Source organism: Papaver somniferum, chromosome 7 (assembly GCF_003573695.1).
Source record: "Papaver somniferum cultivar HN1 chromosome 7, ASM357369v1, whole genome shotgun sequence".
Taxonomy (NCBI): Eukaryota; Viridiplantae; Streptophyta; class Magnoliopsida; order Ranunculales; family Papaveraceae; genus Papaver; species Papaver somniferum.
Window position 1 is genome coordinate 131,056,672 of NC_039364.1, and position 72,089 is coordinate 131,128,760.

The 72,089-nt window shown below is 38.6% G+C and overlaps 3 protein-coding genes across 4 annotated transcripts; 2 read left to right on the plus strand and 1 right to left on the minus strand.

Moving 5' to 3' along the window:
- The first annotated feature begins 32,595 nt into the window (after window positions 1–32,595).
- On the plus strand, window positions 32,596–34,873 carry LOC113298434 (60S ribosomal protein L17). The gene is made up of 7 exons (XM_026547181.1): window positions 32,596–32,727; window positions 32,847–32,883; window positions 32,989–33,029; window positions 33,787–34,017; window positions 34,101–34,203; window positions 34,294–34,361; window positions 34,467–34,873. Exons 1-7 carry the CDS (start codon window positions 32,725–32,727, stop codon window positions 34,533–34,535), a joined length of 552 nt encoding a protein of 183 aa, XP_026402966.1. The 5' UTR covers window positions 32,596–32,724; the 3' UTR covers window positions 34,536–34,873.
- Window positions 34,874–35,729: 856 nt separating this feature from the next.
- On the plus strand, window positions 35,730–42,762 carry LOC113298435. 2 transcript variants are annotated; one of them, XM_026547182.1, is made up of 3 exons: window positions 35,730–36,244; window positions 36,327–36,418; window positions 42,261–42,762. In XM_026547182.1, exons 1-3 carry the CDS (start codon window positions 35,887–35,889, stop codon window positions 42,543–42,545), a joined length of 735 nt encoding a protein of 244 aa, XP_026402967.1. In that variant the 5' UTR covers window positions 35,730–35,886; the 3' UTR covers window positions 42,546–42,762. The 2 variants fall into 2 exon arrangements, with proteins under 2 accessions (XP_026402967.1, XP_026402968.1); XM_026547183.1 differs by having other exon boundaries at window positions 35,732–36,244; window positions 36,333–36,418.
- A 110-nt stretch (window positions 42,763–42,872) lies between these two features.
- On the minus strand, window positions 42,873–43,789 carry LOC113292977. The gene is made up of 2 exons (XM_026541774.1): window positions 43,633–43,789; window positions 42,873–43,497 (listed from the first exon to the last, which is right to left on the minus strand). The coding sequence occupies exons 1-2, from the start codon at window positions 43,730–43,732 to the stop codon at window positions 43,076–43,078; spliced, it is 522 nt and encodes a 173-aa protein (XP_026397559.1). The 5' UTR covers window positions 43,733–43,789; the 3' UTR covers window positions 42,873–43,075.
- Window positions 43,790–72,089: the final 28,300 nt, after the last annotated feature.

Genomic DNA, 72,089 nt, shown 5'->3' on the forward strand with positions numbered 1-72,089 from the left:
GAGGTGTACCCACAAAAACCAATACTCCAGACCCTAGCTATCTACGAAAAATCTTGGAAAGCACTAAAGAACCTCCTTGGTTGGCATACTTATTAATTACAGGAGGAAGTACCCTGACGCGAAATTCCAATTGATGTATACGAGTTTGCACTCAAGCATACTAAAATTCATATAAGTGACAGAGCTCTACTAAGATAGTTTCACGATGGACATCATACTCGGAGTCAGACTAATCACATGAAAAGATTAAGAAGATGGAAAGAAAAATGTAGATGGTTGAAAAGCGAACGGTGTTTCCCATATCTGTCTGAAGGCCTCTTCCAAGATGAACCTAACCTAAATGACTGAGATACCGGTCTGACTAATATTAACACACTGGCATATACAAGGGAACCAGTGGTCAATAACTTAAATCTAGATCAACAAACTGGCAAATACAAGGGAACCAGCAGTTGACTACACATAACAATAACCATTTTTTTTTATTTATTTTTTTTTATTATTTTTTTTAACGGCATGAATAGATCTTTTGGATCCAAGCGCATGCTTCTTGTCAGCAGATTACACGATAGTTCCCACGGGTCCTGCATTCCACGCTTGCTTAGGCGACGGAAACAGGGAGAACACACGCATATTGCTATCCAAGTGTTAATACTTATTCCGATTGGTCTAACTGGTCCGGTCTAATTTTTTTTTTTTTTTTGAAAAGGTAACTCAGTCACTCTATTTCACCTAGCAAAGGTAACAACTTGAATCGTGTGCCCCACCAAATCACTTGAAATAAAAGAAAACTAAAAATAGAAAGTGAAAAGGACTCGACGAGATATGGCGAAACTATCATGTTATTTCTAACACCTGAGCTCTGTGCTTTTATGAATAGACTCTATAGATGTTTCCATCTAGTCAGATTGGTCCCTCAACTCCTAAAACAAAAATGTTTCCATCCACTTAGATTGGTTAGTGCTATCCTTAATAGGCGTAAATTTCTAGGCTCTGGAGTTTATTTATTACGCAACTAAAAAGTTTCTCCCCATACCCCCAAACTTAAATCTAACATTGTCCTCAATGTTCTAAAGATAAAATTAAAAACATGAACAAGGAGAAACGGTTACTATTTGAAGTAAAAGATTTATTGAAGGATATTACCGTGTTGCGTGAGATTGGGTTACCTCCCAAGAAGTGCTAAGTTTAAAGTCTTCAGCCAGACTAAGAAAGGTTTAATCTCCTCGAATCATATAGCAATAGCCGAAATAATTGTGGGTTATCGAAACCAAATAGAGCTATCACAAGTAAAAGGAATCTGCAACAAGCCAAGAAAATGAACATGTACTGCATACCCTTATCTAGTTTCCTGATTAAGATACCTATGTCCCATTGTGGTTCAGGTTCAGGTTCTATGAAAGGATCTTGATAGAAAATTTTCATTGGATGCACTTCCTCATAGCTAAGATCCAACAGTTCAGGTTTAAAAGTCTGGAAAAACTCAATTAAAAATAATAACAACCTGAATAAATGGGGATCCTTAAAGTCAATCAGATTTGACTTACACAGTTGACCACAAAGAGAGTGGTGGTCTTCCTTAAACAGATGTGTCGACCCTAATCTCCTAAAGTAATTAGGTTTAGTCTCAAAACTTAATAATTGACACATCTGAAATTTATATGTTCCCACAATTGGTAGAAAAGTATTTGGTGGGAAAACAAAGTCAATCTGGGTATCATATCCTGGGCAAACCACATCAACCAGAGGATGGGTTTCTAACGACTGAAATTCTTCCTGGACATCATGAGGTTCGGGAAAACGAGTATGAAGATAATCTTGTAAGATGGTTGAGGCATTGATGTCAAGTCCCAAGTAAGGGATCTTTCTAAGAGTTAAAGTACACGGAGAATGATGATTACCCCCAAACTTAGAGTCTTCAGTGTCTCTAGATAGACTGGTCACAACTTCCCTAATTTCTATGTCATCAGATTCTTGAAAATGGGCAATTGATTTTTCTAAGTTGTAATCTTGTGGGTGATTCTCAGGATAAACCGGTTCCTCTAAACCACCATCATATAAAGGATTATGAGAAAAAGTTTCTAGTAAAGGCTCATTAACTAAGGTGTTAATCATAGTTACTTCCTCCGATCCACTAATAAGTTCATCAAATAATGGATTGTCCAATACTATGTAGGCTAAAGGATAATGAACTACATCGTCTAAAAAGGTGGTATCCCTAATCAAATCCTCGTCCTTTTGAATAGGTGAATAATCATAAAAATTATTTGGATTTGAACTAGAAATAATATAATCACTATAAAGCTCAATTGGATTAATAGATTCCTGATCACTATGCCTACATATTTCAGATTCTTCATTACTACTATTCTCATCATCATCATCATTATAATAGCATGAAAATGATCGAACCTTATCAAAACAAGTAGTGTTACCAATTCTAACCTCGTCCTCTAAATTAGGCAAATATTCACTATTGATATCAAGGGTAGAATTAGAAACCCTATTTTGGAAATTTAGATTATTTCGAGCAGCATTAGCTAACTGTTCATTTTCTGCCTCTAAACGTGCTTGAATTTCACTGAGCATAACACTTATATGTTCACAAGTCTCATTGAATATCTTAGACCGTTGTGTACTCTCTTCTCTTGAACTATCTGCACGTTCATACTCCCTTCGAATTTGTTGGTAGGTTTCTTCTAGAGATTGAACAGGTTTATAAATGTCATAATCAGGACTAGTTTTTAAGTAATTTTCCAAAAACGCATGACTAGTACTATAATATTCCTGATTTTCTTGATCGTAAGACCAATTCGTGTGTGGATAGTAATTGGGCTCACTAAGGTATGAACCATAACCTTGAAAAGGTTGGCGTTCCCAACTACTATTCCCACCATGGTCATAAAACTGATGATGTCCATATTCAAATTCAGGTCGATACTCATTGTATTGGCTTCTATCATACCAGTTCGACATTCTTAATTGCAAGGGAATTCTACACAACCACAAACAAAGCCGACTCGACTCCACCAAAACAAACCTAAAGATTTCTAGCAAACAAAAAGCATGATGGCTCCACTTAGATTGTTTCTAGACCAGCTTCTATCTTTCGAAAGGGAATTCGTTGCAATTTGAGCAAACCCCTCTGGAATCAATCCGAGTCAAAGTAAGTTGAATTGAGGCGAGGGAAGCTCAGTGGAGCTTTGATACCCAAGGCCTCACCGCTATCACAAGGCGGCGCATTCACGCATTCAACTCACAGAAACCATCATGAACTTTGGAGTTTGCTTAAAGAGCAACCAATATTTTTCGAACGAGTTTTCTATTAAGCTCGTTACCCTATCGGTCTCGTTCTATTCCAAATTTTAAAGCTTAGGTTCGCGTTCGGTTTCGTTTTCCTAAGGCGGGCAAGAAGAGAACGGTGATGAAATCCGAACCCTTATCTTGTTTAGGCCAGGCCTTGCCCTTTACTAGGAAAATAAAGACAGTCCGGTTCGTCCTCAAACAATTATCACCTTAAGGCAGACAGTAACCCGCTTGCAGGAGATTCGCGGGTGTTTCGATTGGACTTACCTCCCGTACCAGACGGGCGATGAACCGTTGTCGTCGACTCGGGCCACGACTCCTATGCCGTGTGCGAACCCGAGGGGCCGAGACGATATAGTAATCGTCGTCCTTCCCTGCACACAGTTTATATAATAATTTTTTTTTTTTTTATAATAATACCCTTCCGTAGGGTTAAAAAAAAAAAAAAGTCCAATTTTTCAAAGTCCAAAGTCCAAAATAAATAATAAAAAAAATTACAGTTTTCCTCACACACTCTAAAAAAAATTAAAAATTAAATCCTAAAATTGTCCTTTTTTTTCTTCTCTTTTCGCTTTTCGCTTTAAGCTTTTTCCTCTCCAAGTCCTTAGTTTTCACTTTGAACCTGCAAAATAAAGACAAAAAGAAACGTAAAAAGGAACAAACAATTCTAAAAAAATAATAATAATAATAATAAACCTAAAGAAAATTCTACCTAAGCACAAATCCGCGTCGGCGGCGCCATTTGATTAAAGATTTTTCGTGTGGTTGTAGTAATAAAGGTTCGAACTCTAAGATTTGTGAAGGTGAAGGATTTTTAGATTTATAAAAATTATATACAAATATAGACAAATTGGTAGAGAGGTACTGGGACTAATGATTCGGCCAATTTTCATAACATAGGGCTCAATGATTTATTCTCAACAATAATCGCTCAAAACATAAATTATATGGACTCTTATTTTGCCAAAGTAGATTTTCAAAATATTGATTGTAAGTCCTAAGCATGATGTATCAAAACACCTAAGCCAAGCATACATCATCAAATTAAATAACAACCAATTAATTCAAATCATATTTCAATTTTAAATTAATGCAAAAGTCTTAAAAAGAATTAATAAAATTACCCATTTATGAAGCTCGGCCTCCTCCGTCGCCCCAGTGTTGGGGTTTAACTCATCATAGTAAAATTTCTCTCAAAATATTTCATTGATGCTCAAAAGTGTTTTACAATGAAGAGAAATACAAGAAATTGATGTAAAACAGAACTCTGCGACCCACAGAAGGCGTCCAGAATCAACGACAGAGATGAGGTGTTGTTGTCGTTGAATAACTACGACCCACAGACGACAGTCGATTTCACTGTTGAGGAACGACTGCTGCTGCGAGTCCGTTCTTCGTGTTCTTCAGGCGTGTTAATGGCAGCAGCAGCAGCAGGTAACTTCTCTGCAACTCCTCCTGCGCCTCTCTGCTCGCCTCCAAACCTCCCCAAACTCTCGACAGCCTCTCTAGTACTCCCAGGGAACATATTTATACACCTACAGCTCGTTGAATCTCCCTCAATTACTCCATATAATTCTCTTTAACTCGGCAGTAAAGAAAAATATTCTTGGGAATATTTTCTTTCCATTCTTGCTCCGGTACGCATAGATTTCCATCCTGGTCACTCTAGAAGTGTTTAAACACGACCCACAACGTTGCTAGAGCCCTCATGCATGAGAAGAACACGCTCAAATCTTCTCCAATCCCGTGTCCAACCCGTGTTTCCCTGTTTTGCTTCCGTGAATTGTCCAGCTAATTATGGCCAAATTTGATCGAACCAAAAGCCCAAAAAGTGTTCCTTAACCTATATCACATCTTCCTACCAAGTTTGAGCCATTGAATCGCACCACAACACCATCATTTTGTCGATTGAAATTCTGCCAGTTGATGAACCAATTTTCCCTCCAAAAAGTTTATTTGAATTTGAGAAGAAGGTGCCCCTTATCCAGAGTGCTGGGGTGCGAATAGTAATTTGGGTGGAAATAGTAATTTTGGGGTGGAAATGATAATTTTTCTGGGATCCTCCGGTACATTTCTGGGACGTTTCCGGTGCATTTCTGGGGTGCATTTCTCCGGGGTATAAAACATTACTTATTGAGCAACTCTTTCTACACAAGGGGTATTTCTCCAAAAACACCTAAACAAACATAAAAACACCACAATAAGCAAAAATGGATACTAACAAAATACACAAAAGAGATGAAAATAGACACATAAATGTGTCTATCAGAGTATACTCATACCAGAGGATTAAGACATGGGGATCCATTATCCTCATATCTCTTCATTATAGCCATGGATTACTTATCTAAATTTCTAGCCATTGCTGAAGATAACTATCTCATTCAAGGAATTCGAGTCGTAAAAGAGGCTCCCTCAGTTAATCATCTGCTTTTTGCATATGATTGTTTGCTATTTTTTCAAGCTGGCCAGAATAGTATCCCCAATGTTCTTAATATTCTCAAGAATTTTGGTAATCTCTCAGGTCAGAGATCAAATTTTCTAAATCGACAGCTTTCATCACGGGGGATATGTCATATGAAGAAAAAATAATCATAGTTGAAAGACCGGGGGTAAAACAACTCTGTTCATCTGATAAATACTTGGGATTACCCATCCTACTTGGCAAATCCAAAAAAAAAAATCTTTTAACTCTATCAATGAAGCCTTTGAAAACAAACTTAATGGTTGGAATTCTAAAATTCTTAACCAATCTGCTAGAACTATAATGATCAAATCAGTTTTATATCCTATCCAAGCACATTACATGAGCAATTTCAAGCTACCAAAAAACATTCTTAAACATCTAGATACAATTTAAATGAGATTTTGGTGGAGTCATAAGAATAATAAAGGTCTTAACTTCACAGCTTGGGAGTCTTTTTACAATTCTAAAAGTAAGGGAGGTCTGGCTTTCAGAAGAATACAACATGGCACTAATCACTAAATTAGCTTAGAGGATTTATATAAAATCTGATCAACTATGGGTCAAAATCCTGAAGCCAATTTTTTTTACCCTGCTGTGATTTTATTCATCTTTAGAATGATCACTCCAACTCCTCATGGATATAGAAGGGCATAGAACAGGGGCTGATACAAGTTAGGAAGTTTCATAAATGGTACGTGGTACAAAAACATTAGTTTGATATGATAAATGGGTTAAAGGTCTTGACCATCCACCAATACCAAGAAGTGACTATACTGAACCAGCTAGAATAATTTATGTATGTAATATCATGCTTCAAAATCCTAGAAGATGGAATGTCCCTCTTATCCAATATTTTTTTCCTGATCATATTGCTGATATTATTCTTAAAATGCATTTGGTTCAATATGGTCAAGACACAATGATTTGGGATCCAAATAGGATGGGCAAGTTCACTGTCAAATATACTTATAATGCGTTCATTTCGAACTCTCAATACATCAATCGACAGAGATATATTATCCCAAGAGATATATGGAAAAAACTTTGGAAAACCAAAACCCCACTGTTGATGGTGATTTTTAGCTTAGGGTTAAAATCGTAAAACCATACATCTGACATGACGTCACTACGACCACTAGCACATTTATTGAATCAATCAGCATGCCTATGTAAGAATTACCAGGGTATCTTTTTTTTATACATGTGTCATGTTCCACGACAGAACCCTTAGTATTGACCGACATCATCTTCGTACATACCAAATCCTAATTCTCACGCCACCATGCCAATGGCAAACCATGCCAGCCACGTCTCCGCGCCAAGGCATGCCAACCATGCTAGCCGCACCACCGTGCCAATGGCAAACCATGCCAGCAACGTGTCCGCGCCAAGGCATTCCAACCATGCCAGCCGCACCACTGTGCCAATGGCATGCCATGCCAGCCACATCACCGCGCCAAGGCATGCCAACCATGCCAGCCGCACCACTATGCCAATGGAAAACCATGCCAGCCACGTTTACCACACCAAGGCATGCCAGCCATGGTGGCCGCACCATGCGCCAATGGCATGCCAAACCATTGTCCCTAGCCATGCTGGCCGCACCATGCGCCAATGGCATTCCAAACCCTTGGCCCTACCATGCCAAGCCGTCCAAACCCTTGTCCCCACCATGCCAAGCCAACCGCACCTTGCCTTGGCCCTAGCCATGCTGGCCGCACCATGCGCCAATGGCATGCCAAACCCTTGGCCCTAGCCATACTGGCCGCACCATGCGCCAATGGCATGCCAAACCCTTGTCCCTACCATGCCTAGCCGTCCAAACCCTTGGCCCCACTATGCCAAGCCACCCGCACCATTCTACCATGGCCCCACTATGCCAAGCCATCCACACCATTATGCCTTGGCCCCACTATGCCAAGCCGTCCGCACCATTCTGCCTTGGCCCCACTATGACAAGCTGTTCGCACCATTCTGCCTTGGCCCTACCATGCCAAGCTGTCGAAACCCTTGGACCCACTATGCCAAGCTGTCCACGCCATTTTCCTTGGCCCTACCATGCCGGCCTTCCCTATGCGGCTACCAAAATGAAGGCGTGCGACGATCAACGACCACGCTTCAATCCTAGATGCAAATCCTAGCCGTCCAAGGTTGCCAAACAACGCACGATAACCTTTGGCCCCAAACCCTAGTTTTGGCCACGCCAAACCGTGCCAAGGCATGCCATGCCACATGTGCCAATGGCATGCCAACCACCTTGCCGCGCCACGCCATACCGGCCTTCCCTATGCGGATGCCAAAACGAAGGCCTGCAACGATCAACGACCACCTTTTCATCTAAGATGCAGATCTTAGCCGTCCAAGGTTACCAGCTAACACATGACAACTTTTGGCCCTAGTTTGGTCGCGCCTAAACAAATCCAAAACCCTAACTTTTGGCCGCGCCTAAACCAGGCCATATTAAAGCCATACTGAGCATGCTTTCATGCCACTGGCTACCAAACTAAGGGTTGCAATAATCAACGACTACCTTTCCTCTTAAGATGCAAAATCTCGACCGTCAAAGGTCACCGAGCCGGCAAGTCTCCCAAGCTCGACTTGCCAGACGACAACAACATGCTACATGTTTTCCACGAAAACACTCGAGACATTAACACATATCACAAACTGGGGGATGCTCATTGGGTATTAGTTTGGCGGTTTACAGCGTGCGGCGTACACTACGCCCGTTATAAGAAAGTGTCATAAGGATGAGGCGGTTAGTAAATACAGGGAGTAATGGTGAAATGCTTTCTTTTATGGAACATCAATTCCTGGCGTTACCGGTTACCACCTCCTCCCATTTACTCACCCGTTTTCCATTTCTTAATTAGACTAGACTACGTTTCACTTCGACTTGTATAAATAGGTATTACCTATTTCCACCGAACAACAAGTTCAGGTCAGGAGCATACAATACTCAGAAAATATTTGCTAGCTTTCCATTTGTTAGCTCCCCACTTTCTGATACAAGTCGTGAAACAACTACTCTTCCAGAATCAACTATTTTGGTATCAACACTCTCTTCGCTTCCCTCCCCAAAACCAACCCTTCTCCTTCACTTTGTGACCGAAGCAAGTCTGGAACGACCATTTCTTGGTTTAGGCTGAATTTGTACAGATTGATCTCTCGAATCTAAAGTACTCCCTTGCAGTACATTGTTTAGGGTTTAAACTCGTTTCTCACCCACACACCCGAAATTACCAAAATCAACAAAAATCGTTTTCACCCTCAAATAATTGGCGACCACAGTGAGAGACTGATATTTCGGTTACAATGTCAATTTTCAATCCTCGATCTCATACTTCGACCCAGACGTCAGGACGGTAGAGGCAAACGATCCGCTCAGGGATCGACAACTCAGCTAGCAGACGGCCCGATACGATCCGCTCAGGGATCGACGACTCAGCTACCAAACGACCCGATACGATCCGCTCAGGGATATACAACTCAGTTACCAGACGACCCGATTACCAGTCATGACACCGCAAGGGGCGACTGGGGACTTCCCAGAGGTTAAAAGCAAACGATCCGCCCAGGGATCGACGAATCGATTATCAAGTGACTCAGGGACGACTGAGGACTTTCCACAATCGCGGTGCTTCCCACAAAACTCGGACTTGCACCTGACTCATTTTCCGTTAGGACATCCAAAAAACCGAGTAAGTCTTGCCTAGACAAAATACATGGTTTACTATTTCAAGTTTTCAAGGGAATGATAAAACCGATAGCCATGTTATGTTTCATCCCATGTCATCTACCGACACGCAACGTTCACGGTTCCATATCTTCCCTGGGATGTTTGTGTCAGTTACAATCATAACCAAAGACGACATCATCCTAAAACAGTTCATCCCGAATAATAATCCAAAACCCTCATAGGTAACACTTGTCTATCAACCCAAAAATCCAGAAAATCAAACCATAAACCAGGCGCTTTGTTTGACTTAAAAAAAAAAGAAGAGGAAAACCCTAATGCTCGGTTCTTCGTGGAATCAGTCACCTACCCGTACGTACCCACTTTGCATAATAATGATTACCCGTCACTATTCATGAGGTAGCCGACGCTACTACGGTGATATTCGAAGAGGAATTGTTTACGATGAATTATTTCTACAAGTTTATGAAAGGCATCCCTACGGCTAGGGTTTACACCAGTTCAGAAGAACAATATTTCTACAGATTTATGAAAGGCATACCTATGGCTAAGGTTTGCACCAACACAAGAAAAACAAGAAAACAAATTGAAAGAGAAACGCTGGAGTACATACCTGGAATATGCTTTACCACTTTATTGCTACCGCGCCACGCCAAGCCAGCGCCATGTCAAGTTAGCGCCTTGCCAAGCCAGCGTCCTCGCCAATCCAGCGCCCATTCCAAGCCGATCTAGCGCTAACAACTTGCATCCATCCAGCGCTAACAACTTGCATCCATCCAGCGCTAACAACTTTCATCTTTCCAGCGCCAGCAACTTGCATCTCTTCCAGCGCTGACAGCTTGCATCCTTCCAGCGCTAACATCTTGCATCTTCCCAGCACCAGCAGCTTGCATCCTTCCAGCGTTGCTCTTGAACGCTCAGTAGAAGGGAATCATCAATCCAATTTCATCACACGTAGAGATCAGGAACGACTTCTCCAAAATCGAGGCAAGGAGATCAGCAACGCTCCTGAGTTCACAAAGACTCTCTTCCCGTCGGGAGATGCATGATTTCGAAGGACTTCGCCCACAAAATTGTGCATTCTATGGTGGAACATTTATGAGAGATTTTATATTTTACCAAGGCGCAACGTCAAGACATATTTGCAGCCCTCAACCGCGCTGTGTCAGGAAAACATCTATTTCCAGCCAAGAAGCCGTTCCCAAAAACATCTATTTCCATCCAAGAAGCCGTTCCCAAACACCTACCTCTCTTGGAAAGCACGATAGATGAAACTGGGGACTCCTAACCACTATTCGCTTGAAGGGTGTCCAGTTTGACAACGCACTGATTGACGCAGCCTCTCCTCTTCAACGTCCTCCAGCAGCGGCTCCGCTTCAACGTTCACCTCAACATCCGCTCCGCTTCAGCATTCTCTCCATAAGATGCTCAAGGATCGAAGCCGAAGCTTCAGCCTTTGTCTTCTTAAGTTTCAACATCCTCTCCAAGATCCGAAGCCGCCTCAACGTCGCTTCCTCCTGCCAAGGATCGTACCGGGGTCGCCACTCCTTCTTGCAAAGGGACGTACATCCACGCTCCCCATGTCAAGGATCATGATCGCAGCTAGCCAATCTTCGTAGTCATGACCGCATTTTGATCCATCCCCCCAAAACTCATGATCATGGACAGTTTGCTCGCTTACGCATCCAGCCAATCCTTTTACTTTCACGGATTCCCATACAATTCCAGCCAACCTACTTTATTACTACGACAATGTAGTCTCTTCTGATTATATCTACTACCAAGAACTGTTAACACTCATTTGTTGATACCAGCCAGAGCTTCATCACAGCAACAATCGCTACAAAGATGAAAACATGTAAACCATACTTGGGGACTGAGGATATACACGGAATCCCTTCACTGTCAAAGCTCAGAAGACACAGTCAACCAAAAGGCCATAGCCACAACAAGGTCATATACTCTTCAAGGGTGCAGCGCAAGAATATCATCACCTCTCTGTCTAGAAGACGCCTTCAACACTTTGCGAGGTGCGGAGGATCCCAAGCCTGCTTAGAGAAAACAACTTCAGAAACTAAAGAAAAATGCGGCTGGGGACTGCTCATCGCACTCGACGACCATCAAAAACTCATGAGATAACTCCAGAGACGTGGCTGAAATATTTTCTTGAAGAAATAGAGGAAGCCACGATAAACAACATAACTCTCTCATTTCTACCTCTTCGCTATCCAGAATATTTCGTCCATGTGATATTCTGAGCATCCCAGCGTCGCATCCAAAAGAATACAATAAGCTTGTATCAAATCCCGTGGACGTGGAGTCAAGACTATGCTATGAAAGTAGGCTATACATGGGGACTACCAGCATGGGACGCTTTCACTCCCCTCAACCAGGTTATTTCTGATTTCAACATCATCACTGTTGAAGTTTTACGAGCCACGGGAATTTCTCAACACAAATCCGTACATATGCATCGAAGACTCCAAAAGCACGCCACAGAGATACATTCACATGTTCGGCCGTGCCATCGGATGTAACAGAAATATAACTAGGGACTGCTCACAGCATCTCATTCCATACGATAGTCCAAGATTCAGAAGATGGTTCGAAGGATGTCTCTTGGAACAAAGTACTTGAAGACTTGATAGCAGCACGTCGGTAACAAAACGTCTCCCAACTCATCTATTTCATCCAGTGGCTCCAGAATATTTCGACCATACAAGCATCCACAACATACTGTTATTGCGATCAGAAGGTCCAAGACTGAACAACCTAAAATCAAGTATGGACCGACAACGCAACCACATCCATCCGTCCCAAGAATGCAATGGAGTTTGGTAAATTTTGGAATCCACTAGAGAGACACTGCAGACGAAAGCACGGATCCGGACGAGCGACAGAAAAAAGAAGAAGGTCAATACCTCTTTTCATACGGACAGAGTTTCTAAAGTTTGCACAGAATAAAGTTTCCTTCTTTCTCCATGAACGGGAATAGATGACTCGGCGCGACTATGTTACCCCGGACCCGCATCATCCCTCCTGAATTCTTCCTGAGTTTCACTGTCGGGACGTTTTCACCTCCTAAACGAGCTTAAAACCTAAATATTCCCGCGAAAGGAGATAGGAAATTATTTTCCGGTCAGATGGAGGCGCGGACCGTCAAAATACGAGTTCGTACGAGAATTCTACAACGATTTTTGTAAGGAGCGCTAATTAGGGTTTCGACATCCCAAACCCTGATTTCGACAAAGTTGCCAGGCGTCATCACCACCATTTGGTGGCCGAAGTTCCAGCGCCATCACCACCGTTTGGTATCCGAAGTTCCAAAACCGTTTCCCATCCTTCCGCAGAACCGAAGCCAATCGTCATCCTTCCACGGAACTGAAGTCATTCGACATCATTCCACGGGCCCGCAACATCCCTCCTGAATTCTTCCTGAGTTTCACTGTCGGGACGTTTTCACCTCCTAAACGAGCTCAAAACCTAAATATTCCCTCGAAGGGAGATAGGAAATTCTTTTCCGGTCATATGGAGGGGAGGACCGTCAAAATCCGAGTTCGTACGAGAATTCTACAACGATTCTAGTAAGGGGCGCTATTTAGGGTTTCGGCATGCCAAACCCTAATTTAAACAAAGTTGCCAGGCGCCATCACTACCATTTGATAACCGAATTTCCAGCATCACCACCATCGTTTGGTAGCCGAAGTTCCGAAACCAGTTTACACCATTCTGCGGACTGAAGACAGTTTCAACCATTCGGCGGACCGAAGCCAGTTTCCTCCCATTCCAAGCCGACTGACGCCTGCGGCTCCCATTCCAAGCCAACCAACGCGTGCGGCTCCCATTCCAAGCCGACCGACGCCAGTGGCTCCCATTCCAAGCTGACCGATGCATGCGACTCCCATTCCAAGCCAACCGACGCATGCGACTCCCATTCCAAGCCGACCGATGCCTGCGGCTCCCATTCCAAGCCGACCAACGCCTGCGGCTCCCATTCCAAGCCGACCAACGCATGTGGCTCCTATTCCAAGCTGACAATCTACACCTCACCACTTCACGGTCTAGCCAGCAACACCACAAGTAGAATCTATGCAAGGCCTCCAACACGAGAATCACAAACTCTCCTTACCTCTCGAAAAAGGTTAGCCGGGTCTTCTTGACCATCTTTTCACGACTTGTCATTTCGATTTTGTCCTCGCTGTCACCATCTTATGCTTACCTCGCAACAATGCTCTTGTTCCGAGCTAAGCAGGGGACTTTTTGTTGATGGTGGTTTTTAGCTTAAGGTTACAATCGTAAAACCATAATCTGACATGACGTCACTATGAACACTAGCGCATTTATTGAATCAATCAACATGCCTACGTAAGAATTACCAGGGTACCTTTTTTTTATACATGTGCCATGTTCCACGGCAGAACCCTTAGTATTGACCGACATCATCTTCGACGTCATCTTCGTACATACCACGACGCTAATCACTAGATTAGCTTAGAGGATTTATACAAAATCTGATCAACTATGGGTCAAAATCCTAAAGCCAAAAAATTTACTATGCTGTGATTTTATTCATCTTCAGAATGATCACTCCAACTCCTCATGGATATGGAAGGGCATAGAACAGGGGATGACACAAGTTAGGAAGTTTTAGAAATGGTACGTGGTACAAAAACATTAGTTTGATATGATAAATGGGTTAAAGGTCTTGACCATCCACCAATCCCAAGAAGTGACTATACTGAACCAGCTAGAATAGTTTATGTATGTAATATCATGCTTCAAAATCCTAGAAGATGGAATGTCCCTCTTATCCAATATTTTTTTCCTGATCATATTGCTGATCTTATTGTTAAAATGCATTTGGTTCAATATGGTCAAGACACAATGATTTGGGATTAGTAATGAGGTTCAAACTCTCGGACTTGTGAAGGATAATTTTTAGACTTAATAGAAAATAAATATATACAAAAAATATTAACAATATGGGCAAGAGTACTGAGACTAAAGATTCGGCCGTTTTTTTTCATTTTCAAATGGTTCAGAAATTAATTCTAGCAATTATAGTTCAAAAACAAAACAAATATTAACTCTAGTTTATTGCCAAGATAGATTTTATAAAATATTACTTGTATTTCTTAAGCATGGCATATCAAAAATCCCTAGGACTAAGCATACTCCATCAAATGAAATCACAAGTAATTAATTTAAAATCTTAATTCAATTAAAATTAGTGCAAAAAGTAAATAAAAGAATTAATGAAATTACCACATGGATGAAATTCGACCTCCTCCGTCGTCCAAGTGTTGGGGTTTAACTCATCATGTAGAACACACGCTCAAAATATTTATTTATTGCTCAAATGGTGTTTACAATGGAGAGAAGAAGAGAAAATGGTGTAAAACTGTAATCTGCGACGCACAAAAAGCGTCACAGAATGAACGATAAAATACAAGTGCTGCTGATGTTTATGCTGAACTGCGACCCACGGCTGTGCGTCTTAGACACTGTTGATAAACCACTGTCCTTACGAGTCTGTTCTTCGTGTTCTTGGTGTTCTTCATCATCAGCAGCAGCAGAAACAGAGTTTCATCAACTCTTGATTTCTGCTTCTCTGGACCTTCTCTCGACCCCAAACTCTCGACCCCTGGCTCACTTCAATTGTACGTGTATTTATAGTGAATTGAGGCAAAAAATCCGACCATTGATTGCGTATATACTCTCTTTAATTCGATTATTCCTCGCCGCCAAAAATGGAGAATAATTGCCATTTAAAGAATTTTCTCACGTCAACTTGTTTCCTGCACGCACCCATTCGACTTATTCACGCCTCAACACTCTTCCAACGCCAGCAGAACTCCCCCATGTACACAAGAACTTCAATTTTGCTCGTGTTACAGTACACGTGCACTGTTTTGGGTGTGTGAATCATACCGAAAATTCCAGCCAAATTTGATCGATCATGTCACCCATACTATGTTCCTTGACCTATATCACATCTCTATACCAAATTTCAGCCATTGAATCGACCCATAACCCCTTCATTTTGACGATCGAAATTCTACCAGAACTGTTTAGAAATTTCCCGCCAAAATCGTTTCAAATGGGGAAGAAACTGGTAGCCCCCTATCCAGAGTAGGGGTGCGAATAGCAGCTGCCTTGGGGGTGACCTGGGGGTGCCCCTTAGTAATTAGGTTACCCCTTATCCAAAAGCGAGAGTCCGAATAACACTTATCCTCCGGGTGCCAAAATCAACTTTTCGAGCCGAATTTTCCAAAGATGTTTATTTCCTAAAAATACATAAAAACACAATATTAGTACAAAAATAGAGTTCCAACAATACGGACATTGAGGACAAATTAGACACAAAAATGTGTCTATCAAATACCCCCAAACTTATTATTTGCTAGTCCTCGAGCAAAACTAATAAAAAATAAATAAAACCGAGTTAATCTCGGGAGGGTTTACCAGAGGTGTGCCCACAAAACCATTACTCAAGACCCTAGCTTATCTATGCAGAACCTTGGAAGGCACTAAAGAATCTCCTTGGTTGGCATACTTATTGACTATAGGAGGAAGTACCCTGATGCGAAATTCCAATTGTTGTACACGAGTTTGCACTCAAGCATATTAAAATTCATATAAGTGACAGAGCTATACTCAGATAGTTGCACTATGGACATCATATTCGGAGTCAAACTAATCATATGGATAGAAAAAGGAGATGGAAATAGAAAAATGTAGATGGTTTTGATGTTAACCAAATGATCGATGTTTCACATATCTGTCTGAAGGCCACTGCCAGAATGAACCTATCCTAATGGACTGAGATACCGGTCTGACTAATATCAACACAACTGGCATATACAAGGGAACCAGTGGTCAATAACTTAAATCTAGATCAACAAACTGGAAAATACAAGGGAACCAGCAGTTGACTACACAGAACAATAACATTTTTTTTAACTTAACGGCATGAATAGATCTTTTTGATCCAAGCGCATGCTTCTTGTCAGCATATTACACGATAGTTCCCACGGGTCCTGCATTCCACGCTTGCTTAGGCGACGGAAACAGGGAGAACACACGCATATTGCTATCCAAGTGTTAATACTTATTCCGATTGGTCTAACTGGTCCGTTTTTTTTTTAGTAACTCAGTCACTCTAATTCACCCTAGCAGTGGTAACAACTTGAATCGTGTGCCCCACCTAATCACTTAGAGAAACATAGTTTTAAAAAAAGAAAATAAAAAAAAAAGAAATGAAAAGGACTCAACGAGATATGGTGAAACTATCATGTTATTACTAACACCTGAGCTCTGTGCTTTTATGAATAGACTCTTTCGATGTTTCCATCTAATCAGATTGGTTCCTCAACTCCTATAACCAAGATGTTCCCATCCACTTAGATTGGTTAGTGCAAACCTTAATAGGCATAAATTTCTAGGCTCTGGAGTTTACTAATTGCAACTAAAAAGTTTCTCCCATACCCCCAAACTTAAATCTAACATTGTCCTAAATGTTCTAAAGATGAAACTAAAAGCATGAACAAGGAGAAACTGTTACCATTTGAAGCGAAAGAGTTATTGAAAGATATTACCGTGTTGCATGAGCATGGGATACCTCCCAAGAAGTGCTAAGTTTAAAGTCTTCAGCCAGACTTAGGAAAGGATTAGTCAACTCGAACCATAAAGTAACAGTCGAAATAACTGTGGGTCTTCAAATCTAAATAGAGCTGACCAAAGGAAACTGCAATGAACCAAGAAAGTGAACAAGACTAGCATGCCCTTACTTAGTTTCCTGATTAAGAAATTTATATCTAACTGTGGTTCAGGTTCAGGTTCAGGTTCTACGAAAGAGTCTAAATAGAAAATTTTCATTGGCTGCGTTTCTTCATAGGTGGGATCCTAATCATTAGGCCCTAGAGTCTGGAAAAACTCAAATATGATCTTAGAAGCGCACAATAATAACCTAAATAACTGAGAATCCTCTAAGTCAATAAGATTTGACTTACATAATTGACCACAATGAGAGTAGTGGTCATTCTTAAGCAAATGTGTCGATTCTAATTTCCTAAAGCATTTAGGTTTAGTCTCACAACTTAATATTCGACACATTTGGAATATAAACGTTCCCACAGTTGGATGAAAACTATTTGGTGGGAAAACAAAGTCAATCTGGGGATCATAGCCTGGGCAAACCACATAGACCAGAGGATGGGTTTCTAACGACTGAACTTCTTCCTGGACATCATTAGGTTCGGGAAAACATGTATGAAGATAATCTTGTAATATGGTTGAGGCATAAATGTCAAGTCCTACACGAGGGAACTTTCTAAGAGTTAAAGCACATGGAGAATGATAATCACCCCCAAACTTAGAGTTTTCTGTGTCTCTAGAAAGACTAGTCACAACTTCCCTAATTTCTAGGTCATCATATTCCTGGAAATGGTCAATTGATTCTTCTAAGTCAGGTTCATCCTCACTCATCTCTACGAGTTCATCTTCTTCGTCTAAGACTATTGTTTCTAAATCGCTAGACTCTAAAACATTATTCTCAGAATAAACTCGTTCCTCTAAATCATTATCGGCTTTGTAAATAGGAAATACTACATCGTCTAAAACGAGGGTATCTCTAGTCAAATCCTCGTCCTTTTGAATAGGTGAATAATTATTAAAATTATTTGGATTTGAACTAGAAATAATATTATCATTGTAAAGCTCAATTGGAGTAACCATTTCCTGATCACTATTGATAGACACATTTTTGTGTCTAATTTGTCCTCAATGTCAGTATTGTTGGAACTCTATTTTTGCACTAATATTGTGTTTTTATGTATTTTTAGGAAATAAACATTTTTGGAAAATTTGGCTCGAAAAGTTGATTTTGGCACCCGGAGGACAAGTGTTATTCGGACTCTCGCTTTTGGATAAGGGGTAACCTAATTACTAAGGGGCACCACCAGGACACCTTCTTCTCAAATTCAAATAAACTTTTTGGCGGGAAAATTGGTTCATCAACTGGCAGAATTTCAATCGACAAAATGAAGGTGTTGTGGTGAGATTCAATGTCTCAAACTTGGTAGGAAGATGTGATATAGCTTAAGGAACACATTTTGGGCATCGAATTCGATCGGAATTGGCTGGAAAATTCGTGATGATTCACACACCCAAAACAGAGCACGTGTACTGTAACACGAGCAAAATTGAAGTTCTTGTGTGCATGGAGGAGTTCTACTAGCGTTGAAAGAGTATTGAGACGTGGAGAAGGCTAACTAGAGCGTGCAGGATCAAATCTAACGTGTGTAGAAGCCAAAAATGGAAATTATTGTTAAATATGGGCGGCAAAGAATAATCGAATTAAATAGAAAATATACACAATCAATGGTAGGATTTCTTGCTCCAAAACACTATAAATACAAGTATCGGTCATTGGGAAGAGGCTGTCGAGAGTTTGGGGAGGTTTGGAGGCGAGCAGAGAGGCGTAGGAGGAGTTGCAGAGAAGTTACCTCCTGCTGCTGCTGCTGCCATTAACACGCCTGAAGAACACGAAGAACGGACTCGCAGCAGCAGTCGTTTATCAACAGCAACATCGACTGTCTTCTGTGGGTCGTAGTTCTTCAACGACAACAGCACCTCAGATCTGTCGTTGATTCTGGACGCCTTCTGTGGGTCGCAGAGTTCTGTTTTACATCAATTTCTTGTATTTCTCTTCATTGTAAAACACTTTTGAGCATCAATGAAATATTTTGAGAGCATTTTTACTATGATGAGTTAAACCCCAACACTGGGGCGACGGAGGAGGCCGAGCTTCATAAATGGGTAATTTTATTAATTCTTTTTAAGACTTTTGCATTAAAAATTAAGTGAAATACGATTTGATTAAATTGGGTGTTATTTGATTAGATGGGTCATGCTTAGCTTAGGTGATTTGATGTTCCATGCTTAACATTTACAACCAATGTTTTGAGAATCGACTTTGGCAAAATAAGAGTCCATATATGTTTTGAGCTATTATTGTTGAGAATAAATCATTAAGCCTTATGTTATGAAGATTGGCTGAATCATTAGTCCCAGTACCTCTCTACCAATTTGTCAATATTTGTATATATATTTTTAAATCTAAAAATCCATTACCTTCACAAGTTCGAGTTTGAACGATACCCCTTATCATCATTACTACAACCACCAAAAATCTTTAATCATTTTGGCGCCGCCGACGCGGATTTGTGCTTAGGTAGAATTTTTAGGTTTATTTTTTTTTTATTTATTTGTTCCTTTTTACTTTGTCTTTTTGTCTTTGATTTACAGGTTCGAAGTGGAGCACTAAGGACTTGGAGAGGAAAAAGCTTAAAGCGAAAAGCGAAAAGAGAAGAAAAAAGGACAATTTTAGGATTTAATTTTTAATTTTTAATTTTTTTAGAGTGTGTGAGGAAAACTGTAATTTTTTTTTTTAATTTGGATTTTTTTGGACTTTATTCTGGACTTTGGACATTATTTTTTAAAACCCTACGGAAGGGTTATATAATTAAAAAAAAAAAAAAAATTAAATACAAACTGTTTGCAGAGAAGGACGACGATTACTATATCGTCTCGGCCCCTCGGGTTCGCACACGGCATAGGAGTCGTGGCCCGAGTCGACGACAACGGTTCATCGCCCGTCTGGTACGGGAGGTAAGTCCAATCGAAACACCCGCGAATCTCCGGCAAGCGGGTTACTGTCTGCCTTAAGGTGATAATTGTTTGAGGACGAACCGGACTGTCTTTATTTTCCTAGTAAAGGGCAAGGCCTGGCCTAAACAAGATAAGGGTTCGGATTTCATCACCGTTCTCTTCTTGCCCGCCTTAGGAAAACGAAACCGAACGCGAACCTAAGCTTTAAAATTTGGAATAGAACGAGACCGATAGGGTAACGAGCTTAATAGGAAACTCGTTCGAAAAATATTGGTTGCTCTTTAAGCACACTCCAAAGTTCATGACGGTTTCTGTGAGTTGAATGCGTGACTGCGCCGCCTTGTGATAGCGGTGAGGCCTTGGGTATCAAAGCTCCACTGAGCTTCCCTCGCCTCAATTCAACTTACTTTGACTCGGATTGATTCCAGAGGGGTTTGCTCAAATTGCAAAGAATTCCCTTTCGAAAGATAGAAGCTGGTCTAGAAACAATCTAAGTGGAGCCATCATGCTTTTTGTTTGCTAGAAATCTTTAGGTTTGCTTTGGTGGAGTCGAGTCGGCCTTGTTTGTGGTTGTGTAGAATTCCCTTGCAATTAAGAATGTCGAACTGGTATGATAGAAGCCAATACAATGAGTATCGACCTGAATTTGAATATGGACATCATCAGTTTTATGACCATGGTGGGAATAGTAGTTGGGAACGCCAACCTTTTCAAGGTTATGGTTCATACCATGGTGAGCCCAATTACTATCCACACATGCATCAGTCTTACGAGCAAGAAGATTATAGTACTAGTTCTTCGTCTCTAGAGGATACAATCAAACTATTGAAAAGTAGTCCTTTTTATGATCCTTCTGATAATTCCTCTTTACTAGAGTCAACACGTAAGTTAGCTGAGTCGACGCGTAAGTTAGCTGATATGAATAGTATAATTATAGACGAAAGAACTACAATAATGAGTGAACCTTCTTTAGAAGACCACCTCAAGCGGATAGCTGAGACGAACGAAAGAATTGCTCGAAATTACTTGAATTGCCAATATAGTGTATCCAATAATACCCTTGAGAATGAAGATAGTTATTTACACAATCAAGAGAACGAGGTTATAATTGGTAACACTACTTTTTAGATAAGGTTCAATCATCTTCGTACTATTGATGATGAGGATAGTAGTGATGAAGAATCTGAAATATGTAGGCATAGTGATCAGGAATCTAGTAATCCAATTGAGCTTTATAGTGATTATATTATTTCTACTTCAAATCCAAATAATTTTTATGATTATTCACCTATTCAAGAGGACGAGGATTTGATTAGGAATACCACCGTTTTAGACGATGTAGTATTTCCTTTTGATTACGAAGCCGATAGTGGTTTAGAGGAACGGGTTTATTCTGAAAATGCTGTTTTAGAGTCTAGCGACTTAGAAACAATAATCTTGAATGAAGAACATAGACTCGTAGAGATGAGTAAAGATGCACTACCTGATAATAAATTAGAAGAATCAATTGACCATTTTCAAGAATCTAATGATCCAGAAATTAGGGAGATTGTAACTAGTCTATTTAGAGACACTAAAAACTCTAAGTTTGGGGGTGATTATCACCTTCATAGTGCCTTACCTTTAACTCTCAGAAAGTCCCTTCACTTAGGACTTGATATCTCTGCCTCGACAATTTTACAAGATTACCTTCATACTCGTTTTCCCGAACCTAATGATGCCCTGAAAAAGGTTCAGTCGTTAGAAACCCATCCTCTGGTCGATGTGGTTTGCCCAGGCTATGATACCCAGATTGACTTTGTTTTCCCACCAAATAGTTTTCTTCCAATTGTGGGAACGTATAGATTTCAAATGTGTCACTTATTAAGTTCTGAGACTAAGCCTAAGTACTTTAGGAAATTAGAATCGACACATTTGCTTCAGAATGACCACTACTCTGACTGTGGTCAACTTTGTAAGTCATACCTAATTGACTTAGAGGATCCTAAATTATTTAGGTTATTTTGTGACTCCAGGTTCTTATCTGAGTTTTTCCAAACTCTAGGACCTAATAATTTGGATCCTACCTATGAGGAAATGCATCCGAGGAAAATAGTTTATTTAGACCCCTTCATAGAACCTGAACCTGAACCGCAATTAGCGATAGTTATCAGGAAACTAGGTAAGGGCATGCTAGTCTTGTACATTTTCTTGGTTCACTGCAGTTTCCTTTTGTCAGCTCTTTTTGGTTTTAAAGACCCACAGTTATTCCGGCTACTGTTATACGGTTCGAGTTGACTAAACCTTTCCTACGTCTGGCTGAAGACTTTAAACTTAGCACTTCTTGGGAGGTAACCCAATCTCATGCAACACGGTAATATCTTTCCTTAACTCTTTCGCTTCAAATGGTAACAGTTTCTCCTTGTTCATGCTTTTAGTTTTCATTTAGAACATTGAGGACAATGTTAGATTTAAGTTTGGGGTATGGGAGAAACTTTTTAGTTGCAATAAATAAACTCCATAGCCTAGAAATTTACGCCTATTAAGGATAGCACTAACCATCTAAGTGGATGGAAACATTTTTGTTTTAGGAGCTGAGGAACCAATCTGACTAGATGGAAACATCTATAGAGTCTATTCATAAAAGCACAGAGCTCAGGTGTTAGAAATAACATGATAGTTTCGCCATATCTCGTCGAGTCCTTTTCACTTTCTATTTTTAGTTTTCTTTTGTTTCAAGTGATTTGGTGGGGCACACGATTCAAGTTGTTACCTTTGCTAGGGTGAAATAGAGTGACTGAGTTACCTTTTCAAAAAAAAAAAAAAAAAAAAAAAAAAAAAAAAAAAACCGGACCAGTTAGACCAATCGGAATAAGTATTAACACTTGGATAGCAATATGCGTGTGTTCTCCCTGTTTCCGTCGCCTAAGCAAGCGTGGAATGCAGGACCCGTGGGAACTATCGTGTAATATGCTGACAAGAAGCATGCGCTTGGATCCAAAAGATCTATTCATGCCGTTGAGTTAAAAAAAATTTAAAAAAAAAAAAAAAAAAAAGGTTATTGTTATGTGTAGTCAACTGCTGGTTCCCTTGTATTTGCCAGTTTGTTGATCTAGATTTAAGTTATTGACCACTGATTCCCTTGTATATGCCAGTGTGTTAATATTAGTCAGACCGGTATCTCAGTCATTTAGGTTAGGTTCATCTTGGCAGAGGCCTTCAGACAGATATGGGAAACACCGTTCACTTTTCAACCATCTACATTTTTCTTTTTCCATCTTCTTAATCTTTTCATGTGATTAGTCTGACTCCGAGTATGATGTCCATCGTGAAACTATCTTAGTAGAGCTCTGTCACTTATATGAATTTTAGTATGCTTGAGTGAAAACTCGTGTACAGAAATTGGAATTTCGCATCAGGGTACTTCCTCCTATAATTAATAAGTATGCCACCCAAGGAGGTTCTTTAGTGCTTTCCAAGATTTTGCGTAGATAGTTAGGGTCTGGAGTATTGGTTTTTGTGGGTACACCTCTGATAAACCCACCCGAGATTAACTCGGTCACTTTTCAAGAATAAATTTGCTCGAGGACTAGCAAATAATAAGTTTGGGGGTATTTGATAGACACATTTTTGTGTCTAATTTGTCCTCAATGTCAGTATTGTTGGAACTCTATTTTTGCACTAATATTGTGTTTTTATGTATTTTTAGGAAATAAACATTTTTGGAAAATTTGGCTCGAAAAGTTGATTTTGGCACCCGGAGGACAAGTGTTATTCGGACTCTCGCTTTTGGATAAGGGGTAACCTAATTACTAAGGGGCACCACCAGGACACCTTCTTCTCAAATTCAAATAAACTTTTTGGCGGGAAAATTGGTTCATCAACTGGCAGAATTTCAATCGACAAAATGAAGGTGTTGTGGTGAGATTCAATGTCTCAAACTTGGTAGGAAGATGTGATATAGCTTAAGGAACACATTTTGGGCATCGAATTCGATCGGAATTGGCTGGAAAATTCGTGATGATTCACACACCCAAAACAGAGCACGTGTACTGTAACACGAGCAAAATTGAAGTTCTTGTGTGCATGGAGGAGTTCTACTAGCGTTGAAAGAGTATTGAGACGTGGAGAAGGCTAACTAGAGCGTGCAGGATCAAATCTAACGTGTGTAGAAGCCAAAAATGGAAATTATTGTTAAATATGGGCGGCAAAGAATAATCGAATTAAATAGAAAATATACACAATCAATGGTAGGATTTCTTGCTCCAAAACACTATAAATACAAGTATCGGTCATTGGGAAGAGGCTGTCGAGAGTTTGGGGAGGTTTGGAGGCGAGCAGAGAGGCGTAGGAGGAGTTGCAGAGAAGTTACCTCCTGCTGCTGCTGCTGCCATTAACACGCCTGAAGAACACGAAGAACGGACTCGCAGCAGCAGTCGTTTATCAACAGCAACATCGACTGTCTTCTGTGGGTAGTAGTTCTTCAACGACAACAGCACCTCAGATCTGTCGTTGATTCTGGACGCCTTCTGTGGGTCGCAGAGTTCTGTTTTACATCAATTTCTTGTATTTCTCTTCATTGTAAAACACTTTTGAGCATCAATGAAATATTTTGAGAGCATTTTTACTATGATGAGTTAAACCCCAACACTGGGGCGACGGAGGAGGCCGAGCTTCATAAATGGGTAATTTTATTAATTCTTTTTAAGACTTTTGCATTAAAAATTAAGTGAAATACGATTTGATTAAATTGGGTGTTATTTGATTAGATGGGTCATGCTTAGCTTAGGTGATTTGATGTTCCATGCTTAACATTTACAACCAATGTTTTGAGAATCGACTTTGGCAAAATAAGAGTCCATATATGTTTTGAGCTATTATTGTTGAGAATAAATCATTAAGCCTTATGTTATGAAGATTGGCTGAATCATTAGTCCCAGTACCTCTCTACCAATTTGTCAATATTTGTATATATATTTTTAAATCTAAAAATCCATTACCTTCACAAGTTCGAGTTTGAACGATACCCCTTATCATCATTACTACAACCACCAAAAATCTTTAATCAACTATTCCTACATAAGTATGATTCTCCATCAACACTATCCTCATCATAATAACATGAAAAAGATCGAACCTCATCAAAACAAGTAGTGCTACCAATTCTAACCTTGTCATCTTGATTATGAAAATAATTATCCTCATTTTTAAGGGTATTATTGGAAACACTATATTGGAAAGTAAGATTATTTCGAGCAAGTCTTTCGTTCGTCTCAGCCATCAGCTTGAGGGATTCCTCTATGGAAAGTTCACTCATTATTCTTTTGTCTAGAATTACACTATCCATCTCATCTAACTTACGCGTCGACTCAGCTAACTCCCCGAGGGACTCTTCTAAAGGAGGAATAGGAACAAAGGGATCATAAAAAGGACTACTTTTCAATAGTTTGATTGTATACTCTAGAGACGAAGAACTAGTACTATAATCTTCTTGCTCATAAGACTGATGCATGTGTGGATAGTAATTGGGCTCACCAGGGTATGACCCATATCCTTCCAAATGATGGCGTTCCCAACCACTATTCCCAACATGGTCATAGAAAGGATGATGTCCATATTCAAATTCAGGTCGATAATCATTGTATTGTATTCTATCATACCAGTTCGACATTCTTAATTGCAAGGGAATTCTACACAATCACAAACAAGGATGACTCGACCAAATCAAACCTATAAAATCTAGCAAACAACAAGCATGATGGCTCCACTTAGATTGTTTCTAGACCAGCTTCTAATCCTTCGAAAGGGATTTCGTTACAATTTAAGCAAACCCCTCTGGAATCAATCCGAGTCAAAGTAAGTTGAATTGAGGCGAGGGAAGATCAGTGAAGCTTTGATACCCAAGGCCTCACCGCTATCACAAGGTGGCGCAGTCATGCATTCAACTCACATAAACCATCATGAACTTCGAGGTGTGCTTAAGAAAGTAACCAATATCCTTCGAAATTTTTTCCTAATAAGCGTGTTACCCTATCGGTCTCGTTCTAGTCAAGTTTTAAGCTTGGGTTCACGTTAGGTTTCGTTTTCCTAAGGCGGGCAAGAAGAAAACGGTGATGAAATCCGAGTCCTTATCTTAATTTGGCCAGGCCTTGCCCTTTACTAGGAATTTAAAAACAGTCCAAATTCGTCCTCAATCAATGAATCACCTTAAGGAATACAGTAACTCGCTTACAGGATATTCGCGAGTGTTTCGATGGACTTACCTCCCGTACCAGACGGGGGATGAACCGTTGAAGTCGACTCGGGCCACGACTCCTATGTCATGTACGAACCCGAGGGGCCGAGACGATATAGTAATCGTCGTCCTTCCCTGCAAACAGTTTGTATTCAAGGGTACCCTTCCGTAGGGTTTAAAAAAAATAATAAAAAAAATGTCCCGATTGTCCAGTCCAAAGAAAAAAAATAAAATAAAATAATAATAATAATTACAAATTTTTTTTGGAAAGTCTCTCAAAAAAAAAATAATTCTCTTTTTTTTTTCTCTTTTTCTCTCTTTTTTTTTTTTTTTTTTTTTTTTTTTTTTTTTTTTTTTTTTTCCTTCTCTTTTAGCTTTAAGCTTGATTCCAAGGTCTTTAGTATCCAACTTCAAACCTGTAATACAAAGACATACCAAAGAGACGTAAAAAGAACAAATGGAATAATAAAAAAAAAACCCTAAAGATTCTACCTAAACACAAATCCGCGTCGGCAACGCCAAAATGATTAAGGATTTCTCGTGGGTTGTAGTAATGAGGTTCAAACTCTCGGACTTCTGAAGTATAATTTTTTAGACTTAATAGAAAATAAATATATACAAAAAATATTAACAATATGGGCAAGAGTACTGGGACTAAAGATTCAACCGTTTTTTTTCATTTTCAAATGGTTCGGAAATTAATTCTACCAATTATAGTTCAAAAACAAAACAAATATTAACTCTAGTTTATTGCCAAGATAGATTTTATAAAATATTACTTGTATTTCTTAAGCATGGCATATCAAAAAATCCCTAGGACTAAGCATACTCCACCAAATGAAATCACAAGTAATTAATTTAAAATCTTAATTCAATTAAAATTAGTGCAAAAAGTAAATAAAAGAATTAATGAAATTACCACATGGATGAAATTCGACCTCCTCCGTCGTCCCAGTGTTGGGGTTTAACTCATCATGTAGAAAACACGCTCAAAATATTTATTTATTGCTCAAATGGTGTTTACAATGGAGAGAAGAAGAGAAAATGGTGTAAAACTGTAATCTGCGACGCACAAAAAGCGTCACAGAATGAACGATAAAATACAAGTGCTGCTGATGTTTAGACTGCACTGCGACCCACGGCTGTGCGTCTTAGACACTGTTGATAAATCACTGTCCTTGCGAGTCTGTTCTTCGTGTTCTTGGTCATCATCAGCAGCAGAAACAGAGTTTCATCAACTCTTGATTTCTGCTTCTCTGGACCTTCTCTCGACCCCAAACTCTCGACCCCTGGCTCACTTCAATTGTACGTGTATTTATAGTGAATTGAGGCCAAAAATACGACCATTGATTGCGTATATACTCTCTTTAATTCGATTATTCCTCGCTGCCAAAAATAGAGAATAATTGCCATTTAAAGAATTTTCTCACGTCAACTTGCTTCCTGCACGCTCCCATTCGACTTATTCACGCCTCAACACTCTTCCAACGCCAGCAGAACTCCCCCATGTACACAAGAACTTCAATTTTGCTCGTGTTACAGTACACGTGCTCTGTTTTGGGTGTCTGAATCATACCGAAAATTCCATCCAAATTTGATTGATCATGTCACCCATACTATGTTCCTTGACCTATATCACATCTCTATACCAAATTTCAGCCATTGAATCGACCCATAACCCCTTCATTTTGACGATCGAAATTCTGCCAGAACTGTTTAGAAATTTCCCGCCAAAATCGTTTCAAATGGGGAAGAAACTGGTAGCCCCCTATCCAGAGTAGGGGTGCGAATAGAAGCTGCCTTGGGGGTGACCTGGGGGTGCCCCTTAGTAATTAGGTTACCCCTTATCCAAAAGCGAAAGTCCGAATAACACTTGTCCTCCGGGTGCCAAAATCAACTTTTCGAGCCGAATTTTCCAAAAATGTTTATTTCCTAAAAATACATAAAAACACAATATTAGTACAAAAATAGAGTTCCAACAATACGGACATTGAGGAAAAATTAGACACAAAAATGTGTCTATCAGGGATCCAAATAGGATGGGCAAGTTCACTGTCAAATATACTTATAACGTGTTCATTTCGAACTCTCAATACATCAATCGACAGAGATATATTATCCCAAGAGATATATGGAAAAAACTTTGGAAAACCAAAACCCCACTGTTGATGGTGGTTTTTAGCTTAGGGTTAAAATTGTAAAACCATACATCTGACATGACGTCACTATGACCACTAGCGCATTTATTGAATCAATCAGCATGCCTACGTAAGAATTACCAGGGTACCTTTTTCTTATACATGTGTCATGTTCCACGGCAGAACCCTTAGTATTGATCGACATCATCTTCGTACATACCAAACCCTAATTCTCACGCCACCGTGTCAATGGAAAACCATGCCAGCCACGTCTCCGCGCCAAGGCATTCCAACCATGCCAGCCGCACCACCGTGCCAATGACAAACCATGCCAGCCACGTCTCCGCGCCAAGGCATGCCAACCATGCCAGCTGCACCACCGTGCCAATGACAAACCATGCCAGCCACGTCTCCGCGCCAAGGCATGCCAACCATGCCAGCCGCACCACCGTGCCAATGGCATGCCATGCCAACCACGTCTCCGCTCCAAGGCATTCCAACCATGCCAGCCACACCACCGTGCCAATGGCATGCCATGCCAGCCACATCACCGCGCCAAGGCATGCCAACCATGCCAGCCGCACCACTGTGCCAATGGCAAACCATGCCAGCCACATATTCGCGCCAAGGCATGCCAACCATGCCAGCCGCACCACTATGCCAATGGAAAACCATGTCATCCACGTTTACCGCGCCAAGGCATGCCAGCCATGCTGGCCGCACCATGCGCCAATGGCATGCCAAACCCTTGGCCTTAGCCATCCTGGACGCACCATGCGCCAATGGCATGCCAAACCCTTGGCCCTAGCCATGCTGGCCGCACCATGCGCCAATGACATTCCAAACCCTTGGCCCTAGCCATGCTGGCCGCACCATGCGCCAATGGCATGCCAAACCCTTGGCCCTACCATGCCAAGCCGTCCAAACCCTTGGCCCCACTATGCCAAGCCACCCACACCATTCTGCCTTGGCCCCACTATGCCAAGCCGTCCACACCATTCTGCCTTTGCCCTACTATGCCAAGCCATCCGCACCATTCTGCCTTGGCCCCACTATGCCAATCCGTCCGCACCATTCTGCCTTGGCCCCACTATGCCAAGCCGTCCGCACCATTCTGCCTTGGCCCCACTATGAAAAGCCGTTCGCACCATTCTGCCTTGGCCCCACCATGCCAAGCCGTCCAAACCCTTGGCCCTACTATGCCAAGCCGTCCGCGTCATTTTCCTTGGCCCTACCATGCCGGCCTTCCCTATGCGGCTACCAAAACGAAGGCGTGCGACGATCAACGACCACCCCTCAATCCTAGATGCAAATCCTAGCCGTCCAAGGTTGCCAGAAAACGCATGGTAACCTTTGGCCCAAAACCCTAGTTTTGGCCACGCCAAACCGCGCCAAGGCATGTCACATGTGCCAATGGCATGCCAACCACCTTGCCGCGCCATACCATTCCAGCCTTCCCTATGCGGCTACCAAAACGAAGGCGTGCGACGATCAATGACCACCTTTCAATCCTAGATGCAAATCCTATCCGTCCAAGGTTGTCAAACAACGCACGGTAACCTTTGGCCCCAAACCCTAGTTTTGGCCACGCCAAACCATGCCAAGGCATGCATGCCACATGTGCCAATGACATGCCAACCACCTTGCCGCGCCACGCCATACCGGCCTTCCCTATGCGGATTCCAAAACGAAGGCCTGCAACGATCAACGACCACCTTTTCATCTAAGATGCAGATCTTAGCCGTCCAAGGTTACCAGCTAACGCATGTCAACTTTTGGCCCTAGTTTGGTCGCGCCTAAACAAAGCCAAAACCCTAACTTTTGGCCGCGCCTAAACCAGGCCATATTAAAGCCATACCGAGCATGCCTTCATGCCACTGGCTACCAAACGAAGGGTTGCAATAATGAATGACTACCTTTCCTCTTAAGATGCAAAATCTCGACCGTCGAAGGTCACTGAGCCGGCAAGTCTCCCAAGCCCGACTTGCCAGACGACAACAACATGCTACATGTTTTCCACGAAAACACTCGAGACATCAACACATATCACAAACTGGGGGATGCTCATTGGGTATTGGTTTGGCGGTTTACAACGTGCGACGTACACTACGCCCGTTATAAGAAAGTGTCATAGGGATGAGGAGGTTAGTAAATACAGGGAGTAATGGTGAAACACTTTCTTTTATGGAACATCAATTCCAGGCGTTACCGGTTACCACCTCCTCCCATTTACTCACCCGTTTTTCATTTCTTAATGAGACCAGAGTACGTTTCACTTCGACTTGTATAAATAGGTATTGCCTATTTTCACCGAACAACAAGTTCAGGTCAGGAGCATACAACACTCAGAAAATATTCGCTAGCTTTCCATCTGTTAGCTTCCCACTTTCTGATACAAGTCGTGAAACAACTACTCTTCCAGAATCGACTATTCTGGTCTCAACACTCTCTTCGCTTCCCTCCCCAAAACCAACCCTTCTCCTTCACTTTGTGACCGAAGCAAGTCTGGAACGACCATTTCTTGGTTTAGGCCGGATTTGTACAGATTGATCTCTCAAATCTAAAGTACTCCCTTGCAGTACATTGTTTAGGGTTTAAACTCGTTTCTCACCCACACATCCGAAATTACCAAAATCAATTGAAATCGTTTTCACCCTCAAACACCCACATAGAGTAATACTTTTAATTTGGAAAATTCTCAGAGAAATTGTTCCTACTATGGTAAAGCTTGGTTATTACAAGGAGAATATCGACACCTTGTGTCCCTATTGTAGTTCAAAACCAGAAACTCTAGAGCATCTCATTATAAATTGGGACTCAACAACAACTATATGGCTAAATATGAACATAAATGTTCATAACTTCAAGCTAACCACACAACTGTTGCTTCTTGGATCAAAAGCTGGTTTACAAATATTTCCAACATGGATCATGATTCCTGGAACTTGTGGGTTACAACTATGATGATAACCACTTGGTACGTATGAAAGAGTAGATGTACTAAAGTGTTTCAAAATAGGAGCCCCAACTTCCTAACGACACTGAAAAACATTACATCCTAATTAATCAATGTTGAACTAACAATCAGAATCAGCTTTCTTCAAATAACCCTTCTTACAGTCCAGATAATTGGACACCACCCCATATTTATCAATTTAAGATTAACATTGATGCTTCATTTGATGGATCTGATTATTAGAGATTATACAGGTACCTGCTACGACATCAAAGGCAGATACTTCGATGAAGGATTATATGCAGAGCATACCAAATGCTTGGTGGTTAGAGAAGTTATCTTATAGGACAAAACTCTAAATATCGAAAATGTGATTTTTGAATCTGACTGCTTAAATATGGTAAACTCCATAACAGGTGCAACCCCATATGTGCATTGGGAAAATTAGGGGATTATAATAGAAATAAATCACCTTTTATCTAGTGAAGTTTCTAGTACGACTAACTATGTTAAAAGAACAAACAATAATGTAGCTCTTTAAACTAGTTAATAAAGATAGAACAAATAGAGCTTCTTTTGACTTTTTTGGTAAAATCCCAAATGAATATGTTGATGTATTAAGGGATGAAGAAGTTAGCCAGACATTATGTAATAACAACGTATAAGTAAACTTGTCTTCGTGTGTCAAAGAAAAAAGCAAGTATTCACGAAAAGGACCAATAACTTGGTTGTATCAATAGCACGATTTCAGTATCTAAATACACGAGTCCAGGCATTACCTATATCAGTTTCCACTGCCTTACATCTAAACTGACACCATGTTAGAGCAATTCCTATGAGAAATTGGATCTAACTCAAAATGAGCGAGAACCAAAGACACCTCTCTCTAACCTATGTCATGGTAGTACAATGATAAATTCACTGGGAGATGATATCAGTCACCAAAGTTCCAAAGTCTAACAAAAAAAAAAGGGGCACCTCTTCCTTTGAAAACGAAAATTGTTAGGCGCACGCACGGTGCTCCAAACACCATACTAGGCTTCAAAATCCGAACCGAAGGATCTTCATGGGCTTACGTTGTAGAAACTCAACTAGTTTAGCGTCTTCTAGAAAAGTCCAGTCCAGGCCAAATTTCACCTTCCTTCCTAACTACAAAACCCTAGTTTATAAAAGATATCCTTCCGTCTCTCTTTAAAAACTTCTTTTGTGCCGCATTTCTGATTCGGCTCTCCAAACAAAGGAAGAAGAAATAATCGCCAGAAACCCAAATCAACAATGGTGCGTAGATTTGAATCCCTCCATTCAAACCCCATCTACGATATCCTTATTTTCTATTACTTGATTTGATTGTTCGTGTACTGATATAACTCTTCTTTGTTTTGATTTTAATATAACAGGTGAAGTACTCAAAGGAGCCCGATAATCCCACCAAGTGTAAGCATCTCTAATCTTTGTTATCTTATTCTCGTTGTCACAGTTGAAGGGTTTTGCATGAGTTTAGTTACTGAGTTGTGGTGTTTATGATGTTTTCTGTTTCAGCCTGCAAGGCTAGGGGGTCTGATCTTCGTGTTCATTTCAAGGTATGACGGTTTTAGGGTTTTTATTTATTCATTCATGCAAGAGGCTTTTATTTATTTTTTATTTAGTGATGTAAATGGTTGGTTACCTTTTATTTGAGATTTTTGGGTTATTATTTGATTTGTTATCTTAACCAAATGAGTTGTGTTAGTTAATAATTGATTAGTATGAAGCTTGAATATTTGTGTAGTTGGAGGGTCTGGAATGCTGAGATAGAATTAATGGAGGATTTGATGTTTATAACCCTTTGAACAGTGGACTCTTAGGATAGTTGTGGATAATGTGCTTATGTCAATTTTGTACACTTTGATACATAGGTTTTCTGCTCAACTACTCGCTCCAGTTGATTAAATATCTAGTGCGTAACATGATATTGACTGGTCTGTTTGCCTAATTAACCTGAGGTAAATGGTGTTTATTAACTGCGCTATTGTTTTGTCGAGTTTCAATTACGTTGACGTGTTCTTGTTATTTGGTTTGTCTATCACTCTTCTAGATGTTGAATTGTTTTTACTCCTTCCCAGCCTAATATTTCAAATGATTAAGCCTGCTTTTGAGCTATTTATGATTGTCAATAGAATTCACGAGTAGTTCTGGTTTCTATCCTAGTAGTTTTTCTAATAATATGCCTGCACTATATGAGCTATCTCTGATTGTCTTTGTAGAATCTATGAGCTGTTAAATTTTTTGTTTTCTTGGTTTTGTATTTCAATATTTTTCAATAGTTACTCATATTTTTTTTTGTATATTGCTTCTCAGAACACTAGGGAAACAGCGTTCTCTTTAAGGAAGATGCCTTTGGTCAAAGCCAAGAGGTATTTGGAGGATGTCTTAGCTCACAAGCAAGCCATTCCCTTCAGACGTTTCTGTGGTGGTGTTGGTAGGACTGCTCAAGCCAAGAACCGTCACTCAAATGGACAAGGACGTTGGCCCGCTAAGTCCGCCAAGTTCATCCTTGATCTGCTTAAAAATGCTGAGAGCAATGCTGATGTAGGTCTCTCTTCTCTGCTGTAATTTTTATTTCATTAAGTTAGAGTTTACTCTTCCGAATTATTGCTTATTATACGATGCAGGTAAAAGGTTTGGATGTGGATTCACTATACATTTCTCATATCCAAGTTAACCAAGCTCAGAAGCAGAGGCGTAGGACATACCGTGCTCACGGAAGAATCAACCGTAAGTCTCCTTTTAAACATGTGTTGTTTCTCTTTTTTGTATTGTTGGATTTTCGATTTAAGCTGACTGCAATGTGCATCTTTGACTCAGCTTACATGTCATCTCCTTGTCACATCGAGTTGACCTTATCAGAGAAGGAAGAAGCAGTGAAGAAAGAGGTGAGGGTCGTTGGAATATTAATAGAATTACAGTTGTTTCATTTGTAGAATCCTAGTTATACTTGTTGTGTTTCTGCTTGCTGACGTTAGTTCATTTTATTGCAGGCTGACACTCAGTTGGCACCAAGGAAGTCAAAGAAATCTCAAGTTCTTCGTAGTGGTGCCTCATCTTAAGCAGTAGAGAGAGATGAGTCCTCAGAAATGTATTGAGTTCTCTTTGTGCCTTGTTATTTTTACATTAGAAACCATTTTTGTTGCTTTTAGATATGTTTCGACTCTCAATCATATGAAGATTTTGGCTTATGGCCGTGGCCATTTTTTTTTATTGCAATTAGCTCAGTGAATGTTTGTTTTGAGTGATTTTAGTAGAAGTAGGATCTACTAAATTGAAATATTTTCTCTGATGCTGTGCTAGCTGCTAGTTAAACATTTGTTTTGATGGATATCTTGTAGTGTGCATCGTTGAATGGTTGCATGAAATGGTTAATCCAGTTCCTTAGGTTGTTATAGTATCCGGCAGAGTCAATTTTTTTTTTTTAAATTATTATGTTCATTTGGCCCAATGAAAGGTGTGCCTGATATGGAACACAGAAAGGGTTCACCAGTAGACCTTTTTTTTTTTTTTTAAAAATGGAAGCCATATAATTCTCCACACTTTCGGCTACTACATCGCACACTATCTCCAATCTCTCAAGGCTGGGTAAGTAACAAATGTGGAAGCATTCCCACAGAGTGTGCTCGTCACACATCATCGGGAACTGGATCACGATGGTCACTATTTCTTCTTTTTCTGCTTCTTCAACGAGAGGGTCACCTGCACACCCATTGAAATGCCATGTTTTACCATAAGCTTGTTTTTAGTCCACTGTTCCTGGTAGTGCGATCACCTTCAGGCAGCAATAAACTGTACCAAGGATTGACCATTTTTAATCATTGCACTTTTTACACCCAACAACGTAAGGAAAAGTCAATTAGCATCATTGATTACTTAAATCTCGCAATTGATGAATCTAACAACTATGTTTAAGAAGGAAATGTTTTTTGGGTTAAATTTCAATTAGGAATGAGTGGAGAGTGGAAGTGAAGTTATTTTCTCCAATAACAATATTCAATCCAAAGGTCAAGTGTTCTTCTAGGTATGAGATGGACAAATAGACAAACCACGTGGGGAGTACAATATGTTCAACGAGTACCAGAACAGAAGTGAAGTTATTTCTCCAATTTCTTTACGAAATTGATAGTTTTGTACTACTTTCACTTTTGGAAGCCCACCACCACCACACCAACAGCTAGTAAACAAACACTACAATTATGAATAGGCCTACAATTTCATCACACCATGTTCAAAAGTTGATATTAAAGGAAACGGAAAGAAGAAAAATGATGGGAGACACAACTAAAGAAGAAAAGAAAAGTCTATCAGATACAATTCTAGATAACTACTACCTTTGATCAAGAGATGATAGTCTAGGACCTGACTCTTGCAGTTGCTTCTGCTTCTTCACATTGAACTCTAGATGCATAGATGGGTCGGACTGGGGCGAAGTCGCCGAACTTTTGTTTGAGTAGGGTTACGACGCATTTTCGAGTCCGGTCACCATTAGTTCAATCAAAACCCGCTTCTAAATCCATAATAAATGCAAATGAAGATAGTGTTCTTGTAGACAATAGTGATGAGAAGACAATTCCAGGTGTCAATGGAGCAGAAATGGGGAATGAAACTAGTTCATCAGTACAAATTGGCAGAAGAGTTATGATTGTTGTTGATTCAAGTCTGGAAGCTAAAGGTGCTATTCAATGGGCTCTCTCGCATACTATACAGAATCAAGATACTATCGTTCTTCTCTATGTCACCAAGCCTACTAGTTCCACCTCCAACCATGGTTAGGATTTTTCTTTAACATTTTTCTCTTGCAAACTTTTCCATTAGCATCTCTTGAAAGTTCTCAAAGTTGTTCTGATTAGTTACAGGTGAACAAACGAACACGGAAATGTACGCGAAAGAATACGAACTTCTTTACTCCCTGAAGAACATGTGCCATGTCAAAAGACCCAAGGTAAGTTGTAAACAGCTAGTTTTATGAAGGTCAGATTGTTTGCAAATAGCAAAACAAGTAATTCCGTTAAAGAATAATCAAAAATTCGACTAATATCGTGTAAATGTAGTGTTGGGTGCAATAATTAAAAACAAGGAAAAATCAAATAAGCAAAAGTTATTGATACTTAGCTCCTTTATAATGGAAGTGATCGATTTGATGAAACGAATGAGCTCCCCATATCTCCGCAACAGCAACAAGGCAAAACTTTGGAAAAACAGAGTGAGTCACGTGTTCAACACGTTGCCCTTAAGACATTAGCGCCCTGCTACACTCAAAAGTGATGCTATAGCCCTCACAGGACGGATATCTCCAGGATAAAACACCCTACTACACCTACTACTAGCATATGTAGTAGATGCTCAACTTGAGCTTGGCAACTCCGAAAAAACCGTTAAGGAAAATCGCGAATGCTTAAAAACCTATAAAATATTTTCCCTTAGGGGTCCCTCTAAAATATAGAGCAACCCCTTTCCCATAGATTTTACAAAAGTAGTGAATTTCTTTATATAATGACAAAACAACTTAAGAAGAAAAACTCCCCGATGTGGGACTAAAAGGTTTATATAGTTTCTTAAAACTACTAAAAATTGGAAACTCCACGATGTGGGACTAAAAAGTTTCATTCACAAAATAAAACAATAAATTATAATTTTTTATTAAAACTTTAAAAAATTATTTTTTATTAATCGTTTTCCAACAATCCCCCACATGAATGAAAACTCAATAAAACATGAAAACACAGATAGATCTTGGTAAATAAACATCCCAACCTCACGATCCAAACAGACTGATCGTGCAAGTGTTGAAATCATACTAGTCATTTCTACGTCCTCTCCCTCACACAAAAGTGTGTTGACCCCAGGGTCATACTATGGATTGCATAAATCATAATAGTATTGAGAGCTTTCATCTTTAATTCTCACATGGTGAGACTATAGGTATCTTTCACCAAAGTGAAAAAGCATGAACTAGTGAACCCTTAGTGACCTTTAGGTCCTAAGTTCCAGTAATACCAAAACCATCAAAATGAAAATCACATAAAAAACGCAGGAAATACCATTTTAGGCAGAGGTGTCCATGAGGTCTTGAACCTTTGCTTAGTGAGATATTACCAGAATTACTTGCTAGAGACAGTGAACTATGTCTTGAACTGCTAGCATTTGATGTAATTCGTGATAACAACCACGGGTGATATCTCCAAGATTGCTGCCAAGCTCGTGCCGTTTTGTCCGTTTTGGCCCTGGACGTATCCTGTTTCTCAGAATGCTCTAGAGAATCAGCTCATATTCTCACAGGAAGCGACCCACTTCCTCATTCAGATAGGTGAGTTTCCATAAAGAGTGTTACTGCTACACCCCACTTCAATCTTAAATTGAAACTATAGAACTCATTAAGACTTATTAAAAAGTCATCCTCCACATGCAGTCACACTATCACGTCTACACCATAGGGAAGGGACAGAGAATGAAAATCTCTGATAGTGTTTACCTTTACCCACCACAAATTAGTTGTCTCATTCGAAACCTTGATCATGGGATCTCCAGTCAGCAAGGTTGAGTATCCTTCATGGCAAGTTTAATATATGAGCTTAAGCCCCAACCCCCTCGATGCATTTTTAACTATCTCTTTGTACAAACCTTTCGTCAAAGATTGCGCGATATTCTCCTTGGACTTTATCCAATCAATGGAAATAACGCCGATTGAGATTAGTTATTTCTTAGCTTTAACTATTATAGCTTGGCTAACACAATGTATAGATATAGCTGGCACAGGCCTATGCCAAAGAGGAATGTCTTCTAAAAAGCATCTTAGGCACTCGGCCCCCTCTCATGCTTTATCTAACGCAATACTCTCAGATTCCATAATGAATTGAGCGATATGTTTGTTTGGAAATCTTCCAACAACAAACCCACATGTTAGAGTGAAACCATATCCACTCGTAGACTTAGACTCCTCTGAGTCAACTATCCAGTTTGCATCATAAAGTCCCAAGGACAACAAGATACCTTTCATAAATCAAAAGAGTATTTTAGGTACCATAATACTCTACTCAGTGCATCTGAATTCTCTTGCTCTGGACTACAATTATATCCACTTAACTTACTCACAATATAGGCAATGTCTGGACTCTTACAGTTCATTAAATTCATCAGACATCCTATAACTTTTGAGTATTCAAGTTAAGATACTCCACTACCCTTATTTTTCTTGAGACTACAAGAATAATCGTACGAAGTACAAGCAGGTTTACAATCAGACTGATTGTATCTCTTAAGCACAACTCAACATAATGAGAACGACTAAGACTTATAAATGTTTGATTATCTTCTAATCCTCATCCCTAAGATTACATCAAAAGGGCCCAAGTCTTTCAAGTCAATGTTCTCATTCAGTGCATGTTTTTAGTGGAATTGATCACATCTATGTTTGTATCAAGCATATCATCAACATACAAGCATACAATTACACAGACATCCTTAACAAGTTACTTGTAACATACTTGTCAGATTCATTAATTTAAATCCACTATCCATTATCACATGATTAAATTTTCCATGTCACTGTTTACGTGCTTATTTGAAAACCATACAAAGATTTTTCAAATTACAAACTTTGTATTCACAACCTTTCACTACAAAGTCTTCAGGTTGATCTATGTAAATTTTTTACCTAATTCACGGTTTTAGAAAAAGCTGTCTTAACATCCATCTGATGTATCTCTACGTTCTTTATGGCAGCAATAACAATTAGTATCTCAACGGAAGTAATTTCCGTCACAATTGAATTAGAATCAAGGAAATCTACACCTTCTTTTAGTTTATAGCCTTTAGCTACCAACTTAGCTTAATATTTTTCCACAGTTTCATCTACCTATCGTTTCCTCTTAAAGACTCATTTACATCCCATGGTCTTACAACCTGGAGGTAAACTAGCAAGCTCCCAAGTCTGGTTCCAACGGACTGAGTCCATTTCACTAAATGAAGCTTCTTACCAGAATGGGGTTTCAGTAGATATCAAGGCTTCTTTACAAGTCTGTGGCTCAGACTAAGCTAGGCATGTTATGAAGTCGGTTTCATAAGAAGTCTCAAGTCTAATTATTTTACTTCTCTTAGGCTCAACATCAACTTCATCTTCCTTTAAAATAAGTTCTGACTATTTGAAATAAATCTAGGGGATCAACAACACATCTCTAATGAGGTACAGGTTTAGAATAAACATGTTCAAAGAACTCAGCATCCCTAGATTCCGTAATAATATTCACACCAATGTCAGAAAAAATCAGAACACACAACCAAAAATCTATTTGTAGAAGTATACTCAATATACCCTATACGAAAACACAATCAACATTTTTGGTTTCAATCTAGTTCTTTTAGGAAGAGGCAAACTTAGTCAAACGCCCCCACACTTTGACACATTCATAAGAAGGTCATCTACCGTTCCATAAACCATATGGAGTTTCATCTGATTCTTAAAAGGGTACTTTATTCAGGATATACTAGTTAAGAGACTGCCTCCCCCCACAAGGCCGCAGGTAATCCTGAACTAATCAACATGGAAATTATCATCTCCTTAAGGATACGGTTGTTATGTTCAAGGCTTCTAATTGGTTTCCAACTTCAAGTTTATACATCTTAAGGCTTCTAAGGCGTCATCCTTATCCTAAGCAAGTATACAAGATAGTACCTCGTACAATCATCTACGGAAGTTATAACCATCTTTTACCACAGTGGTTTTGGGTTGAACTCATGTCAACTAGGCCTAACTGAATTAATTCTAAAGGCTTAGAATTACTCTGAACATTTGTGCTAAAAGATTTTATAGCATATTTTGATTCTTCACAGATTTCACTTTTGTGTTCAAAATCCAAACTAAATTTGGGTACGAAGCCTATGCTAGCCAGTTAAGCATTGACTTATAAGTTTACGGTTCCAAGTCTACCACGTAAAACAATCAATCACACAAAGATATCACAAGAATCAACTACGTTCACATCATCAGTTTTTCCGTTAAGCTTATATAGACCCAAAGTCCTATAACTCTTGCTTAAAAAATCACTGCCTAGTTACAACAAGTTTTCCAGATTCAATTAAGATCTTAAATATTTTTCCATCTACAACAGAACAAGATACAAGATTTTCGCATATGCTCGGAACATGAAAACTTCATTCAATGTGAGAATATTACAGATATGAGCTTCTGCTCGACCTTTTCCTTTTATGCAACCTCTATTGCATATGAGTTACTCAATAAGAGTTTCTCGACATCCCCTATCCTATGATAGGAGGTGAACAGGTCTCTGTTTCAACAAACATTCTTGGTGGCTCCAGAGTCCACCTACTGGTCTCTCACATTGGTTATTAAAATAACTTCCGACATCATGCCACCAAACTCCTTCTAGTTTGTTTCAACTAAATTAGCATTAACTTTCTACTTATTAAGGTTTTTATGTTGTCTACAATTTACTGCCGCGTGGCCAGGAATTTTACAAACATAACACTCACCCTTAACTAAAGTAATTCCGGATTCAGGTTTACGAAATATACCTTTATCATGAAGACCATGCTTAGAGTTGCGTTCGATGTTCTCACCTTTGCCATCTTTGGAAGATTTGTTTCCAACCACATGCGGCTATTAGCCATGTCCCTCGGAGATGACACCTTTATTCACAAATCACAATTCCAAATCAGAAAGTAAAATATGAGTTTTGAAGATAACATCTATATATACAAACTTCATTTGAATCAGAGTTTCAAAAAACTTATGGTTACCCCACAAAAATTAATTTAGTTAACAACAATTTTCTGCTCGTCAGAATTTTTCAGAAACGTTTTTATGTTTTGTAAAATATCAAAAAAATACTTTTACAACTCCAAAAATTCTGAAATTTTACGCGGGTAACTATCAGGATGTCTACTACGTTGTGTCAAAAGGGTTCATCGAAATTCCTTCTAGATTAAAAGATAAAATTGAAACTCCACAGCTGACCAGAAATTCGTTTTTGTTTTTCACTCCACAATTAACATCCATGATTCACAAACCAATCAATCGTTTTCGATTATTACAAATGCTAATGTCTTAAGATTGTTGGGTGCAATAATCAAAAACAAGGAAAAATCAAATAAGCAAAAGTTATTGATACTTAGCTCCTTTATAATGGAAGTGATCGATTTGATGAAACGAATGAGCTCCCCATATCTCCGCAACAGCAACAAGGCAAAACTTTGGAAAAACAGAGTGAGTCACGTGTTCAAAACGTTGCCCTTAAGACATTAGCGCCCGGCTACACTCAAGAGTGATGCTATAGCCCTCACAGGACAAAAATGTTAAGGAAAATCGCGAACTCTTAAGAAACGCTATAAAATATTTTCCCTTAGGGGTCCCTCTAAAATATAGAGCAATCCCTTTCCCATAGATTTTACAAAAGTAGTGAATTTCTTTATATAATGGAATAAAACAATTTAAGAAGAAAAACTCCCAATGTGGGACTAAAAGGTTTATATAGTTTCTTAAAACTACTAAAAATTGGAAACTCCACGACGTGGGACTAAAAAGTTTCATTCACAAAATAAAACAATAGATTATAATTTTTTATTAAAACTTTAAAAAATTATTTTTTATTAATCGTTTTCCAACATGTAGTATTTGCCAAACATATTTCCTCTAATAATGCAATTTCTCAAGTTTATATTTGTAAACTGCAACTGTTTTCCTAAACTAACATGGTATTTATGAAGGTTTTTAGCCCATTCAATTAGGATTTCCAATGACTTTGTGTATTGTACTATCTACTATACAGGTACAAATTGAAGTTGCAGTAGTGGAAGGAAAAGAAAAAGGGCCAACCATTGTAGCAGAAGCAAAAAACCAAGGGGTGTCACTATTGATACTCGGGCAGAAGAAGCGATCAATGACTTGGCGACTAGTAATGATGTGGGCAGGGAGTCGAATTGGTGCTGGTGTCGTTGAATACTGTATTGATAATGCCAGTTGCATGACAATTGGCGTGAGAAGAAACAATAGAAAAGTTGGAGGGTATCTTATTACGACGAAACGTCACAAGGATTTTTGGCTGTTGGCTTGAATGTACACAACAATTTAGATGTACAAAAAGTGTCCATGCACAATGAATGAACCAATTAATTTAGTGTTGGATGATTTGCAAACAGGATGTTCAAAAAGAGAATGGACGTGTGATTGTTCAGTGACGTAACAGTTTTGTACATGAAGAAGGCTGGTTCTCAAGCCTTAACAATGTGGTGTAGTTGAGCATTATCTTGATGCATTTACTTTGTTATTGCGACTGAACTAGCTTTGTTCATACGTACAGTTAGTTATAAAAACAGGCTTTAGAGCAGAAACAAAAAAAAAAAACAAAAAAAAACTTGGAAACACGGACAAAAGATAAACATGAGACAGTAGAACCTCTTTATAAGAATAATTTCCGAACAACAAAAACTAGATCGTACAAAGAAAAGAGATTTATTTGAAATGTAATTACTAAAAATTCCGATTACACACATTACCTCGACGTAATGTAAGTATGTTTTTTATTTTATTTTATGGATATGTCACCACCACCACGGCAGCCAACCGTCACCACCGTGCAGTCTCCTATGTTGCTTTTGTTTTCTCTGAGTTTTTAGAAATAAAAACGGAGGTTTTTCTCAAAGCTGCCTTGGGTATCTTGTGCTTTCTCCTGGTGACTTTCATCCTCTTAGTTGGTGGTGAAAGATAGTACCAAACACTCAGAATGATCAAACCATTGAAGACAAACAAGTATGAATATTCTTTGAACTTTTGATCTACTAAGAAAATATCAAAATTCCTAACAGAAGCAATGACTTCTTGTAATGTTGTCTCCGCTGTAAAGTTCCAATGTCTATTGACATAACGATCTTTAATCCAAGGAACTATATCTTCAGCTACGAAATGCAAAAACCTCTTATAATAACATATTATTTCATCAATTTTTGCCGCTGTAAAGTTCAAATAGCTCGTAACATAGGGACTGATAACGGTTCCAACTTTCTGATCTGCAGCATAGAGAAAACTCTTAAAATGATTAAGCATTGCAGTAATATACATACAAGAAAACGTGTAGAGATCAAGATTGAGGCAAAATTCAAGTTTCTCGACGGAACGTACGTGCTCGTTTATATCACACATACCTTCGTCAGTAGAATCAAAACCGGACCCCACAGAGATTAGCAGAAGCAATATCAGTGGTACAAGAAATTTGCTCCTTACTATGAAATAAACAAACTCCATAACTAGTTAATACGCTTGCTCTATCTATGATCACATGATATGTTCAACATCCATAGCTTGATTGGAGTACATATAGGATACCAACCAGCAAATTTAGTGAATTTTTTAAATCAGAATTAAGTTTAAGATTTCTTAACAAACTTTCAAACATCGTTACCTGGTAGGACCAAAATCAGTGAGTGTCAAACCAATGAATCAACAATCAGTATGGTGAATGTGTATGCTCAAAAAAAAAAGGAAGTAATCTTATCTGTTCGTCCGATTTAATGTGATTTCTTCCAAGTTTCAATAGTCAAATAAAAATAAGAAAAGAGAAAGTGATCTCTTCATCAATGTAATGTTCTGTACATGAAAAAGGCGGGGCTTTCATCATTATAAGTGGGAAGAAGAGAGACAAAAAAATACTCCAAACTTACCAAATGATCAAAATTACAGATACATCTGCTACTTGAATCAACTGTTCGAACATCTAAATCCTTAGATTGATTTGAGTCTCTAGCAGGGGCGGAGCCAAGAATTATGGGACGGGGGTGCAAAAATCTGCTATGGGGAGAAATTTTTTTTTTTTAGGGGGTGTACATATACAAAATTTTTTCTAATTGGGCCTAAAATAGGCTTTGAAATCAGCTGGGCAGGAGTGCAAGTGCAACCCCTTACAATGGACTGGCTCCGCCCCTGGTCTCTAGTTAACCATTAGCCAAAAGTTCAAGAAAAATAAAGAGAGGAACCCTGATTTTGGGCATACCAAAATCTTCTTAGGCATACAAAGCACTAGTCCTAACTTGGGTGACCTTATAAGGGGTACCCTATGGGGTGGTTCAATTACCTATATGCCCTTAAATCCTTTAAATTACTACTAATATATCCCTAACCCTAATACAAAACCTATAATCAACTACACCTAAAATCAGTTTCATTCACCTTCTTCTTCTTCCTCTCCACAGCCGAACTCATTTACCCTTCCCTTTCTTTTTTTTCATCGCGGAAATTTAATCGTCGATTCGTGAAAATTTAGTCGACGATTAAACTCATCTATATAATGGGTCTTCGTAAGCCAATATCTCGTTCAAATCGATCGACTCAACAACCCATTGAAGAAGAAGAAGATTTAGAGAGTGAAGAACAAACTCAAAATCAACCACAAAATCAACCGGAAGAAGAGATTGAAGAAGGACCAACTCCGGAAATGAGAATAAGAAGGTTAGTTCTATAAACCCATCTCGTATTTGATGTTTTAGATTGGTTTGGTCGATTTAATTCGTCAAAATCATGTTTCTGCGGCTGTTACAGGGTATAGTTCGGCGCAAAACAAATCTTAGATGTGCGCCGAGCTGTTCTTGAAACTGAACCCTGAAAGTGCATATGAACGGCTCGGCGTATATCTGAAATCCGTTTTGAGCCGAACTTAGTAACACAGAGACTTATATTTAGGATCGGCTTATTCGATGGTGTTAGTTTTCTGCCGAATATGTTTTGTGAATTTCAGAAATTTTGCATGTGCGTAGGATCGGCTTGTATGGTAGTATTAGTTTTGTGCCGAATAAATGTTGTTTGAATTTCAGAATTTTTGCATGTGCTTAGAAGACGGGTCGTGGTTAAATGCCCTTTTATGTTTCCAACTTCCTTTTAATCATTTGTCCTTCAGGTTCGGCTTTTTCTATAATTTGAGTTATAAGCCGAGCCTTAAAAATCATTATTGGTGTAATCCAGTATATAGTTCGGCTTAAACCTCACCAATATGGTGAGCCGAATCTGTAAAATTTTTCAAAATTAGATAAAAATTTTCATCGCCTTGCACGTCCTCCATTCTTTCAACTTAAGTGGTTGAATTATCGGTTGACATTTTTTCCTCACATTGCACCATATGTGAAACGTACAAAGGAAATACCTTCTTAATAGCATACATCAACGATGAATCTTGATCGGAAACGAACACTTTAGGAAGAGCACCCTCCCGGAAGATTAACTTCAATTGTTCTAACCCCCAAACATAACTCTATTTCTTCTCGTTTTTCATGAAACAAAAAGCCACGGTGAACGGTGACTTTGTCGAAGTATGCCCCACAATGTTCATCAACGTCATCTCATATTTATTAGTCTTGTACGTGAAATCCAATATAATAACTTGTGGGAATCATAGAGCCAATTGGGCGCATTCCGGGTGGGTAAGGAAAAGGTGTGTGACTTGACCGAAGTCATCCAACTTCTTTTGGCAAGCGTAGTTATTCTTCACCCCTAACCACATTACTTGTTGCATCACCATCCTACCTTGCAAATTGAGTTTCTAATCTTTTGTCTTGCATTGTAGATAGTTTGCATAGTCGACTTGTTATTCTTGTTGTCCGCCTTCAATTTGCTAAGAATCCTAGAAGGTAGCAAACGTGCCCGTGTCATTTTATCCACTTCTAGCATCTCGTCGGGTTTGAGTCGCGCTACTTTCGCATGTCCATGAAGGTCTTTGGGACGTGGGTGGTTATGACGACAATCCATATCTTTATTCATTATCCAATATTGATCTTCTTTGTTCATGGACTTATTCTTGAGGTTGAAAACGATCTCGAAAGGGCAATTTATTTTCTTCGTCTTCGTCCTATTCTTTCTCCCGGTCTTCCCAACGTATACAGTACCCTTTTTAACCTTGCTAGCGCCGGTTCCACTACGCTCACAAATCATTTCAAACTGATCCCATCGGCTTTGTTGTCCTTTAACTAGTACACAATTTATCTTCATCGCGTGTTCCTCAAGCCAATCCAGAACTTCTGGTTTAGTTTTCCATATCTACGTTCATTCCAAAACAAGTAATTTGTAAGAAAAACTTTGGAATATTCCGACAACATTAAGGTAAACAAAAGGTTCTTACATACCAAATCATTTTGGAAGTGATCCTTGGTATCCTCGTGAATTATGTCTACTGGATCAGGTTGATTTTCCATGGGTCCAAGCACGATCTACAAAGAATATCACAAGGTTAAACATTAGAAAGGGAATACAATAACAAGGTTCGGCGCATTCGATAATCACATTATGTGCCGAACTATAAACATTTACAGGTTTCGGCTTATACGATATCCTCAATATGTGCAGAACCACGAACAATATTTTAACCCAAAAATTAACAAATTCATGTTCGGCTCAGACGATAATCATATTATGTGCCGAACCTTGAACATAAGAGGTTTCGGCTGATACGATATTCTCCATATGTGCCGAACCAGTAACAATATTTCAACCCAGAAATTAAAAAATTATGTTCGGCACATACGATTTTGGATATGTAAGCCGAATTAGTAATGATTCTATTCCGTACTATTCAGGATGTTGTTCGGCTTACTATGAAACTTTCATATAAGCCGAACTAGTGTCTAGCAAAAGGGTTGGAATTGGAAATTATAGGTTCGGCGTATGCAGTAAACAGATTCAGTAAGCCGAACCGTTCATCAATTGGTAGATTCGGCTCATAGATGTGAGCCGAACCTCAACCTGTTTCGCCGAACCATAATTCAAAAAACCTAACTTTTGATAATTGAGAGCTATAGAAGTGAGATTAAGTATAGGATATAAGTGTACCTGTGTATTAGAAGCATTGGGTTCCTCATCAATGTCTTCATCATCAGGATTTGGCTCATAAAAATCATCATCTTGAGTTTGTGTTTTAGTTTGAGCTTGAGTTTGAGTGGGTGTAAAATCATTCTCATAATCTAAGAAATCAGCCATTTCTGGATCATTATTGTAGTTGATATGTATTTTCCTAGGTTTTTTAGATGAATGATGACCCTCCTCATCCTCCATTGAATCAAGAATTAGAATTTTCTCACTTTCTCCTTCTCATTCTCTCCTTCTTAACCAAACCAAAACTTTGATTTTTTTTTCCTCAAATTTTTCATCTAAACAACTCTTATAATTCTGAAAATTATTTTACTCACTAAACAAAATATTTAATCACTAATCAAGATTATTAACACTAATACGTAAAGGGCAGATTTACCATTAAAAAAATTTGGGTTAAGGGGTTATCTGATTTTGCTATTTCACAACATTTTTTGTCTTCATTCAATGTGCCTTGGAAGATTTTGGTATGCCCAAAATTATAGTTCAAAATAAATATCAACCAATATACCGGAAAGAAGGTGCTTAGTCAATGGCGAATTGCTGAAACCACGCGAATAGATGCAAAAATGAAATCAGAGATGCTGAATAAACTACAGAATAATCAAAGTTAAACATCAAATGCATATTCCATTTCATTACAGAAAAGAAAACCATCACATTTGTGAGGGCCGGAACAAGCATAACAAGAATCATAACTCATTTATGCAGTTCAGCACCAGACAAATTTGCTCAGCACCGACCACAACGACCACAACCATCCACCTCCTCCTCTGAGATACTTAAAATAAGCAGAAGGGTCTCTCTCAAAAAATACTCTTGGAATGCATTGATTTGTTCCAGGAGCCTTCATCATTTTCAAGGGAAAATATCTCCACAAATAACCGACCGCAATGTTCAGCATCGGCCACCTGCCTATGAACTTCATCAGAATTGTCGCACCTATTCTCCCGAAGAAGGAATCGGGGATAAGAAAACAAATTATTGACCAGCGATTCGCCCAAGCAAAGCTCCCGATGTTCTTAGCATAAGGAATTGCTGAATCTGTTGCATTCGACACGCCATTGGGAAGATAATCTTGAAGTATTCCCACAACAAAACCACCAAAGCTAGAAAATGTTGAATTAGCCATTTACCTCTCTGTCGCAAATCTCAGTTTGGTTTCTACTACTTCAACGGTTCAACCTGTGTGATGCATGTATATATATAGATTGCATTTGGCTTATCAACAGAACAATCGTGCATTGAATTATCCTTTCTTCTTTAATTGAAAATTGTGCATTGAATTATCGAAACTCAAAGTTCGATTTTGACGCTTGGAAATAATGCATGCGCATGCATACCACATTGGAAAGATGACATCATTCATTTTTGAACTTTATTAGTCTTGGACATGACAAATTTTGAATCGAAATATGTGTTTAGATTTTGAATTAGCAAATCCTTTCCCCCAAAAAGACTCAAACGGAAGAAGACGAAGAAGAAACACTGACTGGAACCAGAATTGAGCGAGTTGCATTCCTAACTCTCAAGCTTTTCCGAATTGAGTATTTATTCCTGAAAGTTAATGAGTCACTGCCATTATAATAAATTATGAGTATCGAGGGATCATGGACCAAAGAGAAATCGTGACATGAGACAGAAATTTAACGTTGTTCGGTCAACTCGACCTACGTCCACGGACAAAAACCCGAAGGGAAAAATATTATTAATCACCAGTTTTGATGTCACTGAGATGATTTACAATTACAATGATACTCTTTATTTATAGAGTGAATATACAAATAATTAATTAATCAAGATACTATCTTATTTTTGAGTATATCTTAATTAACTATAACATATCCTAATTAATTAGAATATAAAAAATATAGGAAATTAATTAGATACTTTCCTCTATAGAAAATAAGCTAAATTACACAAGATCTCCTATTCGCGTAAACTTAGCTCGATCTCTGTCAATCTTCTGTATTGCTTGATCTACGTCGATCCTCTAGTAGCTTGAGTCTCGACTACTTCATTTTGACCTTTGACGTATGACTTGAGTCTTGGTCACTTTACCTTGATCGTTGACTTCATCTTGAGTTTGACCACCTCGATATATTCTAACACATTACCAACAAACGAACCAAATGGTCCACAGTTGAATTGAGAGTTCTACTATCGGAGAATTGTGAGACAGGGGCTAAAGATAAGGTGTTATTGAATTTTTCTTCAAATTTTCATATTAGTAGTGGATACTATCATCATTGCCAAAGTGCATGTAGGCACATTGAGAAACCAATATAAATCTTGTGTTGTGATTTGCTCTCGTCATTTTAATTTTCTTTTTTGGGTTAGATTGTAAGCTTGTTATACATCATTTGTGGGTGCGATTATAATTTTGACTAGGCAATGCAATATTAACGCCAGAACACTATTCTGGTTGTTGATTTATGGTATGGTGTAATATGGGAATGTGACTTGGGTTTTGTTTTGGTCAAGGTAACCATAGCTTGCCTAAACAGAGACAGTAACGACCCTCTAGTTGGTCCGGTAAAGTTTAATTCTGCAATGAATGAATGCATCATGTAGTTAACCAAAACAATCACATTCCAACTGAGCTGATCACCTAAAATGGTAGTGGAAACAGTAATTATAACCTCATATATCTCCTTTCATCGTTTGGTCTTACCTTTTGGCTTTGGGAGTAGAATTTGGACTGACTATTTTTATCGTTTGTTCACCGTGGCCGCTTTAATTATGGTTACGTTGCCACAAAACAAGCCAATTACGCGATTCCACTTCGTAGGCATGCATGAACCTAGTTAATATCGCACCAATTCAACTAATCTATCTGGAATCTTATGGGTTCACTTAGTTGTCTATAAATGAATGAAGAAAAATAAAGAAAGTGATCTCTTCATTAATGTAGTGTTCTGTAAATGAAAAAAAGCAGGGCTTTCTCACAATATCAAAAAAATAAGGGAGATCAAAAAATACTCAAAGATAAGTACGGATGGATGTTCTTTGATAAATTTTTGGCTTTACCAAAAAGAGCATATATTTCTTCACATAAGGAAAAGATTTTTGCAGTATCTTCACAACAAAATATGAACAACTCTTAGTAGCAAGACTGCAAGAGTGACTTCTTCCTGTACTATTTCCCCTGTAAAATTCAATCAAGTAACAACCACAATTGAAGTAACCAGTAAGGAATGACTATTTCTGATAAACCCTCAACTTTTCCAGAATAGGAGGTAGAGATCAAGTTTCATGGTCAAATGCGGAATATATATAGATGCAGATGATCAAATGTTCGAACATCTAAACCACCGTTAACCAAGAAAGTGGAGAAAAAAAACTTAAACCAAAAGGTATAAACAAGGTGCTTAGCGTATAGCGAATTACCGAAAACAGATCAAGCAGTTTAGATGGCAATTCGACGAGTAGATATAAAAACGAAACCAAAGATACTGGATAAACTACTTTCATGTAATAATTAAAATTTAACATCAAATGCATTCCATTCCATTCCATTAAGAAAAGAAAATCATTACATTTGTAATGCCACAAACATAACAGGAATCTAAATTTATTTAAGCGATCTGCACCCGACACATTTCCTCAGCATTGACCACAACGACCAGTACCATCCACCTCCTCCTCTGAGATACCTAAAGTACGCAGAAGGGTCTCTCTCGAACAATGCTCTTGGAATGCATTGATTTGCTCCAGGAGCTTTCATGAAATAGCTCCACAAATAAGCGACCCCAATGTTCAACACTGGCAACCTGCCAGTGAACTTCACCAGAGTTGCCCCACCTATTTTACCCAAGAAAGTATTGGGAATAAGAAAAGAAACTATCGACCCCATTTCCCTCTCTATCACAAGTTACTCTCAGCTTGGTTTCTTCTTAAACCTTTGTGATGCATGTGTACATATAGACTTCATTTGGCTTATCAACAGAACAATTGTGCATTGTACCACATTGGAAAGATGCCATCATTCATTTCTGAACTTTATTAGTCTTGGACATGACAAATTTTGAATCGAAATATGTGTTTAGACTCTGAATTAGCAAATCCTTTCCCCGAAAAGACTCAAACGGAAAAAGATGAAGAAGAAAAACTGTCTGGAACCAGAATTGAGCGAGTTGCATTCCTAATTCTCAAGCTTTTCCGAATTGAGTATTTATTCCTGAAAGCTTTGAGATTTGAACTTTGACCGACTATTTTTGTCGTTTGTTATCATCCATCTTTACGTTGGTGCTGTGGCCATTTTAATTATTGCTAGGCTGCCACCCAAATGAGCCAATTAAGCGATTGCACTTCGTAGGCATGCATGAACCTAGTTAATATCGCACCGCTTCAATTAACCTCTGGACTCTTATGGGTTCATTTAGTTGTCTATATATGAAAATGAAACCCTTTGTACAATCACAGTTCATTCAAACAGCAAAGGGTACAATGGGTTCTTGTGAAAGTAAGCCAGGTTGTAAATGTTCTAAATGTACTGCTCCTTCCTCTTCAAATTCATCATCTGAAAGAAAGAATCAGAGCACTGACAGCTAACGAAGGATCGGATGTCATAACTGGAGTTGCTGCAGCGGTGGGTGTGGCACTTGTAGGATGGGGAATTTCTTACCTCATGTCTGGTACTTCTGATTCTAATAGAAAGACAATGAAAGCCCCTGGAAGAAGAAATGCTAGAATTTACAGGGATGACTTTGAGGAAGACCCTTCTACTTACTTTCGTAATTTACGCAAAGGCTAGTAGTATAACATCAAAGTAAAAGTCAATAATAAAGTGTGTCTACTATCTATTTTTGTTACTGTGAGTTATGGTGATTTAGTACTCTATCTGTGTTTAAGTTGCATTAACTAAAAAAACTTTGTGCAAGTTCGGTGATGAAGTATGAATATGTACCTAGTTTTTACTAAGTAAATGATGGATAATGTTTAACTAGTTCACAAAGCTTGTTCACGCTCCATTAGCATTTTTACATTTTCTTTCGTTCTTTAATGGTTCCTGTAGAAATTATTCTTCAAAGTCAAGCTGTTATGCGCCCAAGAGGATGAAACTACAATGACTACATTACTCAGAGAAAGTAAACAAACTTTTTTCGTAGTTTATAAACAAAATCTTTATTTGCATATCTCAACCTTTTTTTTCTTTCTAAAGCGGACACATCTCATGCCTTGAGAGCCATTACAAAGTTGTTCATTTTATAGCTCTGGCATCTTTAGTGGACTTGCAGTGATAGTTTACGTAGATAGAGAATCTCAAGCATTGCGCATAATCTGACGTCTTCCTTAAACAATCTATCCACAGTCGGAACTCTATTATGGCGACTACAGAGACCAGAAAAGAGATGTAAGGTACCTTCTGGATGACACAATGGCTTGTGTGGAAAACTGATGTGACCATTTTATCCTCCTGGTTTATATGATCAGGTGGTTCTCCAATTTGCACAGCAAATGACTGCCAATTCCGTTCTCTTTTAATCTATTCTTGGTGCTTTCATTACCTTGTAATACCTTAATCTGCTCCCACCACAGCAACAACAACAACAACAAGATTTCAAGAACTAAATTACCAAGACAACAATTAATCAATCTCTCCAAGTACTTGCAAACGGTTTCGTACCATGGTAAAGTTTTGTAATCATCCGTGAGCAGAATTTCTAATCCTTTACATCAATCAGGTGATAGTGTCCATTCTCTACCAAATACCCCTAATAATTCTACCTAATCGATGTTGTGAAAGGCGAGCTAGGCGCCTGCATAGGCACCCGAGGCGTGCAGGGGTCGCCTAGCTAATAAAGCGCCCAAGGTGCCAACAGTTAAGCCGTTACCTTTCCAATTTTATTTTTTGGGTCGCCTTAGGCGCGCCTAGCACCTCGCGAAAAATAAGCCTTTCAGCTTTTTGTCCAGCGACGTGAACTGATATATGGAAATTAGTTGATTTCTGCTTGAAGTTATGTCATTTCTCAGTGCTGGTAAAAGGTAAATGGGAATCTGATTCCTTTTCTTTTCCACATATTATAGACAAAAACTTCTACTGGCTACCCATCTTTATCAGCCATTTTTCTTCTGACTGCTCAAATCAGATGGTGGAATCTATGTGAGTTCGAGTCAAGGTAATTCTCATGATTTTAACTTAATAATGCTTCAAAGAAAAACTAAAAAAGCTGAGCATTGAGCAATCAAACGTAGCTCTTTATAAAAGTTGAGGCACTTACAAACAAAAGTAAAAGTAAGAAAAAGAAACAAAAAAAAGGGGGAAATGACAGCTCAACTAGACTAGATTAAAGCTTAATTTGTAGAAGTAGTTCTTGATGATCCATATCCAAATTGATTCAAACTCCAATTAAAGATCTTTTACTACTGCTACGAAGATCTTGAAAATATGATCTTGGGTTACTCTCAAAAACAGACCTGCGCATCGTGTAATTTCTCCCTGGTGCTTTCATCATCTTATAAGAAGCCCTGCCGCAGCAACAGCACCATCTTCTGCAAACACCAAAACATCTCTGCAAAAACCGAAGCAGACAGCGGCAACATGTCTTGCAAATAACAACCAAGCAACCGCAAAATGTTTTCAGAATCCAAAGTAACAAGCAAAGAATCAAAATACCAAAAATCACAGGAAGACCTATGTTCATCATCCATGGCAAACCTGTTTCCATAATCCACGAGTGGAGTTCTGATAAATTCCATTTCTCTACTAAATTACCCCAAATTTTGTGTAACACCATCAGAGATTCCTTAAAGCTGGATCCACATGTCTCTACTAAATAACCCAAGAAATTTGGTATCACCATCAACAATTCCTTGAAGATTGTAAAGCATTTCTCTACCAAATAACCCAAGAAATTTGGTAACACCATCAACAATTCCTTAAACTTCTCAACTATCATTTCCATCATTTTTCCAAAATCCATCTCTTTTTTTTTCCCTCACTCTCAGTCTCACTCTCGCCACTCTGTCTCTGTATCTTCTAATTGATATAACAAGCAATGGATGGATATAACTTTTATAGCGATGAAAATATTAATTTATTTTATTTTTAATCTGAATTCCAAAGGTGAAGGTACGAGAAATCCTTTAGTTAATGAGAAAGTGGAACGACTTGACTTTTGGCTATCCTACCGAAATAGTGACCTATCCAGAATACACACCGTTCTTAACAAAGAATATGGAGCCAAGTGGTACATCAGTGAGTTCAAGTTTACATTTGTCAGTGTTGGACTATTGCTCTCTTGAAAATCACACTAGCGATAGAATCGTTCAATATTCTCGCACTGTATTGTCACTCATGCATCCATCTACCTACATTGGAACTATGGCAAGATTCAAATTGGCAACCAAATCATCCATTCAAGCGCGTGTATTCAAAACATGCATTAACCTAATTAAGTTTTTAGTTAATCGGAAAATAGGTCATTTGTCCAAATATTTTTAAATCACGGTTCAAATGGACGAGTAAAAAATAATTTTGGGTGAAATGGCCAAAAAAAAATAGTAAGTTTCATCCTAGTTTAAATTTAAAAAATAGCAAGGATGAAACTGGATATATCCTGTGTAAATTAAAAATAGGAAAAAATATTTGAAAATGGCCATGATGAAACTGGTTACATCCTGCCTATTTTTACATTTTTGTCCATTTAAACAATATCAAAATCTAACTGTCCATTTCACCCAAAAATTATTGATTTCGATCTTTTTAACCAACTTTGTGTTATTTAATTTAACCACTAAATTGGATAGTGTGTACTACTACGCTAGTCTTTAAACAAATCATTTAGAATCATCAGTCGAACAACAAAAACAACAACAGTCTTAACGACTGCTTCAAAAAAAACAAAAAACAAACGGGTTCTTATGAAAGTAAGTCAAGATACAAAGGTGCCAGCCACGATTTCAAAAAAGCCTCGCTAAATTGGAGTCTATGCCACTTAATTGGAGCCTAATACTAGATGATAAAATAGGGTCATTGGGTCATAGAAACCCCTTATCCAATATTTATATTAATGTCCAATATACCCTTATTAAATTAGTGCTAATTCGGATTATTAAATAATGTTTAATCAAGTTAATCCTGAAATTAACTTTCATTAATTGATAATCAAAACTTGTAATTTTTTTTAGTTTTTACTCGATCCAGAATCGGTTTATGTTAGTGCATTTGTAAACCGATTCTGGGTTGAGTTTTATGCTTAGGAACATGTAAACTCAGAATCGGAGTTTTATCAATACCCACATAAACCGATTCCAAAAATCAGACATTTTTAATGCACATGTAAACCGATTATGCCTTACTTTCAGAAACAAAATATTTATTACATAGTTTAGGAAATTAGCCCACTACATATATATAGGACTCAGTATGGGAATTGTAGAATTTGACACATCAAATGCTCATCAATGAACCTCCGAGCACGTCAGTACAACGTCGTATATTCTTTATGGTGAATGAACTTTCTTTCCCCATTACGAATTCTCCATAGCCCGTTGAAACGTTCCAGCTGAAATTCAATGAATTCTTATGTGTTAGTATGTGAACTAGTGTAGTTGACATAGGTATAAAAATGATCGCATTACTCACTTTTTCCCTAAGAGGAGCTCGTGGATGATAGTGGTACACCATATTTCTAACTATTACGTACTCTCGCATTGCCCCTTTAATGTATTGGAATCGAGATGCCAAGTCTCTCCATTTGCGGTTGTTGAGATTCGCGGTACGCCCGTAAAAGAACTCTTTAACTCTCTTCCAAAATATTGAGTAGATTTCATTCGGACGTTCACGGAACGTATTAGCAAAGGATTTAACGAGACACAAATCTTCAAACGGTTCCCATTCCATTTTCTAGGTTAAGTGTGTGATATGGGAGTGGCTGAAAGAGGTTGTCCTTATATAGATAAGGACCCAACGACTATTTTTTTCAAATTCAAATCAAACAATCGGATTTTATGTATGTCCACATAAACCGATTGTGTCCTTACAAAATCATATAAATTGTGCCTCTCAACAATCGGGCTTTTGTAATGCACATGTAAACCGATTGTAAAAGTTACAGAACTTTTCTTCATAAAAATCGAATTACATTTTTGTACATGTAAACCGATTCTAAAAGTTACAGAACTTTTCTTCTTAGCAATCGGGCTACATATTGGTTGATGAAAACCGATTCTTGACTTCAAAAGTTACAGGAGTTTTCTTCATCACAATCGGGTTTTATAAAGGTAAATGTAAACCGATTCTGAAACTGAACCTCTGGGAAATTGTCAGAATCAGATTATATATAGTTATATGTAAACCGATTCTGATAAAAAAAAATGCTAGAATCCTCCTTTTTTTCCACACACATTAAGTCATTCATAAACTAGAAACCATATTAAGTCATTCATAGACTAGGAGTGTAACCAAACATAATTCGACAATAAGTTTAAGACAAGACATAAGTTTTGACTCCATAATTATCCATACTTAAAGACATAAACATGAATATAATCATTCATTCATGAACATCCCCACCACAACCACGTCCACCGCCACGACCACGTCCACCGCGTCCTCATTTCCTTGGTTGGGCGCTGCTCGATGCACCTTCAAACATCTTTTTGGTAGGGGATCTCTTTCTCTTCTTCTTTGGCTCATCCTCCTCCTCCTCCTCCTCATCATCATCATCATCCTCTTCCTGCTCCCCAAACTTTGCACCAGCTTCTACATCTTCGAGATCGTTCAAACAAAATAAGATCCAGGAAGATTGACTACAACAATCGGGCTATTTATACACTAACGTTCGCCGATTCCTTTTCACATGCAGAACAATCGGACTATAAGTTTATGAACATAATCCGTTTATAATAAGAATCGGGTTACTTCGTGACTAACGTAATCCGATTCTGTAAACACTGAAATTTTTGGATTTCAAAATTCTCGATTTCTAACCTAAAGCATGTTACTAAAACCTAGTTTAGAGGATTGGGTTGATAGAAAAGTACCTGATTCGACCCATTTCTTCCTCCTGTGCGATACGAGAGGCTTCAGATTGTTCTTGCACTTCCCTCGTTCTATTTCGAATCGCTTCAACAAGCCCGAGATCGTCGTCACTAGAATGATTCCTGTTAGTAGCATACTTAGTTCTTGGTTTCGACATTTTATGGAAGAAAGAAAACGATTAATCGTTTTTGAATCGTCGATCATCGACGATTTTTGGTTTCAAAAAAATGGAAAAAGAGGGAGTGGAGGAGATGAATCGGTTTTTATGTGAGAAATAAAAACTGATTTTTGTTAGTTAGGTTTATTAAGGATTGATGGGGATAATTTAGTAATATTAATATTTTTTGAGGGTAATTTTGGTAGTTTATATAAATATTAGACACCCCTTATCATTGTGAAATGGATAAATGAAGTAATCTATAGGCCCAACTAAGTGGCATAGGCCCCAATTTAGCCAGGCAAAAAAGGGGTGGCAAGAAAAACAACCTAGCATTTTTAGGGGACACTCAAAAGGAATTAGGGGCCAACAAACAAAAAAGGGTCACCCAAACCTAAATTGTGTTCACCTCTTATCTTGCATATTTCGTAATGGCAAAATTTTCCTTCAATAATCGGGAGATAACTACACATTCGGTAGTTTGAGTAGGATTCAAGTGATAAAAATAATTTTTTTTCTATTTTTTGAGTTTTTCGAACTTTGGTACAACCATAATCGGTAGTAAAGTGTGTTACTTTAACTTCCGAATGTATATTGTCCCCAAAATGAGATTTTTCCAAAATCCTTTAATTTTCGAACTTTGGTACAACCATAATCGGTAGTAAATTGTGTTACTTTAACCTCCGGATATATTCAATTTTCGAATTTTAGTACTACTACGATCAGTAGTAAATTTAACTTCCGAATGTATATTGGCCCCAAAATGAGATTTTGCCAAAATCCTTTAATTTTCGAACTTTGGTACAACCATAATCGGTAGCAAATTGTGTTACTTTAACCTCCGAATATATTCAATTTTCGAATTTGTGGTACTACCATAATCGGTAGTAAATTGTGTTAATTTAACTTCCGAATGTATATTGGTCCCAAAATGAGTTTTTGCCAAAATCCTTCAATTTTCGAATTTTGGTACTGCCATAATCGGTAGTAAATTATGTTCATTATCTACCGACTGTGTTTAATTTTAGTACAAAAAATTTGAAGCAGTAGCAGAAACATAATCGGTAGATAACAAACAATTTACCTACCGATTATAGTTGATGTTCTTTAGAAATGAAGAACATCAACCATAATCGGTAGATAACAATCAATTTACCTACCAATTACGGTTGATGTTCTTTAGAAATGAAGAACATCAACCATAATCGGTAGATAAATTGATTGTTATCTACCGATTATGGTCATGCTACTGCAAATCTTAGAAAATTTTCTAATCAAAATTTTGATTTCAATCAATCAAATCATAATTTTGGATCACAACTACTATCATTTATCTATTTTGTTTGTTTAAGTCTTTTTTTTTTCCAACTTTAAAATTAATGAATTTGGGTTTTAGTTTTAAACAATCAATCATTAAATTTGTTTGATCGACGATCTTGGGTTTCAATCAAAATTAAAACAATGAAAAAAACAATTAATGGTAGAAAAGAGAAGAAGAAGAGAAACGATATGATTATGAAAATAAAGGATTTAGGTTTACATTTAGTATAAAGGTGAAGGACAATATAGACAATTTTTATTTTTTAAGATACCCCTTAACCCCTTCAATGGATGGGAATAAAAAGGTGGCCCTAAAAATGTTAGGAAAAACAAATACGGCAAAATGAAAAAAAGACAACCAAATTTTTCCTTCCGTTTGGCATCAAAGATTACGCTACAGACACCTAGAAGTTGATAGTAATTAGCAACCAAGTTACTACACACAAGGCGCAACCTCAATCAGCAAGAGGTCTAGGATGGTGATGTATGCTCCATTTTGGTCTACAGATACAAATGTATGTCAAAGACTTTGTGTGAGTATAATTAGTGCCAATCGGTAACTAACTGCCAGTGATAACACTTAGACTCTTTGTAATAATTTTACCGTAACAAGCTTCAAAGTTATTTCCTAAGTTGATGGTTCTAATTTATCTAGTGTGTTTGTATTTTAGTATTCATATCGATATTAAAGGTTTACCTCAATTCAAGTTACCAGAGATGTCGATAATGAAAGGTGGAGCAGCTGAAGATAAAAATAAGATCTGTTATACTCTCTGACTCTGACAAAAACCAAATGGTCATTTGTTGGTATTAAGCCACACATGACTAGGGCGATAAAAAACGAATATCCAGCGAGTTCTTACCAATGACGACAAAATTCTCAAGATATTTTTGGTTCTGTCATCCATAAAATGTTGGAATATTTTCAACGCCGCTAACCAAAGGGGGTTCTGGGGGGCATCGCCCCCCAGGCTGTGGTCGACCTGATGGTGAAGTTGATAAGTTTAAGGCAAGGCTAGTTGCCAAGGGTTATAAACAAAGACATGGTATTGATTACTTTGATACATATGCTCCTGTTGCCCGCATCTCATCCATTCGTTGCTTGATTGCACTTGCTTCTATTCATAAGTTGGTTGTGCATCAAATGGATGTCAAAACTGCTTTTCTAAATGGGGATTTAGAAGAAGAGATATATATGGAACAACCTGAAGGTTTCATATTACCAGGCCAAGAGAAGAAAGTTTGCAAGTTAGTGAAATCTCTCTATGGTTTGAAGCAAGCCCCTATGCAATGGCATGAGAAGTTTGATAAAGTAGTTCTGTCATATGGGTTTGTGGTGAATGATGCGGACAAATGTATCTATAGTAAGCATGATAGTTCTGGTTGTGTGATTCTCTGTTTGTATGTTGATGATATGTTAATCTTTGGGTCTGACATATCTGTTGTGGAAGAAACAAAGAAGTTTCTTAGTTCTAACTTTGATATGAAGGATTTAGGAGAGGCTGATGTAATCTTGGGAATTAAGATCCTAAGAAAGGGAGATGAGTTGGTTTTAACTCAATCTCATTATATTGAGAAATTTCTCAAGAAATATGGTCACTTTGATGACAATCCAGCACCTACTCCTTTAGACCATACTATCAAGTTAATGAAGAACACCGGCCGTACTCATGCTCAACTTGAATATTCTAGTGTTATTGGGAGTCTTATGTACGCTATGCATTGCACAAGACCGGACATAGCCCAAGCCGTGGGAATATTATGTCGTTTCTCAAGTAATCCGGGATATGAACACTGGAAAGCAGTTTCAAGAGTTATGGCTTACTTGAAAGGAACAATAAATTTTGGTTTGCATTACCAAGGCTATCCCGCTGCACTAGAGGGTACAGCGATGCTAACTGGAACAATGTAGAATCAAATTCCAAGTCAACTTCTGGATGGATTTTTACATTAGGGGGTGCTGCTGTGTCTTGGAGTTCCAAGAAGCAGACTTGTATTTCTGATTCAACAATGTTGTCAGAATTGATAGCTTTAACTGATGCATGTAAGGAGGCAGATTGGCTTAGAAACCTACTTATGGAAATTCCTTTTTGGAAGAAGCCAACTCCGGCGGTCTTGATTAATTGTGATAATCAAGCTACAATCTATAATGTCTCTAATAAGACTTATAATGGAAAGTCTAGACATGCAAGTCTTAGACACTACATGGTTAGGCAACTACTCAAGAGGGGAGTAGTTACGGTTAACTTTATTGAATCAAAGAGAAATTTGGCAGACCCATTTACGAAAAGTCTACCAAGTTCAGTGGTTTCAATAAAAAAGAAAGAAATGGGACTAAGGTCTGTGAAGGAAGTTTGATCTCCCATAGCAGAAACCCAACCTATGTTTTGAAAAGGATAAACAAGGTTCAATGTGGTACCAACAAGTTATGGATGTGGATTATGGAGCACTAATATAAAAACTTCCCATTTCTTATTAGTGCTGGTTTCTGCAAGAAAATAGGATGGATGTAAATCCTTAATGAGTCTATGATTAGTAAAAGGTGTATCGCATAAACACCTTCGAGACTTACCTATATGAGTATGGAAATAAGGCCGTTTCCTAAGAGAAGAAGACCGTTCTCTAAAGAAGACTCATGAACAAGGATATAAGCACATGGCCATTAACGTGCTTGGCTACAGAACACATGATTTTATGAAATCAATATGTGTGGAGACTCCGGTTTTATCATAAGGGGTACTTGGTTCAAGACTGGTTTCACCATAGAACCTCGATAAGGCTTTGAGTTTCTTACACTAAGTGAAGGTTCAAATCCAAAAAAATACCTATCATTTATGTGTTGATTTCAACGATGATGCTTAGTCTCAATTGTGCTTGAACTACGTTGGCTTGATCCCACTCGGGTACGTAGGCAGTCACTTCGGTGATGCAGTCACTCTGATTTAAAAGTTTTAACTTTGTTTTATGGTTTTTGAAAATAGGGGGAGAATGTTGGAATATTTTCAACGCCGCTAACCAAAGGGGGGTCCTGGGGGGCATCGCCCCCCAGGCTGTGGTCGACCTGACAGGTCAGGTCGTGGGGGTCCAGGGGAGACCGCCTCTGGTGGGGGTTTCAAGGGGGCAACGCCCCCGGAAGAATTTTTTTGAACTGAAGGTTTTATTTGGCCGATAAAAGCCTGTTCGAAAATTTCGAATCCAAAAGACACCATTGATGTCTGTTGATGAAGGAACCTGACGTTTCGTGAATAGAAACCTGTTGGCGAATAAAAACCTATTCCCAACAGGTGCAAAACCCTTTATAAATAGCTTCTCCCAGTTTCGTTTAATATATAAGAAAAATCAATCTGTTTTCTCTGTTTCAAAAAAAAAAAAAGCATCATCAGAAATCAGAAATCTCTTTGTGTGTTCTTGATTGAATCAAGGGGTACAAACCTTGAATTCAGTTTTCGTTGCAGGGCTTTCATTGTATCCTGAAGGCAATATTTCGCATACCTGTTTGTAATTGCCAATTGTTATTGGGAGGGTAGAAATATTTGTCTAAAAGAAATTTATACAAGCCTTGAAAGTTTTGGAGTGCAACACTTTCTTCTCTGTGTCATTCATCCTTTGTGAAACCCATTTTTTTCCAACATAAAACACAACCATTCCATCGTATGAAACTTTTGAATTCGATTCAGAGTTCCAACCAATAACAGAAAATGAATCTCACGAAGCCCATAGTCATGGAAACTGAAATAAGTGAATTTGAGAAGAAAGAGCCAATAGTCATGGAAACTGAAATAAGTGAATTTGAGAAGAAAGAGCCAAGTTACACTAAGCTAGATAAATAGATAAATTCCATTCGGGAAGGATATTAAGTGGCATTGGGTCCTAAATAATTGAACTCTCGGGATTTCAGAGGGTGAAGTCAATTAGTCCTTGATTTGGGCTGGCAAAACTAACAATTACACACCCTTGCATTACAATTGCCTCCGTCCATGAGGTGCAAGTGTTTCAAATATGCTTCAATTGCGGAAAAAAGGAAAGTTAGAGTTTGGAATAATTGTCGACCTCTTGGCGAATCAATAGTCACTCAGAACAATAAGATAGGTGTAGGAACGGTTGTTGTTGCTGCAGAATTTTTAGGAACTACTTAAAAATAATTCATGTTATATAGGCAACTTAAATAGTTGATTTGGTTGAATTTTTTACAATTTTTTGTTTTTTGATAAGGGAATTCCAAGCTCTCTGTTATGTAAATTGCAACATAATAACTTGTACTTTTAGAAAGACATTATACTTCTTAGATATAGACCGTAGATTTTCGATGAAAATGTTCGCAATTTTGTAGAATATTGATTTTTGGAAAAACTTCTCTACTTAGTAAGAAATCATACTAACACCCAAACCCTTTATCTATAGAAATTTTAGCGACTGTATTTGTAACTTTTTATGTAATGTCAAGTAGTTTTGATAATACAACCGTCACCAACTAATTGTTGTGAATCACACCACTCACCTATTGATGAACAAATGGATTTGCCATCAAAGAAGAATTTTTTTTTGTCATGTCCCTTGTTATATATGGCCACCCACTGTGCAATGGCACCCTTAGTAGTAGTTAGTACTTAGTATTTAACCTCATTCGTGTGAGCGGCAAATGATGTGTGATAATGTCTTATTTTAGTATGAAGTTTTTCTTTCATTGATTTCATTGAATAAAATTGTGTTTTTACCCTTTTTGAGGTTTATCTTTCATTTCTTCAATGTAAATCAAGTAGACTTGGATTTTCATTACTCATTTGTAGTGTAGATCACAACAACTGGCATCGGAGTTGGTATTTCCTTGGGACATATCATGGATGATATTACTATATTAAAACAATTGGATGAATTTACAAAGATATTACATCTGAAATTGAAGGAATTGGGTGAATTCACTGATATGAAGACGATGAAATATAGCCTTGATAATCAATTGAAGACTCTTCGTGAAGATCAGAAAACAATACATATTAGCATTAACATTCAATTGAAGAACATGCAGCTGTTGAGCGATCTTCTTTGTTTTTTTCAAAATCATATTGAACAAGAGACAAATCGTATGAAAGATATGATGGTGGTGATATATCTGATTTTGTTGGTGCTAATAAGTTTTCTGGCACTAAACAACTCATCCTTAAAACACTGGAATCAAATATAATAGGAAAAAATCGATGTCCAACCGGAAGCAATTTTTCTTGTTTCAAAATCAGCAAGTGAATTAACTCAACAATCTTGAATTTCACCGTCACCAGATGAAGCTTGTAGTAATAAAGAAAATTCAGCATTTCTGGATTACCAAGAAGGTATACCCCTCATTCCTGAAACTAATTATATGATGGATTTTCAAAATAAAAGAGCTGCAACTCTTGAGGTAAATGAAGTCTATACATTTAATCTGAATTTTAATGATGAACATCAGCAGTTTGAGGATTGAAAGTTTATTGATGAGATAACATAAATTGATGTTCTTCTGACCCTTTAAACTTCAATAGGTAGTCTTTAGTCACACACATAACTCAACATCAATTTCTTTTTGTACGTGATATTTAATCTAGTGCTAAGTATACTCGACTGATATTTGATAAAGGAAGAGAGTTGGATGAGTCAAATTTAACGGACAGTTACCATGAGGATTTTGTTTATGAGTTGAATATTGCACATGTGCATAGTTTTAAACTGTTAATTGCGAATTCAAATGAGTTTTGATATCTTAATTTACCTAATTTTGGTGATGATTGCAAGTTGTTTGATCTTGGCAAAATATTTGAGATCATATTTACGAATTCTCTTTCGAAATGTATAGATACTTGTTGTTCAAATTCATGTAAGAATCATCTTTACATAGGAGTGATTGATTTTTGGTTGGTTCTTATGTGTGCAACTAGTGGAGAATATTCATATTGTAGCCTGGATGTTGCTTAAAAAATATTTGATCGAGGAAAAATATTTCATGGGCATACTTATTACATTAGAAAATGTTTTAAATTTAGTTTCAGTACACTTACTCCTGACTTTATTGTTCTTCATAGGGTAGTTATAATGCACAATACAATGCAAAGCTTGTCCATAAGCTGATTTCATAAATTGGGTGTTGTTTAGAATTGTTGTTGGTAAAGACGAGTGTGTTTTTGTTGGATAAAAAAGATGACAGTAATGATGATTGCAAGTGCTTTGGGAAAATGACGCAGCAGGTTGTTCTTCTATGGATTAAATTGCTATGTACTTCAAATGCCAAGGAAAAATGGGTATGGCAATGCACACCGACTATTGGATCAAATTCCTAATAGTCATAGCTGGAGTTTTAAAAATGATGAAGGTATGACTTCTTAAACATGGGATATGCAAAGATCTTACGTCTCTCTTACAACATATCTTACTATTTTCTGATATTCAAGCTGGTTGGTTAAATCAAATTCTTAAGCACGTCTATCATCCAAAAGTGGTGTGGTTTTCTGTTAGAATAATGTTCGGTTCAACCCACAAGTTTTGCTATTTCAAGCTTGTTGTAAATGTTAGATGATAAAACTATATATTGGTTTCAAGTCTACTAAGTCAAGTCTCGGACTAGGTTAGACTTTGGTGGTTGAGTATCAGACATCACCCTCGAAGACTGAAGATCGACAAAGACATTTGGAGAACTTCTTTTATCAAGTATGTGAAGGCCGAACCATTTTATTTTACTCACTATCTTACTATTATATCTGTTGAGACAATGTCGTATGACTTGTAGTAGGTTTAAAAAGAAGAAGTTTCTAGTCAAGCTTGTCTTGTTAAAAATCTCAAAAATATGATTCAAGCATAGATGTTCAAAGGTCCTTAGCAATATTAGTTCGAAACAATTTATTGTTCGAGAATTAATTTGTGGATTAATTGATGATAGGTGTTTAAAACCACCTTTCTAAGTATCGATTGGTTATGCTTTCTTAGCTAGTTTTCTTGCGAAATTACATTATTAGCTTTATTTTATATTTTATGGAATTTTGGAGCTTATTCCCTAAAAGAACAAAAAATCGTCCAATTTACCAAAAGAGAGGCGAAATTATCATTGCATGGGACCATTACCAGCAGTAGCGTGGAGGTTAAGGGGTAACCAGCTGATAAAATCACTAAAGGCAGACAAACAGTGCGTTAAGGGGGCACCTCCTCCTTCATAACTAAAGCTAGGTCGAGGTTTTCTCTCCAATTCAGTTCATGCCCCAGCTTATGCACGCTCAGCTCAACCAGAGCTACTGCCAAGAAGCCAACACCGGCAAACCAATGCTCGAGTGGGTAGGAACAGACAACACTGAATGTAAGAAATTTGAAGTCAATTACAAGCCGAGAGACCAGGCTGCAGAAGACAGTTTTGCTGCCATCGATTCACTGACCAGGCGGAGTATATTCAAGTGATTTTCGAGTTCAGGTTGGAGAGGGATGATTGGGTTGCTGTTGGACTGAAGAAGCAGCAACAAAAACAGTAGATTCTAGGCCTGAAGCTCGCTGGAAAACTCAGTCTACTGCCATTTAAATTGATGATTAACGGAGAGAGTTGGTGGCGTTTTTGAGTCTGTCGAATGTTTAAGAGAATGGGTTTGTGTTAGATTCATATTGTGCAGGGAAGGAATGATTTGTGCGGCTTCCAGAATGCAGCCATTATCCAGCCATTATCAGATTGCTGGATGCACGTCAGGTGTTTGCTTAATTACCTGACCAAGAAACAACATTGTTGTACGATGGAACAGGGAGGATTATCGTGGTGATGGTTAGCTACTGGCGATGGCAGGGATCAATGAATGGTTGGAGGTAGCTGTTCCGGTGATTGTGGAGAGAGCAGACGAGGTGGCGTTCTCAGCTGTGGTCCATGGCAGTGAGTGCCGGAAACGATGGTGGTTGGCTGCAGCGGACTGAGAAGAGATGGAGATCGATGGTAGAGTTCGTTGTGGTGATAATGATCCGTGATATGTTGTGGATGCGAAGAAGTGCAGATATGCAGCTGAGATGAATGCAATAATAGTGATGGCCTGGAGATGAAGGAAGAGCTGTGTTGCTGTTTTGATGGTGGATGTCGAGTAGAAAAACAGAGAAGGTGGATCTCGATGAGCAGAACTCGAACTGTGGTGTCGTTGAAACTCTCTTCCTATGGCAGTGATGAGACTGAACGACAGATTGATGGCAGCAACGATGGAGCCTGTTTGGTTGCGGCAGACGGAGGAGAAATAGATGGTTAAGGGTCTGCAATGGAGTCAAGAAGAAGAACACGAGAGAAGCTTATGTTAAATCAACAAATGAAGATGGGTTTCTACTGGTGTATGGCCTGAGTCGAGAATGGGGAGATATTGATGGCAGTGATGATGAACTGGTGGTGCTGTCGCTGGTTAAGATGATGGAAATGGGCTGTCAGTTTCACAAAACTGACAAGCCAAGAATGACAGTTGGGCTTGGATGATAACCTTGTAGGCTGAACTTTACAGGCATTTGCAGAAGCCCAATAGGCTATTGAGCCAAAGTATCTTACACGACCAGATTAAGGGCGCAGCTATTTCAGAAGTTTCGCCAGGATTTCGAACGAGGAATTTTTAAGGAGGTACACTTTCCTATTTTTGCTAGGTTTTCTAGTTTCTTCAAAAAGAGGTTACAAAACTCTAAATATAGAAGCCTAGATACAATTAGGGATATCTTCTTTTCACCGTTTTTCTCCTTCTTAGGGGGGAGAACTATCTCTTTTCTATATTCTTTTTATTGTAAGGATGAATTCAAAGTTCTAATTGTGAAGCTCAATTATTTACAAGTTTGTTTCAAGTTTTAAAGTTAATCATTGTGGATTGTTTTTACTATATCGAAGGTTTATGATTAATTCTTAGATTGGTTTGGGTGGCCAACTAGATTAGTCTATTAATCATTCTAATGCTAGTAGAGAGTTGAGTCGATCTGTAATTGTCGCTTATCTCCTACACAAGTAGAAATCGCAAGACCTTGCGGAGGGATTCTGTGGAGCAATTGCGAGTAAAGACAACACCAGTAAGTGGACCGAGCGTACCGAGTTTAACTGCTGGGATCAAACCTGAATTCATAAATCTTAATGCGTTCGGGGAATTACATCTTGTAAGCGAACCTCAAGGTGGTTCTTTTGAATAGAATCCGGTAGTCGAGCGCTTCCGTATCCGGTGATACAAGGAGTTTTGGGGATAGCTAAGCGTACCTGCTATTCTACGGTTGGTGACAATTGATTCTAACAAGAGATAAACGGGTACATGTTGAGTTAACGGTTAGTAACGGCGGAGGATTTCTTCATCCTCTTTATCTTATTATTTCTATTTATCCTTCTTTTATATTTTCGCTGATTTAGATAACATATCAATTGCATTACTCCTCGTGGGAACGATCCTTACTACCGCTTTATTACTTGTTAATTAGTGGGAAATATCTTATTATTTTGTTGAGTAAACGACGCTCACCAATTGAAAATCGCCCACATAAGTGATTTTATAATTTGAGAATGTTTCAAAGATCATAAGAGAGAGATTCATGAGCTTCTGATATTTCTGCTCAGGGTAGGTTGGAAAACCAGTTCGCAAACCATAAATACCTGAGATATAGATATACAAGAAGGTTGTATAACCAGTTTGCAAACCGCAAGTTTAGTTGGGGACAGTTCACGAACCGTGGTGAACTGAAGTTTTAGTGTTGGTATAAAAGGCTTAAGGTTGGCGAACCCAGTTTACGAACCGTGTCCATCTGAGTTCATAAACCGAGTACGGTTGGCAAACCCAATTCGCGAACAGTGTACATCTGAGTTCTCGAGCGGAGTAGGGTTGGAGAACCCGGTTCACGAATCGTATCTCCCCGACTCGTGAACCTTAGCCTTACGGTTCACGAACCGTTTCGCCAAAGGTCCCAGTAAAATTTTGCAGATGCTCAAAGACTTATTTTTTAAAATATGTCTAGCATTTCCACGACTCTCTTAAACACTTCTAAGACTTCATTAATCACTAAAACACTTATGTGTGTGCATCATGATTAAACTCTTGAATGTTTAAATGAACACCAATTTGCTTTTAGTTCGAAAAACATATTTGCCAAAGCAGAACGGTCATTATACACGGACCAGACCATTGTGTACATTCTTCCATTGTATTTTCAAGATTTATTCTCACATGTTGTAATTGAAACCCTAATTAGAGTTTCATCTAAATAGTGAAAGTATTTGCTTGATGTTCAACTTTTTTTTAGCTTGAATTCTAAGAAACCCTCAGTCTTGAAAAACCATAAATAGAGGTGCTCTTTAAACTTGGTAATTCAATCCCTGACACTTTATATCCTAGTTGAAAGCTAGAGTCATCCTCTATGAACCTATGTTTCTCTGAGAAACATAATTAGGTTTACGACTAAAAGACTTCGCTTTGGGGATTCATGAAGCCAGGTCTGACTATCTTTTACCTTAGTAGTTCATGTATCATGATCTTGGTTTTCTGTTATCGAGGTTTTCGTAATCTCTTTCAGGCGATATGGATAGAAATCGCAAAGTTCTCTTCGTCTCAGACCTTGTCCCGCATGATAGATATCTGATAACTATTCTTAATTGAACTCGTCTAAGAGTTTTCTTGTGAGGTGGTTAATAATCTAGGATGCTCTACTGGAGTCATAAGTATTGGATTTGTGAGGTTTGATAACTTTGCCACTACAAACAGATTTCCCCACCTTGATCTTACGATCTAAACGAAAATCAAATAGGATTATCTGTTAGGGGCAGATTGGTATCAAATGTATCCACTTAGGTTGAAGCTACTTTTAGGATATAAAGGACGTAAGCTAAGGGAATCAATTGCGTAGAACCTTACGAGGTTCAAAAGACGTAAGGAGCGCGACTGTAACTGAGTCGCTTAGACGGTAGATTCAGACTCAACTACATTCTGGTCCGAAGTTCTGATTGTAGGATAGTGTCTATAATGGCTTAGTACAGTTTGGTGTTCAAATATGGACGAGGTCCCGAGGTTTTTCTGCAGTTACAGTTTCTTCGTTAACAAAACTTCTGGTGTCTAGTGTTCTTCCTTTTCCGTATTATATTGCTTATCTTTATAATAGGATTTACTTAAGTAGTACGCATTTAATCTTTGTAGATACATCCATCTAATTGTAATCGATTACGAGACTTGTTTCTTGTAGAATTCGTATCTTGAAATATAGATAACAAGTTTATTACTTGGCAGAATTCCGATTGGAATTTTTGGATACAACAAGCTTGATCTTGGATATTGATTTTTGAGATCGTCCAAGTACTATTCTTAACAATCAGGTTCACAAACTCCTTAGTGTATATTACTAATTGAGAAGAGATAGCGATATAAAATCTATATACATATTGTCAAGGATCATTAAGTTGGTCTACTTGCAATTGTATTAGGTTTTGTCCATACAGGTTGCCGAACGAAAAAATTAGTGGTCTACTTGGTACCCCCGCGTTTTCATCTTTACAAGTGATTACAGTGTATAAACTAGAAGATGGTGTTCCTTGGATCCATGCCTTTCTTAGTTGTTAAGAGATATTGTAAATTATTTGTTTATGGGTGAAAACTATTCCTGCCGAATTTGGTAATTTGGGGTGTGTGGATGAGGAATGAATCTAAACCCTAAATAAATGCACTGCACGGGAATGCTTTGTGATTCGAGAAATCAATCTGTACAATTCTGACCTAAACCAAGAAATGACCGTTCCAGACTTGCTTCTGTCACAAAGTGAAGGAGATGGGGTTGATCTTAGGGAGAGAAGCGAAGAAGGTGTTGAGATTGTGAAGGTATTGGCTATGTATGACTTGTATCAGAAAGCTGAACTGGCTTGCAGAAAGTAAGCTATCAGTTCCGGTGTTTGAATACGGTTGTATCAACACTTGCTTCTGTTGTCTTGTGTTGTTTTGAAATAGGGAGGAGAACCTATTTATACAAGTCATTGAGCCTTACCCACGTCTCTCATGGGAAGTGGAGAAAGTGGAGTGATGAAGTAGTGGAGTTGCGTGTGTTAGTGTTACACGATCAGTCTTGCCCACTTCTCCCATCATCATTAACCGTCCATAACTTCCTGAAACGTTCTTGTGATGGCGCATTGTGCGCTGCATGCTGTAAACCTCCAGACCAATACCCCAGTATGTATCCCCCAGTTTGTGACATGATTGATGTCTCGAGTGTGTGGATCATGGGACCCACAGAAAGCAGCACGTGATGCTAGATTAAATAACTAAGTTATTTAGGAAGTCGATACTTGTGAAGTATTGTGTGTATTCTATGCAAGTAATGCATCGAATATATTCAACATGTATGAAGCATCACTGTTTGAGCGTCTTAAAATAGCTTCATGTCCAGCCTACTTCATGTGATGGTTTAGAGGCTACGCAAGCAAGTCCTGACTTGGCCGATCACATGGTGTGGTAGAATGGCGGATGATAATCACCACGACACCTCATTGACCAGTTAACTCCTGACCAGGGTTGTATAACCAAGCAGGTGAAGTTGAACGGACGAGATGATCTTTGAGACACTCATCTGCGACCGTTAGTGGAATTAGGGTTTGTGAAGAGGTGCGCAAGCATCACTCTTCAGCTTGGTCGAAACCAATCTTGGGACACGATTTTTGCAAGGCCGATCATGCATGCGTGTAGACGGCATGTCGGTGTACATGGCCATACCTCATTGTCCCGTGAAAGTGTGATCTAAGCCACTCGATTTGTCCGGTGAAGAGGAGTGGTTAAGATCAATTTGCGACAGAAATCTGGCGCCGCAAAGGCCGCGCGTCATGCCAACTTCGGGCGCGCATTTCGAGGCGACCAAGCCTGGTCGGTCTTGGCCGATTAGTCTGGTGTGCAGACGACGGGCTGGTATACACGCCTGTATTTCATTGTCCCATAGAAACGTGATCTAAGCCACTCAATTTGTCTGGAAAAGTTGAGTGGTCGAGATTAGTTTGCAATTGGGAGGTGTGACCACGCCTAGTTTGGGCGTGCGAATCAAGGAAACCAGGCATGATATACCTTGATCGATCGGGTGTGGAGATAGATGGGCCCACGATGATCATGTTGATGCGCACCGGACCTGCCTAGTCTATTCCTGGACCCTTCGTTCGTGCAGGAGAAAATGGACGCTCGTGATGTTCAAACCCTAATTAGGGTTTCACCGGCCGTGCGTCATGCCTTGTTTGGGTGCACGAACTAGAACGACCAACTATAGTTGGTCCTGACCGATCGGTCATGTCTGTAGGCGGGCCCACGGTGATTGTATTGACATGATCTGGGCTC

Excerpts from the sequence above, each read along its gene's own strand:
- LOC113298434 (XM_026547181.1), top strand. Across the intron at positions 34,018-34,100 it reads ATGCTGAGAGCAATGCTGAT|GTAAAAGGTTTGGATGTGGA; the intron begins GTAGGTCTCTCT and ends TATACGATGCAG. Across the intron at positions 34,204-34,293 it reads TGCTCACGGAAGAATCAACC|CTTACATGTCATCTCCTTGT; the intron begins GTAAGTCTCCTT and ends TCTTTGACTCAG.
- LOC113298435 (XM_026547182.1), top strand. The coding sequence starts at position 35,887 with ATGGGTCGGACTGGGGCGAAGTCGCCGAACTTTTGTTTGAGTAGGGTT. Across the intron at positions 36,245-36,326 it reads TAGTTCCACCTCCAACCATG|TTACAGGTGAACAAACGAAC; the intron begins GTTAGGATTTTT and ends TGTTCTGATTAG. Across the intron at positions 36,419-42,260 it reads GCCATGTCAAAAGACCCAAG|GTACAAATTGAAGTTGCAGT; the intron begins GTAAGTTGTAAA and ends TCTACTATACAG.
- LOC113292977 (XM_026541774.1), bottom strand. The coding sequence starts at position 43,732 with ATGGAGTTTGTTTATTTCATAGTAAGGAGCAAATTTCTTGTACCACTG. Across the intron at positions 43,498-43,632 it reads TTTTGATTCTACTGACGAAG|ATCAGAAAGTTGGAACCGTT; the intron begins GTATGTGTGATA and ends TCTATGCTGCAG.